Here is a 72,089-nt window from a genome sequence, read left to right as displayed (position 1 = left end):
AATTTTCTGATAAAATGTCCCAGCAAAGTAAAATGTGTCACTCTCCTACCTTTGTTATCATGCTTCATATCCATGGCCCTCATGAATGCTTGAACAACTTTGCAAGTGATATGAGAGTTTCCATCTAAGGTTGTGTAACGATTGTTTGACAAAATACTTGTTAGTCTACATAGAGCCAAAGATAGCACACCCATATTTTTTCAAAAGCTTTTTAAAAAGAAATGTGACCTTATTAAATGGTATTATTTATTTTCAAGCATACTCAAAAATATTCATTATTCTCATGGATACTCCAATAAATGGCAGCACACATTGACTCAAATATGTTCATACTATCACTCCAGTCACAAAAGTATATAATTTCATAGTTCTCAAGAAATCTCAAGAAGACAAAAGGGGGTGTGTGTTAAGCTAGTTTACCAACCATTTCTAGCACTCTCTCTATTGCATTAATGAGGCAAAGCTTTCTCAAAAAAAGTATTGAGAAAGTGTTTTATACTATTTAATACTTTTGGTTTTGGAAAAAATAAGTCAACTTTGACAATTTAACACTTTTAGTTTTGGAAAAAATAAGTCAACTTTGACTATTTGACACTTTTAGTTTTGGGATGAAGATTTGTGTGTAATGTTTAAGTTGTCTAGTTTTGTATGGTCAATTTGGCATGCAATACAATTATGCAAAGTGGAATATTTGACAACATGAATTGAAGGTATCACGATCGTTAGATAGGCAATACTAGAAAGACACACCAATGTGTGACCCTAACTCTTAAGGGAAATCAAGAGAGATGACAAGTCCAATTGAATAATGGAAAAGGTAATCCACTTAGCCAAAGAATGCTAAGTGAAGTCCCCATAAGTAGAAGGAATCCAAGCAGAAAGAAAATTAGACAGAATAGTGATATGATTCAACATGAGGAGCATGAAGCAAGATACCTATGACTGTCTAGTCATGTAGAGGGTAAGTGTGCACTCAATGTTGCATTTAATGGTGATGGGAGAAAGGATTGAGGAGAAGTCAAGAGAATTAAAATTTGAATTCTTTCCAATTAAATCTAGCCACCAAGAACACATGGCATCCATGAGTTTTACGAACACACCACAACCTAACAAGAGGTGTGTACCACTGCAACAAACAGATGAGTTGGTAATAGGGAGGGCCTTCAAATTTTGAATTCTTAGATCAAATATTTCAAGGAAATAAAGAAGAATAATATAAAAGAAAATGAAGTTGAAAGGGATAAGGTTAGATTTACCATTTAATAGAAAGAGAGCCAAGTGAATAGAAAGAAAATAAGGTTTTCTCTCTTAACCCTATTTTCAATGTGAATGATCTAAATTGACTAAGCACAAGAGAGTGATCAATGCAAAAATGGATCATGTGATGGAAAAGAGGGAGAGAGAGGGGGTTATATGATCTTTCTATTTTGAGGAGTATGTGCTTAAATCTTGAAATAGATAAAAGACAAATATTAACCATGAATCTATAAAATTATTTTCCGATGTCTGTATACAATTTCTTAAAAATTTGCAATCCGTTTTGCACTGAAAATGTCAAGACAGAGAAAACCCACAAATCTTTTGTCTTTTGGAAGGAAGGTCAACCTTGACCCTTATAGTGGGGCACAATCTTACCTTGGGGCACAACTATACCCCGAGAAGTCAACCTTGACTTGTAATGCTCTAATGAAATATCTATTTGTGGATCCTGCAAGTTTGATGAAAAGGGTATTTGAATCTACTCTTCAATTCATTTTTCCACACCTATATCTACAATAAAAATAGTTTTGTTGCTTAGATAAGGGGTTTTCCTTGGTCAAACCCTAGTTTGGAATCAACCTTAAGAATAGAATTGAAATAGAGAATGCTAGCAAGCAATAGAAGTAAACCTAACAATGAAGATATGATACTCAATAGATGTGCAATTGTATGTGAAATATAAACAAGTATATTGATATGAAATCTTAAACATAACATTAACAAACATAATTCAAAACCTCCATGATTATATGCATAGAATCCACTTTGATAGAAGAATGAATAGATCTTGAAGATGAATAAGGGATATTGAAGGAGATTGCACCACCATGATGGCTAGATCTAGGGTTTAAATGATGAATCTTGAATGCTTGAACCAAATCCCTTCAAAGGCTTGAATGCTTCAATCCTTGATCTTCAATACAGAGCTTGAATTCTTGAATAATAGAATGCTTGGTAATATCTCCTTATGAATAATAGGTAGTCTCTCATAAATCATGAATGTGCTTAAGAATCATTGATGTCAAAATTAGGGAAGACGGATTCTTTATATAGAGATCTAGGGCACTAAATCCTAGAGAATGCTGAAATAGGAGCATTAAATCCCATTTAGCCTTAACCCCTAGGAATAGACCTAGATTAAGTTTAATTTAAGAGTCTACCATTCTAGAACATGAAACAACTACCCAAGAAGTGGGAAAAGAAACTTTCTAAAGGCTAAGATCACAAAACTCCAAAATATTGAAAATGAGACATAGGGTCAAGGATGAGGTTGACCTTGCCTTAGGTCAGAGTCGAGTTCATCCTTGACCTAGTTTAGGGTCAAGGTCAACCTTGACCCACCAAGTCGTCCTTGACCTAGAAGTCAAAGTTCTCAATTTCACAAAGCAAGTTGTTAGAAAGAGGCTAGAAATAGAAAGAGAGAAGTGAAACAAGAGGAAAACTATAAGATCCATGAAAAAAATCATTCAAGGTGCTTGACATGACCCTAGACCACTTACTCAAAGGGCTAAAAACTTTTAACATAGAAGTGCTTCTATTTTAAGATGATACATTTAGCCCTCACTTTAGCAACAGTATGGACTCAATGCAAGCTCTTGGTAAAGGAAGAGAAGAAAGAAGAGATCCAAGTGGATTCATAACAAGATAAAATAATGGTTATATAGAAGGACATAAGTCCCCAAGGTAACAATTCTAACTCAAGATACATGCATGAGAGTGTGAAAACCAAGAAAAGTAGAAACAAAGCAACATAAAAGAAAAAGGGTTAGTACTAAACAAACACAAATCAACTAGCATAAGAAACTTTGCTAAGAAATATTTCTCATACTAATATCATATTTGGAAAGCTATCATAAAAATATCAGTGATTATATAAGAAAGACAAGAGCAACACCATAAATAACATAGCTTCATGATTCAATCCTACTAGCATAAATTGTGCTTGCAATTGTAAATGAATCTTCTAGCAGCTTCTGGAATACCCATAGATCCACCTTTGTGTATCACTATACAAATAAAATGTGTTTCTTCTCATGATTTAGCAACTTATGTGTGTTACCTTTGAAATATTTAGCACATTGAAAATTTGAAAAGTCCATATCTCTTTAGTATTTAGAAACTTATGTGCATTACCTTTAGAGGATTTAGCAATGTGTGTCTCTTCAAGATTTAGCAACTTATCTATGTTACCCTCCAAGATTTAGCATATAAAATAAAAACTATAGTACAAGGGAGACCTTATATATGCCCCCCACCTTATCGTGGCTATCTACTAGACATGATAAGGAAGAGGAAGAGGTTACCTACTTCACAATGTAAGGAGATATCCTATTAACAACAATGTACACTATGGTCTTAGCGAAGGGTTTTGACCCCTACATCCAAGAGCATAGATAATCATGAAAAGGATATGTCACATATGGAAAAAGGATCCTCAAAGAAAGAGATATTTTCAACAAGACCCCCACCATAGAGGAATTCTTTTAGATAAAATATCAACTTTCAAATCAAATGGGAACAAAGATTCAATCACCAAGCTCCTTTAAAGAAGAGGAAGAGGAATATTTGGAATGAGGTAAAATACTCTAACACCAAAGCAAGGGTAAGAGTTTATAAAGAACATAATTTTTAACATAGAGAAGATGTCATGACCTTGGACAAAAAGCTCTTATAAAAAGATTATCCATAGTCAAAACATTAATATATATGAAGAAATAATATTGCAATATAAATAAGTACCATTAAGCTAAGGAAAGAAATTCCCTACACAAAGAGAAAGAAAGAAGAAAATTTCCCCTCAAGGAGGAATAGAAGGGATACTTTTGCAAAATAAATGTCTTAGAATAGATATCTTGAATAGAGCATTATACAAAATCATAGAAAAATAGGAAGAAAGAACACAAATTAAGCCCAAATAAAAGACCTAATGGATCTTAGGAGACTAGATTAAATTCACCTCTTGTCCCCTAGTCCAAAGACAAGAGGAGAAGAGATCTATATTATATCAATAGGAGGATAATACCCTATAACATAATTATGAAGGAAATGTAAAACTACACAAGAGTGAGATATAATTCCTAAAGTAGCTTGTTCACGAACATACAATTTAAAATGTCTATAATCAAAAATTAAGTGTGTATTATGATAATGAAAAGGAAATTTGTACTTAGATAAGGAATCTTTTGGTATAGGTTTAGAGATTTCATTTTTGGAATTCATTAATTTAGCATATAACTATTTAGCCACCTCTTTATGAATATTAGAGTTATCCAAGGTAGCTGTAGGGAGAAGTTTAGGAAGAGGAGGATGATGATTAACATCACCTTCCTTAACTTGAGATTTTGAACAACCAAAACCATGAAAATCTAGTTTAGAAGGTATATGAACAAGATACTTAATACCATGCTCATTAATTCCAAGACCTAAACCTTTATAACCTTGTTTAATGATCATTGTATTACTTGTAGTGTACATATCATGTAAATATTCTACAAGAGGTGATTGTTTATCATGTTCATGAGAAAAAATTCTATAAGATGGAATAATAGGTTTGGAAGAAGTGTCTTTACCCTTTCCTTTAATATTATCATGAATCAAAGGAGAAGGTAAATCAAAGAAGTCTTGCACATCTGTATCCTAAACTATTGCTTGAACTTCCCCAAAAGTATGAGAAGAACTAGGGATAACAAATGGATAATTAGGAATCAGAATAGGAATAATAGGATACATATTAGGAAGATTAGGAGATGGCATATCATTTACCAAATCCTTCACATAATCCAAAAGAACAATAAGTCTGCCACATGAATCCTTAATGAAAGTTTTAAATGTAGAAAGACTAGTATCAATTTAATTCACGAAAGCACAAGAAAGAATAAAATGAAAGATCATGAAGATACTAAAACTAATGATACTCTCATAAACACCATAATTATGGAATATATAGAGTTTTTTGTATTTTTGAATAAAAAATGCAAGAGCTTAAACTAAATCTATTTTAATGCAAGAAAAGACCTAACAAATATGAGATGAAATATAACACTAAAAAACATGATAGGGCATCTAATTCTACAAGAGATAGGGGGTAAGCATGTTTGATTCACCAAATTGAATAGAAAGAAAATAACGTTTTCTCTTATAAACCTATTTTCAATGTGAATGATCCAAATTGATTAATCACAAGAGAGTGACCAATGCAGAGATGGATCATGTGATGGAAAATAGGGAGAGAGGGGGTTATATGATCTTTCTATTTTGAGGAGTATGTGCTTAAATCTTGAAATAGATAAAAGACAAATACTAACCTTGAATCTAGAAAATGTTGTTTTCTAATGTCTATATACAGTTTCTGGAAAATTTGCAACCCGTTCCTTCTAAACTAGAAATGTCGAGATGGAGAAAACCTAGAAATCTTTTTTGAAGGGAGCTTGACCTTGACCCTAATAGTAGGGCACAATCTTACCTTGGGGCATAATTGCACCCCGGTAAGTCGACCTTAACCTGCATTGCTTCAATAAAATTTCTATTCATGGATCCTACAAGTTCGACAAAAAGGGTATCTGAATATGCTCTTCAATTTGATGTTCTACACCTATATCTACAAGAAAAAAAATTTTGTTGTTTGGATGAGGGTTTTTCCTTGGTCAAACCCCAGTTTGGAATCAACCTTAATAATAGAATTGAAATAGAGAATGCTAGCAAGTAGTAGAAGTAAATCTAACAATAAAACTATGATACTCAATAGATATGCAATTGTATTTTAAATGTAAACAAGTATATTGATATGAAACCTTAAACATAACATTAATAAACATAAGTCAAAACCTCTATGATTGTATGCTTACAATACATGTTAATAGAAGAATGAATAGATCTTAAAGATGAACAAAGGATCTTGAAGGAAGATCACACCACTGACACCATGATGACTATATCTAGGGTTTAAATGATGAATCTTGAATGTTTGAACCAAATCCCTTCAAAGGCTTGAATGCTTCAATCATTGATCTTCAATGGAGAACTTGAATGATTGAATAATAGAATGTTTGATAGTATCTCCTTATGAATAATAGGTAGTCACTTATAGATCACGAATGTACTTATGAATCATGGATGTCAAAATGAGGGAAGAAGGTTTCCTTATATAGAGATCTAGGGTAGTAACTCCTAGAGAAGGTCGACATAGGAGCATTAAATCCCATTTAACCTTGACCCCTAGGAATAGGCCTATATTAAATGTAATTTAAGACTCTACCATTCTAAAACCTAAAATAGCCAACTTGAAAGTGGGAAAAGAAATTGTCTAAAGCCGGAGATCTCAAAACTCCCAAAAATTGAAAATGAGACCTGGAGTTATGGATGAGGTCAACCCTACCCTAGGTTAGGGTCAAGGTTGTCCTTGACATAGGCCATGGTCAAGGTCAACCTTGACCCACCACCTTTCCAATTAAAGCTAGTCACCAGGAATACATGGCACTCATGAATCTTGTATGAACACAATGCAACCTGACAAGAGAGGTGAACCACTACAATAGGAAGATGAGTTGGTAATGGGGAGGGAATTAAAATTTTGAATTCTTAGTTCAAATCTTCCAAGTGAAGAAAGAAGAAGAATATAAAATAAAATGAAGTTGAGAGGGAGAAGGTTAGAATTCCTAGTGAATAGCAAGAGAGATAGTAGAGACAAGCTAAAGTGGAATCTCATAAAGTAAAGAAGAGTGATCAAGGAGAGATCATCTTCGAGGTAGTGATTGTGCTAAGAAGAGGAGAACAATCTTAAATAATGCAAAGAGAATCATGTGCTAAAAAAAAGAGTAAAGCACACAAGTGATCAGAGATAGAATTTGCAGAGCCCAAAGATGGTAGAGCATAGTTCTAAGACTAATCAAGAAAGTGAAAGAAGGATCTAAATAAAGCCTTTTTCAGTAGGTAAACTATTAGATCATCTATCTATTATTTACTTGCCTCTATAACAACAAATCCTATCAAGGGTGGACCCTAGCAGGTTTCTTATATAAATCTCTTAACAAGGTGACTCATTAACTTGTGTTTCAAAGTCATTTAACTAATTTTATCCTAACAAAGAAATATCATAACATGTCTTAGTTAAATCCCCTAAAAGGGTAGCACCTCATAATGTCATTATAATCTTTTAACAAGGATAAGATCTTGATGTACACTTCAGAACAGTGCAAACTTGTGAGGATCGACTCACATGTCATGGTTTTTACCCCATATGGGTTTCCACAATATAAATATTTTTTTATGTGTTGTTATTTTCATGTGATGTATTTTTTCTTAACCCTAACCAATTGAGTTATAGCCTACAATAACCTATAGAGAAGTGGTGAGTGTAGTTTGAAGTAAAAATTAGTGCATAGTGAGTATAGTTATTAACCCCCCCCCCCCCCCCCCCCCACCTACTCTCCTCCCCCCTCTAGTATATTGAGTTGTGTGTCGGACCAAAACAAACAAGGTAGCATATGATTTGAATAAGAGAGTCCTTACTATTCAAGAGATTTAGTTGTAGACTAGTGCATGGTTAGAGACCTTAAAGAGCCTATATGCAAATAATGAATATTTTGTAGAGGCATATAAAATATGTTTAAAATTTTCTTGTACATGATTTCCTATTTTCTATTCTTATCAAAATTGGATTTAATGAGAAGGTTTTAAAAATTATAAAGAACGATGCAACTTTTGTTGATTTCTTAGTGATTGTTATAATTTGTCCATCAACAATACAAAATATTAAGCTTTAAAATGGTTAATCAACTTTTTAAAAAGTTAATCAACTCTTTTTATCAACTAAAGACTATGATAAGGTTAGACATGATTTCCTATTTGCTATTCTTATCAAAATTGGATTTAATGAGAAGCTTGTAAAAATTATAAAGAATGATGCAACTTTTGTTGATTTCTTAGTGATTGTTATAAGAAGGTGGATTCATATAGATAAAATAAGTCTCCTAAGTTATTGTAATCTCTATATTCTCTCTTATGAATTCTTCAAGATTGATCATGTCAAACTTCCCTCACTGAGGTAGCCTGGACCAAATTTCTTGAAACCTACAGTTTCAATAGCTCAAAAAGAATTTAACAATTATTTTTGGTTTAAAATATAAGGTGCAAATAAATACAAAGAGAACAAGGAACACCCCTAGCAAGGATGTAATTGTGAAATTTAGTGTGTGGTAATATGATTTCCAATCTTTCCATTAGGGCTAAAAGAAAAAATCCCATTCTTGTGAACCATATTTGGTGGAAAAGTGTCAATAAAATTATTTTTGTATGAATTTGAAGTCCTAATTTGACAGTCAAAATTTAACTTTGGGTCGAGGGAAAGAAAGAAAGAAATCCTCTTCATAGAAAAAAGATTCCTAATTAAAATATTCTTGCATTGAAAAACCTCAAGGCATGACATGATGTAGCTCTTGTGTTGTTTAAACCATTCCATTAGATATAATATGTCCTTCAACAATACAACATATTAAGCTTTAAAATGGTTAATCAACTTTTTAAAAAGTTAGCCAACTCTTTTTATTTAAGTATATTTTTAATGTAAAAATGAACTATTAGTATGCATTATTTAAGTCATTTGATTAAATATAAGATATCTCTAACCAGTGAGTAGGAATATATTTTTCTTTAATGCTTCTTCATTGAAGAAGATGAGGTTGTTTAAACTATTATCTTCTGTAGATCAGATGCATTAATCCTAAGATTTACAAAAAAATCAAGAATAAAGGTTGTGGGTTCATATTTCACACAAAACAATTAGATGGATTTTGTGTTGTACTCTCGCACTTTCTCAAAGATGGCATCATCTAAACTTGTGAAGATGGGTATTGTGGATGTGGAGTAAAATGGTGAGTAAATCTCATTGTTTTGAATTTTCACCATGTGGGTAAAAGGAAGAGTGTTTCAACTTAAGTTAAATTTTGTTTGGACTGCAACATGTTCCAACTAAATATATAATTGAAAATTTTTTGAAGAGGAATGGGTCTTTTGTAGTGGCCTTTTAGACGAGTATGAGATTTTTTCTAGTATGTGTGAAATAGTAATATTGTTATTAAGATTTGACTATGTGTTTTTTGAATCAAATTCAATAATCTATGTTTTATGAGTAGTCTTTTATAAGAATATATTATTCATGAGAATGAATATAACATTTAGCATTCATTGCATCCAAGTGATGTTCACAGAGGTGAAGCACAAGGACTTCTTGGGTCACCCATCTTAGTACTACTCAAGCTAGCCTATGTATAACTATAGAGTTTCCTCCAAGGTTAAACCCACTTTTCTTGCTTTCAAATTGGATTGAAAGAAAAGTGGGCTTAACCTTGAAACAAACTTTGTGGTTAGGCGCACTTGAGATGGGGTAGCACTAGTGGAATGGATGACTTCTAAAATTCTTTCCCCAGTGTTTTACCTCTATGGGCATCACCTATTCATTCTTTTTTATAAGAGATAAGTTCTTGTAAATCATTATTCATAAAGCATAGATCAATGAATTTTGATCAAAAAACTACACAAACTAATATCACAATAAACCTTTATTTTATAAATATTAGGCCCTAATTATCCTCTTTCTTCATTTACATCATCTCTCCCCATTCCCCCTTCTAAATTTATTCCATCTTCCTCCCCCTCTAACCATTACTTCTACCTAGATTTACCATATATATCTTAGTCTCATGTCTCTTAGTCTCCTAAATATATACATAAATCACTCCAAATATAATCTCTCTCTCTCTCTCTCTCTCTCTCCTCTCTCTCTCTCTCTCTCTCTCTCTCTCTCTCTCTCTCTCTCTCTCTCTCTCTCTCTCTCTCTCTCTCTCTCTCTCTCTCTCTCTCTCTCTCTCTCTCTCTCTCTCTCTCTCTCTCTCCTCTCATAACATCTTCCCCCCAATTATCCTCTATATCTAACTAATGGCTCTCAACCCCTATCTCTCATCTCTCTTTATCTCTAACAAAATATGTCTCTTTTTCTTAATTTCAAATTATAATGTAGTGTGTTTATGACAAAACATATTTGTGACAAATAACTCATCACATATAGGTTCATAGAAAAGTGCCATAATAAGAGGATTATTAAGAAAAATATAAGCAATCGTGTAAATGGATATGATAGACTAGTTGTTTATGATAGTGCATTTTAAAGTGATAGTAGACTAGGGTAATGATTCCTATGGTAACCTTAGTAATTTGGGCATCAATTTGAGGGTGATAAATCAAACTCATGTTTAAGTGTGAACATTGCAACTTAAGATGTCTTTTTCATATTTAAAGGTAGAAAAAGTGTGATCATAAATAGTGAAATCAATAGAAGAGCAGAATATCAATAGTGAGACATTTGATTTGGTTCAATAATATTGTTTTATAATTGAGTCAATGCAAGAATAATCAAGGATAATTTCGTATGGGAGGGAAAAAAAACTAAACTAAGACCTAGGTGAGTATGAAATTGTGTGTGCATACAACTTATGATGCTACATTTAGCCCCTCTTTCCCATGAGTATGAACTTGCATTCATACTTTCAATAAAGGAGAATTATTTTTTTTCAATGTATTAAAGAGACAAGAATCAAGAAGCCCCCAAATGACTTAGGATCCTAAGTAAATGGAAATGGAGAAGAAACTATGATTATTCTAGCCTAGTATGACTAAGATTACTCTGAGCCATGTAGAAAGTTTGGCACAAAGAAAAACCAAACAAAGCATTATTGCAAAGAAATTTACCAAGAAGAGATTGCAAAAAAAAAATACATTTTTCCAAGCAAGTTAAAAAAGTATATGCAAGATTTTCTTGTGTTGTGTGCATAAAGTGTAATGAATAGTATACTAGATGCTCCTATGTTAATAGGATTTCATGTGACTTCCTAGGAGAAATAGTTTTACGATAGTATACAACCATAAAAAAGATAAGTATGAGATACCAAAACATTATACTTTCAAGTAAGGAAAAAATAAAGGGCAATGGAGCACATGAAAAAATACAGAGCATATAAGGGATCCACTAAGTAACTCATTATATGAATTTGATAGCTTGTAGATATCAATTATAATTGAATTAAATTTGACCTAATCCCCTAAAGGTAGCAAAAGTATGAGCACAGTGGAAGAAGATCACATAAGATAAATGAACAAGAGTCTTTTGGGTCAACATGGTAGAAACCAAAGAGTGATATATCTTGAAATTTTTGATCATCTTGAATTCCACAATACAAAATCACATTTATGACAATAACATATGTAGTGTAATGTCCTAGGCTAGGATGTTGACTAGGAACTACTTATTCCTTTACTCAACGATTAGTATTACTGTTGGCAGCTACATTCTCTTCTAGAATATCATTTTATTATCTTGATCCATCGATGTTTAACTTGAAATGGGACAACACTTTATATGCAATAAACACCCTAGTTGGACATGGAATCTATCCTAAGGATTATCCTGCCTAAATTAAAATACGTTGAAATGAAATTCTAATCCTACTACTGTAATATAAATAAATCTCAGTTGTAGGGATAGAAAATCCTACCCCAAGTGGTTGTAGGAACACCAAATAACTTGATAGGTTTGTCTACTACATGAACATTCACATTGAGATGCTAAGAAAGTAATAACAAAAAAAGGGGAATAGTTAATCTACTTGGTCAAATTGAAAGAGAGGAAACTCCATAAGTGGGCCCCCTTAGGTAGTTTCTTATGAATGTAACATATTAAAAAATAAAGCTCACAAAATATTTAATGGTACAAAATTGCAAGTACATGATAATCATCACTATAATGAGACTGACAGGGAGGTTGGATGAACCAATCACAAGTTCATGCTCTTAGTCTTCTTGGAAGACTTCTAGGGTTTCTTCACCACACCACTTCTCACTTATAGGACCTTTATTTTCTAAGGATCCCTTGGTATTTCTATCCAACCCAACTACCAAAAAAGATTCACCAATCAAATTGAAATTTGATGCATTCTTGCTCCACTAACCATAGCCCTTAAACCTCATTAAAGGCTCTTTAACCACCAAATCTTGAACTTAGCCTTGATAAGGTGTGGAGGTATTTCAAATTACTTCAATTCAACCAACTAGGGGTGTTAAGAGTCCCACTTGGTTCAAATTTTCATCTGATTTCATCAATTCTTTAAGAATAGGCCTAAAAGGCTATTAGCCCCAATTAGGCCTCCTACTCCAAGAAAATAGGGATTTTATCTGAATGCTTCAAAATAAACCCTATAAATTTTATTATGATAATTGGATCATATTTTAACCTCTCAAGGATTTTTGGGGTCTTGGGGTCATCACCTTCCATATAGTACCCTAACTCAAATTGAATGAAATTAAGGGTTTTTAGGCTCCTACTAGTTTCTCTACAAGTTGGAAAGATTTAGAGAAAAAAATGGATTTTTATGACCTCTCTCTCTTCATTAGATCTTGGAAAGAATCTTATTTTCAATTTCCTAAATGAATTTTGACTCTATCTATTCACCTCTACAAGTTATGTTGCTTGCAATTCGGTCTTCCCTAATCGGACTCACCACAGGCTCACCAAGGGCAAGCCATTAAAAATAAATTCCATGCATTTGAGGGAAAAATATTCTTAAAAATGTATATAAATCGATTCTAATCACTATTCCCAAGAGGTCATTCAGAATGGGTCGTGGGAAGGTGAGTTAGAACCCCATCTTTCCCAACTGCCTGGGCAAAACCAGTCACAAGGCCAAAACAAGAATATTTACTTAAGGAAAGAAAATATGCACAAAATTCCTAAGTAATTCCACATGTAATTAATAAAACATCTAATCTACTCACAATAGGTGTTACAATACCAAATTCAATCATCTAACTACCCACTATCATGGGAAATACACAGAAAATGCTTAAAAATCACTTCCAACCCCAATATTAAAAACTTATTTCCATACAATGGGTGTCCAACCCTAGAATCTAGTCAGGTATTATCTTATGTATGGTGGATAGGAATTTAATTACTACTTAGGGCTCCTTTTCATCTATTTCCAACATTTGGACAATGTTGTCCAAGCAATTTTAAAAAGTTGCAAAGTTGCACAATGCAACTTTTACATCTCTTGGCAAGTTTTTTCACAACTTAACTAAATGAGCCAAAATGCTCCTGAAACCTCACCAAAGATCATAACTATGGTAGAAAAATTATTCTAACCCATCCTAGACCCTACTAACCTCATACTAATGTCATCCTTAACATTGTGTAAATCAGGTTATATCACCAGTTGAAACCAATTCTCATTTATTTCCAAACCATTCCTTATATATCTCTTGACTCTTCTAGTGGTAGCTTGAAGGTTGCTAGGAGAATGAGAATTTTTCCTTTGTAGGCATATTTTCATGTCTTCCCACTTGGCTTTGCTTTGAACTAAAAAGAATGAAGGTTTAAATTTACAATCATATGGTACTAATAAAATACTTGCCTTATGAGAGGTTCTATCTATGGTCTAGCCCATTGATTAGCCCATACATTTTTCCAATTAAAATATGTTCTCTACCCTTTCAGTGATTCCTTCCTAACTAGAAGATTATTGGTGGCATTTTCATATTTAAAGTATCAAATTCCTCGCCTTTAGTGATGTTATTTTGGATCCATAAGATTAGAGCACTAATACGGACATCATCTACATAACATAAGAGATTCCATTTAGTATCTAGTGCAACAAAAAAGTTATGTAGGTAAAATTCACAAAGTAAATGTTTAATGTGATCAAGGGAATCTCGATATGTTTCATACAACTCATAATGAGTTTTGAATGAGGGATTTTTCTCTTGGGATAACCTTATCATTTGAACATTTAAATAAAACTCTTTAAGGTACATTGCATATACTAGAGATGGTGACCTACATTCAAGGATTTATGGAACTAACTTGATTACTTGATCAAGCTTGTCTTTGATATTAGAAATTTCCCCATCTTTACTATTGGTCTCCTTCTTTAGTTTCCTGATCTACATATTTTATGAATTTTTTTTATCAATCATCTCTAATCACACTCCATCACTACAACTAATAAAGCTAGTTACATGAAGAGAGATTATGATATTATATCTCTTTTGTCCTTCCTATATTTTTTCCTAGACATGTGTCTCTATTTGTGCCCTAGAGACTTCTGCATCTTCTTCTTGAACTGCTTCAGATCCACCAACATTCTCATGTCACATATCAGCCTTAGCAGGATTAACATTTAGACCATGCTTCCTTAGAAAGTTTAGGGACCACATGCACTAGTTTAGCAGTAGGTGGTTGTCTATTAAGTGGCACTTGAGGCTCTTGTACCACAAGAAGAGGTTGTTCCTCATTTAATATTTTATTATTCTTAAGACCATTTCATGTGTCTCTCTACTCCTCTTGCATAATATTTTCATCTTCAATCAATACTTCCCCCTCCTGTAGAGGCTCCTTTGGAACTTGCCCCTAAAATACTTCCTATATTTGTTCTATTGTTTCTTCCTACATTTTTTCTTGCATTTATTCCAAATTATTCCTTCTATCTCAACAAAAATTTCTATTATTATAACTTCTGGCATCTCCCATATTCCTTCCTCTATACTGCATTTTGTTTATCCCATTGATTCTTTGCCAAAAACCATTTGTTCCTTAGTAGGTAATTATTTTTCTACTATGGTTGATACTCCTTTTTTAGTTTCATTTTCAAGTTGCCACTAATTCTTCCTGAACTTCATCTCTTTCATCCCTCTATTATTCACCTATTAGTTCATCTTATACTTGTGTTGTGACAACTACCAAATCCCAAGTCCTAACCCTAAAAAAGTATCTTCACCCCTAGGCTTCTCGCTTTCCTCTTTTAATGAATTAACAGAATGTGAGGCAAGTATTTCCAATCCCTTGACTTGGGACAAAGGGAATAAGAAATAATGTCAATGAAGGGTGGCTACACGAAGTAGATTCTAAAGGATTGGACTCTATATGCATAGTGGGTCACTCTTGGCTTAGCTAATGTTGAAGCCTAGTTCTTCTTATTAGAAAGATAGAAGTTAGTTTCTTCTTTATTTATATAGTGGCTATAGGATTAGAAATTATTTTATGCTCCTTTCATTTATCAACTTTTTGGGTAGATGTGGGAGTGTCTATCTATGGGGTTTCTTTATACATTTTATCCTTCCCTTTATGGCTAGAAGGTCTAACTTTAGAAGATTTTTTTTTCATTATGGCTCTCTTCATTCTTTCAAAAAGGGGAATATTATTAGAGTGAGGGGTGTCAGAAGTGGATTTAGAGGCTTGAGTTTAAAGGGTTTAGATGTAGAGGACTCAACTTCTAGTTTAGAAACTCTATGTTTATGAGTGAGCGGTTACCCTCTAGTGCCAACTATACCATCCTAAATTGGAATCAATTTAATTTATGACCCTTTAGCACCTATCCAATGTAATTTAATGATAAATTTTCATTTAAGTCTCTCACCCATCCTCCTCTTAAATGGGATCCAAGTAGGACCTTATAAGTCTTCATTGGTATTCCTATTCTGCAACACAAAAATTAAGGTAAGAAATATTTATCTAATTCATCCCCTTTCTTTTCACTTCAATCAACATAACTCCTTTCCACATCGAAACAAGATTTCCTTAGAATCTAGACCTAATTTCTAGATTTTGGGACCTGCTATGGCATTCCAAGTCAATCCTAGGGGTTTTTACACCTAATTATCATGGGAATATTTCACCCTTGACCAATTAGGGTGCAATACACTCATGATGGGACAATCAAGAGTACAATGCACCATTTATATGGTCCCATTTTGGGTCTTGATAGTTAGTCACTTCTCAAGGTTTGTTCCAAAGTTAGGTTTTGAGCCCAGTCAGCCTACGAGAGGAAATTAAATCTAAATCCTTACATAAACACAATCAATTACTTCATTTGGAACATATAGATGATGTATGTGGACTATCAAGAAAGCAAGAATACTTAGGTTCAAGAAAGATCCGCCAAGGATTTATTATGTAGAAAAGCCATTGTGGACATCCCAATTTATCTTAACAAATTTGCAAGGTGTAAACAACAAGGCTTGGAAACATCCTTTTTAGCAAGAGAGTTTTTCATCTTACTCTTCTCATTCTACCATTTAAGCATTCAAGATTCAATCATAGAGTAACAAATATAGATCATGACTATAGCTTAGAGTACTTTAGCCTCGGGAGATTTGTATGCTTTCTAGGTTATCCTTAGATCTAGTCATTGTTATTTCATCCACATTCAACCATAATTATTTATTCTAGGGTTTCATATCTAAGAATTTGGATCCTTTCATTTGCACATTTAAAGCTCATAAATGAGAATCACACACATTACATTTTCAAATCAGCTATCCATGGAGGTGGGAATCACCAAAACATTGGGTTGACAATTGAAAACCCGTATATAGCCATCTAACCTCCCAAAATTTAGATGTTAGCATATCTTGAAAGGAAAAATCAATTATGGATCAGAGTATCTTTTTTATCATTTATTAAAACAATGAAATTAGAACCAACATTGTACATCATTCATTAAGGGCACATGCACCCTTGATGATCCATTTCAACCCTGAAGATCCATTTCACCCATAACAGATCACTGAAAGATTTATTGGTTTTGTCTACCTCACAATTTTAGGCTTCTTATCCTTTCTTGTTCACTATCGATATCAATACAACACACAAAAATCAAGGTTCAAAATCTCAAGATAAGTAGCTTTATTTCTTTTTGTCAATTTAGCATTTCTTGTAAGCATTTGGTCTAGTTTAGATTGTTGATACTAAAGGCAATCATAGTATTGTTAGTTAGTGAAAAATACTTAATAATTAACTATGCAAATGTTTTTTGGTCATCACTTTGATCGAGTCTATATACAGGCGAAGCTATTTAGTACTAAAGTGAAGAAGTTTAGTTGGTGTCGAGGTATATATATTTTCCAAGCGCACATAAGTTTCACTAAATATTTCAGTAGTTATCAAGTGATTTAGGAGGAAATATGTGTCGAGTAATCTAGAAGGTAAAATTATTTATAGTTGAGTGTAGTTTATACTGAGGGATAGCATGTTAGAACAAGCATAAATGAGTGCCAAAAGCTATATGAGCCAAGTAACATAGTTTGATGTATTTGAGTTTGGAATGTGACAAACTCATATATAAGCCATTTTTTCAAGTTGGAAGTGTGTTTATATGATTGAGGATTCATTGATAGATGTAATTATACATATAATTGTGGATCATTAATCCCTCTATTATGTGACTAGACAATCAAAAAAATGGAAAGGTCAAGCGATAAAAGAAATAAATTGTGATTGTTGATCAAGATCTAGAAGCTTCATCATATTGCTATTTAAGGAGTGTTTAAGACCTAATTTTGAGTTATTAGGTTATTGAGGTATTGTTAAAGTTGTAAGAGAAAGGATTGCATAGTTGAAAGTATTACAGAGGTTGAAGGACAAAGATGACCAAGCAGTGTAGAGAGGAGATAAAGTATATTTGTCACATTGAGGTGATGGCATATTGGAAAGAAAAGATCTATCATCATTAATTAAGTGTAGACTAAAGGATCATGGTACTAATTTCATTCTAACCAGTGAATCAGATGAATCTCTTAGCAGAGTGGTCTTAACAAAGCTACTATAAATCTCCTAATAGAGTACTCACTTTATTATGATCTAAAATACTTTAATCAAGGTAGACTTAACATTTTTTTAAGGTCTTAACATGGCAGACTCCACATAGGGTAGATCATCATAAGTGATCAAACTTTGTAGCCCTAATAGTCACAGTTTATTGTTGTGGTAGTGAAGATTTCATGGGTGTCATCCCCACTATAGTTTTACCTTCACTTTGGAGGGTTTCTAGATTACCATATCTAGTGTCATGTGTTGGTGATTTCTTGTAAGTGTTATTCATGTTATTAGATGTTAGATTTGATATTACATGTTGACATAAGATGTTGAATGTTAAATTTTAAAGTTAAGGAAGAGATGTATGTAGTAAATTAAGTATGAATGTGATTCATGTTGTGGTGGTGAATGTTTTATAGATCTTGGTTCATGCCCTCCCCACCCCCTCCTTAGCATCTTACTTTCCCTATTAGATTTCCAACAATTTATTAGAATAATATTTATGTTTCTTTTTAATGCTCACTATTGTATCTTATTGTATCTCTATAAATATTAGAATGTTTCTAATATTTAGGTGTAGTCTAGAATAGAATGTTTCTATTCTATTCGACTGTCCTCTTTGTATATATAGATAATTTGATCTCTGATAAACAAGTCAAGTATTCTACCATTTACGTTTGTAACATGGTATCAGAGCAAGGTTGGATTTTTTTTGAAAATAATAATTTCTTATTGAAAATATCTTAACCTTATTTTCAAAATCATTCTTTTCCTAAATTTTTTTGCTTCATTATACTAGGTCAAGATAGGGTTTGGGATGAGAAATATCTACAACTCGAGTCTGTAAAGTGCAGTATCAGTCTACAAATCATGAGTTCCTTGATTGAATCGTGTAGGGTTTTTTACTCATGATTTGCAAATAGCCAATTCTTGACTCATGTAGGGTTTGTTACTAAGGGATTCAACTTTTGCAACTCTAGCAATCATGCATCCTATCTGCAACTTACATGTTTTCTCAAATCATGTTCTCTACAACTTGCATTTTTTCTAAAGTCACAGTTTGTCAAACACAACATTTTTAAAGGTGAAATCATAGTCTTTTTTTTTGCTAAAAATTCCTTTCCTACGTTGTCACAGACAAAATCACCCCTATTTTGATCAAAATCGAGTACTTTTAGACTACAAACACCATTTTTCTATTATTTTGACCTCCATGTCTGCCAATTGGTTTTTTGGCTTAAAACCCTAATTTTTGGGGTTAGAAAAAAAAATTGTTTTTAGATTATTGGTGGGTTTTTCAAGATCTCAAATGGGTTATCATCAAATTTTTCTAGTGCCTCAAATTTTGAGCCAATGGATCCAAATTCTGACAGTATATTATTTTTGGATTTTTCAAGCTCTCTTCTGGGTGCTTCTCCAATTTTTCTAGGTCTTTAATTTTCTCACCTCAAAGTTTGTGCCATTCACATACTATGAGCATCTGTATCAACAGCATCAGAAGTCAGACTCAATTAAAAAGCAAGCTAATGTTGCCCAACACTCAGAGAAAAAATAATCTATCTACCATGCCTTTATGGCCAGCATACCTATAGATCATGTGAAATCTTCTTCCTAGTACATAGATTCTGGTGCCTCTCGACATTTCACTCGTAGGCATGATTGGTTTGTTGAATTCACTTACTATTCTAACTTAGTAATACTTGGAGCTGATGAAGAATACAATATTGTCAGCAAGGGCAATGTTCAGATTTAGTCTAGAGGAAGAAGACTCATGTTCCTCAATGTATGTTATGTTCTTGGCATGAAACATAATCTTCTATCCGTTAGTCAGAGTATGAAACACTCTTTAGGCAACTAGTAGGTAGTCTCATCTACCTTACTACTACTAGACCTAATCTTACTTTTGCAGTCAACTACATTTCACAGTTCATGATGAACCTAAAGATTGATCATTGGATTGCAGAAAAATGTGTGTTGTGTGATGTACACATTACTTTAGATTATGGTCTTCTTTACACAAGGAGTGCTACTCCTCATCTTAATGGATTCACTGATTCTAATTGGGCTGGTTCAGTTGATGACAAGAAATCTACTTCTAGCTATGTATTCAGTATCAAATCTACAATATTTACCTAGACCAACAAGAAGCAATAGGCATAGACACTCTCTTCTACAGAAGAAGAATATAGAGGAGCTATCAAGGTAGCTTGTCAAGCAGTTTGGCTCCATTAGATGCTTGTAGATATGCATATTCCTCAAGTAGGTCTGACTTCTTTATTTTTAGACAATCAGGGAGTACTGAAACTTTCCAAGAACCCATTATTTCATGAATGAACCAAGCACATAGAGCTTCATTGCCATTACATCTGACAGTTAGTAGAAGATGGATCTATTCAATTACTCTCTATCCATACCTCAGAGCAACTAGCAGATATTTTCACAAAACCCCTTCGTCCTGGCAAGTTTGTTAAATTTAGGGGATCTATTGGTGTAGTAAATAGATTAAGCATTAAGGGGAGGTATTAGAATAATCTTTATGTTTCTTTTTAATTCTCACTATTGTATCTTGTTGTATCTATGTAAATATTAGAATATTTATAATACTTAGGTGTAGTCTAGAATAGAATGTTTCTATTCTATTCAACTCTCCTCTTTGTATATATAGATCATTTCATCTCTGATTAACAAGTTAAGTATTTTACCATTTACATTTGTAACACAATTGGTATCAAAGCTAAGTTCTCTAAGGAAGAAATTCTAACCACTTGAGAGTCAAAGATCTTGGAGATGGAAGCCTACAAGTTGGGAAAGGTTATTGAGAGTCAAAAGATTGATTTGAAACTTGCATTCAAGAAACTCAAGACTACATAGGAGGAACTGAAGAAATACCTAAAGAGAAGGAAGGAGGTGACAATTCAGAAAAACTACACACAATACATAAAAGAAAGCATTGAGGACCTAAGTGATGAAGGCAGATTTAGTGAAACTAATGTAACAATAGAAGATCTATTGGATAAGAATAACATTCTAAATGAATAAGTAAGAGCACTAAAAAGAGAACATGAAATACAATTAGTAAGACTATGTGAAGTTACTAAACAAAAGAAAAATGTTGAAGAAGATAAAGGACAAGTGGCTACAAGTCTTGAAGAGAGAATCAATGAGGTACATAGGCTAACTCACAATCAATTTGACATGGTCAATCAATTATTAAGTGCCAATCATGAGATTTATAGCAAGGTAGAAGAAATTTCAAATATTCAATATTTGAGAATAATCAACTGAAAAATGAATTGAGAGGGGGTAAGAAAACCATTGAGAGAATGAACAAACCCAAGCAAGCCATAAGACTATTTGATGAATAGATGCAAGCATAAAGAATAACTCATGACACTACTAGGCTAGGTTATATTGATTTCATATCATCTACCAAGCAAGGAGATTCATCAAATCATGAAGAGTAAAGAAATGATAAGAACAAGAAGCCTACCTACTATCGCTGTCAAAAACTAGGTCATACACCAAACATTTGCAACAAAAAAATTGTAACTCTTATCCTAAGGCTAAATTCAATGGTAATTGTTTCAATTGTAACAAGCATTGACATCAAACACATGAATGTAGATCAAAGACTAGTAAGAGACAAGCTACATCTAAATTTGAAGGTTATTGTTACACATGTTAGAAGTATGGCCATAAGGCACAAGACTATAGATCTAAAGAAAAGAAAAACTAAACACCTAAAGATCAAGACAAAGAAACTAGGCAAGAAAATACTATAAATTAGGATTACAGTACTTGAGTCAATAGTCAATTTTGTGGAAAGTATGGAAACATTGTAGAAAAGTGTGCAAGGATATATCTTTGAGGAAGATCAGGAAATTGGAGGAATTTTGTACAAGTATATTTTAATTGTCAAAATGTCAGTCACCTAATGTACAAACTACATGAACTGAGCACTAGTAATAAATAATAAAGAGAACAATGGAAAGGCAAAGGTTAATGGTAAAGAAGTGACAACCCAAATGAATCAAACATGGAAAAAGAAAACTAAAAGAGAAAGAAGTGCAAATGGTGAAGTTGTGATCACCCAATCCAATGGATTAGGCGATTCCCTCACCTAAATCTAAGCAAAGCAATATGTATGGAACTGTATTCTAATTTGCTAAATCTTACATCAATTCCTAACATTGTAAGTGAAAAATTCAAAATCTGCATATTGTTAGTTTTATAAGGACAAATTTGAAGCTAGAACCAAGTAATGTGTGGAACTAAGTTGATAAGTTAGAGATGGCTAAGTGTTACTATTGAAGGATGAATATGTTAAGTGACCAAGTGTGATTGTTAGTATGGATTGAGTTGTGGTACTAGATTAGTTAAAGGAAGTGCAAGTTTTTTGAGTTTCATAGTAAAAGTCGAGACAGATGTCATACACCCACTATATGTATGAAGCATTTAAGAGGCCATAAAAAATAAGTTTTTGACCCTTATAATGAACTTCTTTTACCATATTAAATATCTTGCATTTGAGATTCTCGTGCAAAGAGGAGTTGGACAAATTTGAGAGCGAAGCTAAGTGATTTATGTCAAGATTCTATAGTGTGTCATTGATAATTACAGAGATTTTAAAGTTGAGTTATCATCGAGAGAAGTAGAGTTCAATTTTGAAACCCCAAATGCAGAAATGACATAAAATCCTACAATCGAGAAGGGTGAGACATTGAATGTTGGTGATATGTAATACATTTGTAATGAAGCTATAAAACCACCAAAGTTCAAAGCTTATCCTCAAATTGCATTGAAGGGTGATGCATTAAGTACTATGCTATCCATCCCACATAGGGTTATATTGATTCATGATGTTAGCTCATGTTACACATGTAAGATTGGTGAGATAAGTGATTTTTTAGTTAAGAAATTCACATGATAGGTTATGCATTGATTGGAAGTTGAAGGATGAACACAAAAATGTTATCGAGGCCAAACTAACCCATGCCCTAGATTTCCCAAAAAAATTAAGGTTGAGTGGATAAATATTGTCTTAAGTCATGTACATGAAAAAAAGCTATGGCTTGAGGGTGGACTAGTGGAAATCACAAAGAAGATTATACAACAAGTGACTGGTTACCCTACCATTGATAAAGTAAATAGCATCAGATGCCAAAGAAAATATGTGATTGAGGCTAATACATTGGCTATGTGGAATAAGTTTGGTATGACAATATCTACTATTTAGGACACCGAGACAAACTTTGTTATGAGGGTAATAGCTCACAAGGGTAAAAGTACAAGGTCGTGTCACCTTTCAGGATGACTTATCAAAATGACCGAATTTGAGTATTTCTATCTAAAAATCTATTTTCTTTAAACATATGATCTAGATAAATTCATTATAGCTAAGTTATATATGATCTAACATTTTTCCAATTAGAAATATCTATTAAATGCATGTTTTATTCTAGTTTGTAGCCAATTACTAAAGAAATAAAATTATTTCAAAAAGCTGATGTTGCAATAAGTCTTACCATTTTTTATGATATTTTTTTTAGTAATATATAAACACAATTTTATAGAGCTCAAAATCAAGAATATTCTTATATAGAGTTAATAGTGTTTTAATTAGATATAGTAAATTGTAATTAAAAAATTCTACAAGTACATATTTTAACACTCGATTGAGAAAGAAAAAAAATACTAAATCACATTAAAAAAATTAAAATTATATGGCATTCTAGAGAAGGGAGTCCTCTTTTAGAATGTTTGATTTTTCTTCTTGTTAGAACAGATTTTTTTTGAAAAATGTAGTCGGAGATGAAAAGTATTGATTTCAGGTGAGATGAAATTTGAATCATTAGAAAGAGAAAATATAGGACTAAATCCAATTTTTATTTTTATTGTTCTAGCTATATATGTTATCTATAACATAGTCTGATTTCAAATAGAAATAAGTTTATTTGCATATTATTTTGTGGTGGGAACTAAAGCCCTAATTTTCAGCATTTTTCAGCTACTAAAAAATAAACTATAAAAATTAGGAAAATATATTAATTCTTATTTCAAATAATTGGGTGAATGTACAAAGTTGGGTCACAATTCCACAAAAATCAACTCTGTAGAATGAGACCTCTTATGAAATGGGTACCCAATTTTAAAAAATGGGCACCCATTTTCGGCTCGAGTACCTGATCCTAAATTTAAAAAATGGGCACTTGTTTTCTTTAAAATTAGGAACCCATTTTTTATTTTCAAAAAATGGATACTCGTTTTTGAAAAAATAAAAAAATTGAGATTTTTAGAAATGGATACCATTTTTTTAAAGTAAAAAAATGGGTACTTGGGTAACCTTTTTTTAAAATCGAGTACCCATTTTTTAGTTTTAAATAATGGGTACCCATTTCTAAAAAATATTAAAAATAAAAATAAAAAATTGAAGGGATTTTGAATGATGCTTTTAATTTTTCAAAATGGGTACCCGTTTTTTGAATTTCAAATAATAGGTGCCCGTTTCTTACAACATGGAGTGGGATTTTTTTTTCCTATCTTGGATTATAGATCGGGATAGGCTTGGTGAGACCAAGCCTATGCCTTGACCTCTCAAGATTTGCCTAAAGCATTGAACTAACAAATTCATGTCTTGCCATGATTTTTAGAGGATATTCTCGATCAGTTTTTTGTATGAAAGAAAAGACCATTAGGGCTCTCACTATCCTAATTTCAGAAATATAAATTTTATAGTGTTATGATTTTATTTACTATTTTTGTATTATTTTTTAATCAAAGGGGGTACCTAAGTGTAAAATAGTGATGTTCAATAAAAATTTAATTACTTTTTATTATATGATTTTTATTAAATTAATTTATATGTTATCAATCTATATTCAATTCTTTTGAAGTTTTAAAAAAAAAAAAAAATTGAAAAAAGTGAAATTTTGATCAAATTATGGTGTCTGTACATGAGAAGTCTTAAAATTTACCTTTTTAGCCAATTAAAAATTATTCAATAAAAATTTAAGAAAAAAGATTATCATCAATATTTGGTGTATTAGGTAACATCATTTAAAAGGATTTTTAAAAAATTATTTATTTGTGTCAAATTATGGTGTTTGTACACGAGTGTGGTATGGTCCTGAAACAGACATTTTTAAAAAGTGGTTTTCAAATATCCATACCAAAAAAATTCTATCAAATGGATACACAAATAGATTACATATTCAAAAAGTAGATTTCGAACACTACAATTTTCATTTCTGAAGTTTTTTCATATTCAATCTCTAAATGCATCAATTTTGACATCAATTTATAGGAAATTTCAAAAATAGGAAAAACACTTCCACTTTTTGCCCAAAAGTGAGACCCAACTTCTTGCACTTACCCAATTATTAAAATTTGTATTCCCAAACTTCATCTATTTCTACATATTTAATTAGTTTACTTTATTTTCAAATTCTAACTAATAATACCAGTTTTATGTCATTGAAGGTGAATAGTTATACTTTTGTTAGCCTTTTCCTTTACAAAAGGGTGACATAGGTTTGTGCTTTTACCCACAGGTTCTATCAATCTAGAAGACCAGATAGTGTTCCATGCATTTTGGTTGATGTTGCTTTGAAAAATGTGAAGAAAGTTCATTCATACAACCTAGCTAAGCTTCAATTGCAACAATTGGAAGAAAATCTAAAGAGTATCAGGAAGGATAAGAATACTATGTGTATGTTTGGTTCTTTGTTGATTTATATATTTTTCTACATGCAAAATGATTTCCCTACTAAAGGAAATGTAACTTGGAGTAAGAAGAAGTTAGTCACGAAACAAATCAATCAATTCATCAATCGGTTTGGAGATGATTTTGAGACTTTGATGGATGTATCCTTTGATGAATCCAAGCATAATATGAAGGAAACATCTAGGGTCCCTAAGTCTTTGGTTAATAAGTACTATGAAAGCATTATTTTTTTGGTAGATAGAGATCATATCTAAATCCAAGTGGACATACCTAGAATTACATGGCTAAAGAAACTAGGATATGAAATCAAAATTGATGAAGCAATTGTAGTAATCACAAAATTTTTGGATGAACCAATAGATAAAGAAGTCAATCCATTAGGAACATATGAAACTACAAACGTTAAGATCGTGATGGAATCAAAGTTTCCTAAGTTGAATAGGAAGATAAAAGGGATGATCAAGAATCTAGAAAAAGTTTTGGGTGAAGGTGTTGAGGAGGAGGCATCCCTATAGATCACTGAAGGAAAAGGAGAAGACATGTCTAGTGATGAAGAAGAAGAAAAAGGAGATGCAAAAGAAGGAGGTCAAGAAGAAGAAGAGTTTGAGGATAAAGGAAAAGAGATAGTTGTGGTCAATCCACATATAAGAAAAGGCAAGAAGAATGAGTCTAAGCTACCCTTGAAACACAAAGCGTGACAAGATAATGAACTAAGCAAACTTCTACTACACTTGTCAAGCCACAAAAAGAAGGGAGTAGTAAAAGTGATAAAATCTATTGAAGTAAGGAGTGCAACAAAGAGGAAGGTTAATCCTGAAGGGGTCAAGCCAAGTGAAATAGTAAAGAAGCAGAGGAGAAGGCTTATAGTTGAAAGAGAAGATGATGATGAGGACAAAACATAATTTGAAGATACAAGCGAATTTGGAGTGGTTGTGCGCAAGAATCCCAAGAAAATTGATGAGGTATGTGAAAATATCAGAGGTAGTATCTTGTATTAAGTTTGATAAATTGAGTACCAAAGATAAGAACAAAGTGGAAGAGACAATGATATATATGATGGCTAATTTTAAGTATGCATGACCATTAGAGTTGTAGATCATGATAAGAAATTAGCTCTATGGTATAATAGATGGAAAATGGAAATAGGTAGTGACAATTGAGAGGCAAATCAGAGAGGGTATGCTTGCCCAAATCATGCCTAAGTTGAATAAGATATAATTTGCTAAATTTATAAAAGAGTTCAATAATAGATTTTTACCTAAGAGGAGCCTAGCTTTCCTAATTTTGAAGAGAAAAATTAAACCTTTTGTAGAGGAAAGAAAAATGATATGGAAAAAGATATATGGATTGATCTCAATGATGAATAAAAGAATGAGGAAGAAAAGGTTAAGCAAGAACATGTGGAGTTCAACAACACTAAAGATGTTGATGATGGTCAAGATAATCTTGTTCATAAATTCAATAATTTGGCACAACTGAGTGAAGGGTAGACTAGGATAGTGGTTATTGATGATGAACTAAAGAATATCCCTAACAAAAATGTGTTAAGTGAGGGTACATGTGCAGGATCATGGTCAACCAAACTATGCTCTTAAGTGGCAATAAAAAATCAGCGAATTAGGGTTATGTCAACTTGATGTGCAAATTTCAAATTGTTATAAACTTTATATAAAAAAATTTGAGAGAAAAGAATCTCTAGGAAATAGAATTTATTTTCTAAAGTGCAAGGTCTTATTTGAAAAAGATAAAAATTAATTGGTCAAAAAATTGAATTTTAATGCAATGGTACAAAAATTTTAGGGCAAAAATAAGAAGTAGAAGTATGTCTAAACACCTTAATCAAAATAAAATGATAATATTTTTAAAAAATATTATAGACATAAGAATTAGACTCATGTCTAGATGTGACATATATTTTTTGGTATTTTTATTCTAAATAAATAATTAACTATGAATTTTCTACTATAGTATTTTTTGAATAAAAAACTCTCATGTCTGACCACCTTAACTAATTCAAAACCCTGCAAAATTTAATTTTTCCTTTTTTCCCTTATATCAGAAGAAGCATAAAATGTGATTCATCTTTTGAATTAAAAAATGTTGTACCATTTGAAAGTTATGGTTGTTTTTCAATCAGTGTGTCAATCAACACTTTATACATAACTCCATTAGAAAACAAGTAATAATTAAGTACTTATAAAACTTGTAATTTGAAAACATTATAAAGAAACCCTTTTCATTTCATCAAATTTGGGTGAAAAAAGTCATCAACTACATATTTGAAGTGAAAAATACACAAGAATAGGCCAAAAACACATTTTTGGGTCACTTTTAAAGTTGACCATGTGGGGTTGGTATCCAAAGATATAATAGGACTTATAAAGGTATTAAATTTTTGGTTTGGTGTCAAGATGGTGGGAAAAAAGGTGGAGTAGATTTTGAAAAGCTTTGAAGCATTCAGAACTACATATTTTTTAGATCACCACTTTTTGGTACACCATGATCCTACACATACTCATGAAGGGATAGTAACAAATGAGAAAAGGAAGAAAAGTGAAGACCCTATACAGACCAAGTCAGTATCAATGCCACCTCATGATAATTTTTTGGGCCCCAATCCTATGATTATGCAAGTAAAATACTATCCAAAGATTGGTGCACAAGATGCCACACAATAGGTACAAACTACAATTATTATTCCTATGGTTCTCATTGTTAGGAATAAGGTGTTTCAACATTGTATAATTCCTATTCTTATTATTTTTTTTTTTGTAAAATGTATTTTTGCAAATAATATGTAAATGTGAGTGTACATGTCTAGTTGGCATGTTGATCACTTACATGTGTCGGCATCTTGAAGTGTGTGAAGGAGATCATGGCTGAAATGGTTATGACGGATTCCTATGATGTGTAAGAGCTATTTAAGGAATGAGCTATGACAGGTGTAAGAGCATCTTATGACATGAGGCCTATTTGGGCACCCAAGAATGAGTGGTTGGTGTGTGTAAGAGAATATTCCAAAAATAGGTTGGTATGACGGATTCCCTTACACTTCTCTTGTGACCGCTATTTTTGGCGGATTCTATGACAAGCTGTCATTGTCTATTCAAGGGATGGATGCCCTTTTCTTGGTATTGGATGTACATGTGGCATTGTGCATGTTTCTTGGTGGTTGAGCCATGAAAAATGCCCAACTCCATTATGGGCATTTTGTTGGGTCTTAAGATGTTCATAAAATGGGTATTGCATGTTGTAATGCAATAGTGTGATAGATGAAAGTTTGCAAGTACTGAGGTGCTCCTAGAGTCTTCTATTGTTGCTATTGAACTTTCATTGCAAGTGTATCATAATCTTGTGTTGAAGATAATACATTGTGCAGGTTTTGGAGGGGTGGGGTTGTTTTACCGAAAGGTTTTTCCCCACCGGCAAATCTTTGTGTTATGTGTTCTTTCTCTATCTAATTTCTGTATGCATGCTTGGCTGCAATAATGTTGTTTACATGATATTGAATCTATAAGTGTAGAAGATTTTAAAAGGATTTGCACTATACTTTCCTTATGAGATTAGTGTAGGAAGTTGTTTCCGCACCTGAGTTTCCTTACAAGTGGTATCAGAGCTTGATCAACTTTTGATCCTAGTTGTTGGGTAGGGTTTTTTGAGCTAATCTCAAGTTGAGTGGGAGTCTTGTGTAGAGCATCCTAAATCTTATTTGTATATTAAGATGGCGATTTCATCATATGGAAGAATGGAGGTGGAGAAATTTAATGGCACTAATTTTGAGTTGTGGAAACTCAATATGGAAGACATGTTGGAAGATCGTGACCTATGGGAAGCGACTACAAGCGCTACAAGACCAACAACTATAACTCAAGAAGATTGGGATATCAAAGATCGTAAAGCTAAGGGTCTCATAAGACTCTATTTAACTGATGCAGTCCTTCTGAATGTTCTAGATGAAAAAACTGCATATAGTTTGTGGGAGAGACTTGGGACCATGTATCAGGCCGAATCTCTAGTGAACAAGTTGTTCCTAAGGAAGAAGTTGTATTCTCTGCGAATGGAGGAAGGTGGATCCTTAATGGATCATTTAAATGCATTTAATCTGCTGGCTACACAGTTGACATCTGCTAGTGTCAAGTTAGAGGAGGAGGATCGTTGCTACACACTTTTGTGTTCTTTATCGGATTCATGGGACCATCTTGTGATGGCTCTCGGAAGCACATTAGTCACCTTCAAAATGGATGATGTGGTGTCTTCACTGCTATCAGAGAAGATGCGGAGAAAGGCTTCCGTTTCGAAAAAAGAAGCCCTTGCTGTTCATGGGAGATCCACGAAAAGAGGAAAGAAAAATGCCAATAAGTCTGACAATAAGGGTAGATCCAAATCCTATGGGAAGTCAAAGACTTCCAATAAGTCCAAGGCAAAATGTTGGAACTGTGAAAAGACTGGGCACTTTTGTAAAGACTGTAAAGAGCCTAAGAAGAAGAAGAAAGCCTCAGATTCTGGTTCTGAAAAATCTCAAGAATATGGCAATGCATTCATCATAGCTTTGGCAGCCCATGCATCTAATGATGTGTGGTTGGTTGACTCGGGTGCATCTTTTCACATGACCTCTCATCGAAACTGGTTCTCAAGATATGAAGAGTTCGATGGTGGAAAGGTGTACTTGGGTGATGATTCTCACCTAAAGATAGTTGGACGCAGAAGGGTCACTATCAAATTTCCTGATGGATGAGTAAAGGGAATCAATGGAGTTATGCACATTCCAGGCTTGGCACGAAACCTATTATCTATAAGTATGCTGAATGATGTAGGTGTGCAAGTTGTTTTTTTGAAAGAAGGATGTAAGATGATTCGAGGATCAATGGTGCTTGCTAAGGGTACTAGGAGAGGTACTTTGTTTCAGCTAGATGCATGTATTCCTCTATGTAATAGTTCTTCATCCTCACCATCTAAACGAGCAGTGAAGAATTCTGTGGTTATTGGTTCCGATGGCAATGCAAACACTTTGGAAGGTAAGCTTCCTGCAGAAAAGACAATGTTGTGGCATATGAGACTTGGCCACATTGGTGAGAAGGGTCTCAGAACCCTAAAAAAGAAAAATCCCGTTGAGGGGTTAAATGATTGCAATCTCGAGTTCGACTCCTGTGAACACTGTGTATATGGTAAACAAAATCGTGTTCAATTTTACTCTAGTTCTCACAAATCTTCTGATGTTTTGGATCTTATTCATTCTGATGTATTTGGTCCTGTAAAAGTTCCTTCGATCTCCAAGTCTGTATTTTTTTGTATCTTTGATAGATGATTACAGTAGAAGGACATGGATTTATTTCCTTAAAAGTAAGACACAAGTCTTTAGTCGATTCAAGGAATTTAAATCCCTTGTAGAGAATCAGACTAGTAAGAAGATTAAGTGTGTGAGAACTGACAATGGTGGTGAGTTTTGCTCAGCAGAGTTTGAACAGTTCTATAAAGAACAAGGTATCGAGAGGCATAAGACAACTCCTTATACCCTAGAGCAAAATGGAGTTGCAGAGAGAATGAATAGGACACTGATGGAGAAGGCTAGGGTATGCTTAGTGGAGCTAGTTTAGAACAAAGGTTTTGGGCCAAAGCTGTGGCCACTGCTTGCTATTTGTTTAACAGATCTCCTACATCAGCTCTTGTTGGTAAGACACCCATGGAGGTGTGGTCTGGTAAGAAGCCTTCAATTAGACATCTTCGTGTTTTTGGTTGTGAAGCTTATGCATATGTTCCAAAGGAGAAAAGATCTAAGTTGGAAAACAAATTTGTTAAATGTATTATCATCGGGTACAGTGCTGGTGTGAAAGGATACAAGCTTTGGGATTCTGTGACTAGTAAGGTGTTGTATAGCAGAAATGTTATTTATAGAGAGCTAACATCTTCTCCTATTGTGCTACAACCAGATGAAAAAGAAAAGAAAAAATATGTTGTTTAGTTGCCTCCTACCCCTAAGAAGACTGAACAGAGAGACCATGTTGGGTCTAATGATGAGGAGAGCTCTAGTAGCTCTAATAGTTTAGAAGAAGAGGAAGAACAACCTCAACCTCAGCCTTTGAGGAGATCCACGAGAGAAAGAAAGCAACCAGAAGGGTTTGGTTATTCTATGTTAGATTTTAGTTGTGCTTTTGCTTTGATTACTAACACTGATGAGCCTAGATCTATGAAAGAGGCTTTGGGCATGGAAGATGTAGGTTCCTAGATTGAGGCTATGGATGATGAGATGGCTTCATTAGAGAAAAATAAAACATGGGACCTTGTATCTTTTCCTAAAGGGAGAAAACCTATTGGCTGTAAATGGGTGTTCAAGAAGAAATTTTGTGCAGATGGCAGTGTTGAAAGGTACAAAGCTAGATTGGTTGCAAAGGGGTATTCATAGGTAGAGGGAATAGATTATGGTGAAATATTCTCCCTTTTTGCAAAGTTGACATCCATTAGATTTCTGTTATCTCTTGCTGCATCATATGATTTAGAGATAGAACAGATGGATGTGAAGATAGCTTTCCTTCATGTTGATTTGGAGGAAGAGATTTATATGTCACAGCCTGAGCACTACATTGTTAAAGGTAAAGAATCCTTTGTTTGCAGATTGAAGAAATCTCTATATGGTTTAAAGCAATCTCCTAGGATGTGGTACCTTAAGTTTGATGCCTTTGTGTTGTCAATTGGATTTGTAAGATCGAAATCAGATCATTGTGTTTATTTCAGAGTTGAAAATGATCGCCTTCTTATTGTTGCATTATATGTTGATGATATGTTGTTGTTTGGGAAGGGTAAGGGTATGATTTCTGATTTTAAATCTCATTTGTCAGCATAGTTTGAGATGAAAGATCTTGGGGCAGCTAGGTACATCTTGGGTATGGAAATCAGTAGAGATAGGTCTAATAGAAAACTTTGGTTGAGTCAGAGTAAGTATGTGAAGTCTGTGTTGGACAGGTTCAGCATGGCAGATTGTAGACCACTATGTGTTCCTATTTCTGTGGGAACAAAGTTATCTATAGATGATTGTCCAAAATCTCCTAGTGAGGTGGAGGACATGAGTAGAGTACCTTATGCTAGTGTAGTCGGTAGTCTTATGTATGCTATGGTCTGTACTAGACCAGACATTGCCCAAGCAATGGGAGTCCTAAGTCAGTTTATGGCTAATCCTGGACGAATACATTGGGATGTAGTTAAGCGAGCATTCAAATATTTGAGGGGTACATCATATTACTCTATATTTTATCATGGTAACTCTTTTGGGTCTCTGCATTCAGTTTGTATTCATGGGTTTGTGGATTCAGATTGGGCAGGTGATATTGATCGCAGGAGATCCACCAGTGGTTATGTGTTCACTATGTTTGGTGGTGCCATCAGTCGGATGAGTAAGCGACAACCTATGGTTGCTTTGTCCACTACAAAAGCTAAGTACATGGCTGCTACTCATGCTTGTAAGGAAGCCATTTGGCTTAAGAGATTGTGTTCTAATGTTGATGTTGATGCAGAATAGATTACTATTTGGTGTGACAGTCAAAGTGCTATTTGCCTTGCGAAGAATCTAGCTTTCCATGCCAGAACGAAGCACATTGATGTGCAGTTTCACTTGGTGAGAGATATGGTGGAAGATGGAAAGGTAAATTTGGAAAAGGTAGATACTGTGAAGAATGTTGCAGATGCATTAACGAAACCAGTGGGCACTAAGAAGTTCATATGGTGTTCGGAGTCTACAGGCCTTTCGGCCTATAGTGATTAGTTCCTGTTATGTTCTTGATTACTCTTACAAGGTGTTCGACAAGTGGGAGAATGTTAGGAATAAGATGTCTCAACCTTGTATAATTCCTATTCTTATTATTATTTGTTTTGTAAAATGTATTTTTGCAAATAATATGTAAATGTGAGTGTACATGTCTAGTTGGCATGTTGATCACTTACATGTGTCGGCATCTTGAACTGTGTGAAGGAGATCATGGCTGAAATGGTTATGATGGATTCCTATGATGCGTAAGAGCTATTTAAGGAATGAGCTATGATAGGTGTAAGAGCATCTTATAACATGAGGCCTATTTGGGTGCCCAAGAATGAGTGGTTGGTGTGTGTAAGATAATATGCCAAAAATAGGTTGGGATGACGGATTCCCTTACACTTCTCTTGTGACCGCTATTTTTGGCAGATTCTATGACAAGCTGTCATTGTCTATTCAAGGGATGGACGCCCTTTTCTTGGTATTGGATGTACATGTGGCATTGTGCATGTTTCTTGGTGGTTGAGCCATGAAAAATGCCCAACTCCATTATGGGCATTTTGTTGGGTCTTAAGATGTTCATAAAATGGGTATTACATGTTGTAATGCAATAGTGTGATAGATGAAAGTTTGCAGGTATTGAGGTGTTGCTGGAGTCTTCTATTGTTGCTATTGAACTTGCATTGCAAGTGTATTGTAATCTTATGTTGAAGATAATACATTGTGCAGGTTCTGGATTGGTGGGGTTGTTTTACCGAAAGGTTTTTCGCCACCAGAAAATCTTTGTGTTATGTGTTCTTTCTCTATCTAATTTTTATATGCATGGTTGGCTGCAATAATGTTGTTTACATGATATTGAATCTCTAAGTGTAGAAGATTTTAAAAGGATTTGCACCATACTTTCCTTATGAGATTAGTGTAGGAAGCTGTTTCTGCACCTGAGTTTCCTTATACTCATTTTTACAATTAGTAAAGAACAAGGCCAAGGGGAAGGCAACAAGATTTCTCAATCAATGAAGAAAAAAATGTCCAAATGACTGAACAGAAGAATGATACTAGTGAGGGAAATGTTACCATTGAGGAGAAGCATGAAAAGAGCTAGAATGATCAAGTGGATCAGTCCACTACAAGTGAGAGATCAAGTTCGTTAGGACCTCAGATTGAGGGAGAAAAGGAGGCTAGACAACCAAGTTCTATTAGACATGATGAAAAGGAAAAGGAGGATGCACCTAAGAAGCAAGTGACTACTATTGTTAATAGTCAAGCAACAATTGTGGAGTATATAAAAACAATAGAGACATCTAGACAGAGCATAAGTATACAAACTAAATTCTATAGTTGACTATGCCAAGCTCCAACACCCCAAATTCAAAGGGGAAGAGGATAAAGAAAAAGAAAAAGAAATCTCTAGTGAGAATTCAAGGTAAGCCTATTACCTTAGACAAAGGGATTGAGATCCCCAATTGTGATACAAAATTTTTGACTCTCAATCACTTGAAAACATTGACTGAGTTGTTTGCAGGGAAGACGAAAAAAGAGGAAATGAGGAGAGAATATCAGCAAAATTAGGTACTACATGAGATCAAGGAGATATTTCTTGAAATTTTTTGATTTTGAGAATCTGAATGAACATGCCCTAATCATTGAATAGATGGTTTAGATTGTGGAAAAGTTGAATGACCCTGACATTTGTACAAGAAAAAATCTTATGTAGAGGTCAAAGAGAAAGTTTGAGAATCAGGTGATGGAGAAAGTTGAAATAGAGATTGCAGTTAGACAGGTTGAACTTTCTTCCCTTGTAAATGATTTTGAAATGATTGTACAAAATGTAAATACATTATTTATGAAACTATGTTATATTCTTTCATTTACAAAAGAAATAAAAAAATCATATGGATAAGATTGATGTTGATTTAAAATAGAGTAGAGACACATTGACATTGGATGCAAGTTCAAGTTCAATTCATTTTTCTAAATTGAGATTTTCACAAGGCAAGCAATCTGAGTTGCTATAGGAAGAAGGAAAAATCAAGGCAGCGATCATAACAATTCAATCTTTGTTGACACCTCATTTGGAGGTCATGCAAAGCCACTTGAAAAATACCAAGGATCTGATTCAAATAAATTAGAATTTATCCATTGCAGACAATATGCTAGATTTAGAAAGAAGATTACAAATTGAGTATCATATTCTTGAGACACTAAAGAATAATTTAGATACCACAATGGATCTCATCTTGCAATGGCATAAACCATTTTTGACTAAGTATGGTTTAATTCCCAAACCCCAACTTAAAATATGAAGGAAATCACGACAAGAAAAAGGAGGAAATATATAGAGATCAGATTAGAAGAAGAGGAAAACTTTGTATACTGAAGAATAGAATCATGTATATAGTTACTGATCCAAGGTATGGAGTATATCCAAATGGGGGAGTTATATTTTGAATTTTTGAAATTTATGAGCATTTTTTATAATCATAAGTATTTTTGCCACTAATGTCAAAGGGAGATATTGTTGACCCTAAAGGTAATCATAGTATTGTCAGTTAGTGCAAAACACTTATTCCTTAACTAAGCAGTGTTGGTCGGTCATCACTGTGACTAAGCCACTATATAGGCCGAGTTATTTAGTAGAAAAGTGAAGAAGTTTAGTTGGTTTTGAGGCATATATAGTTGTTGAACACACATAAGAATGACTAGGTATTTTAGTAGATGTTGAGTGATTTAGGATGCAACATGAACCAAATCATCTAGAAGGTAAGATTGGTTATAGTTGAGTGTAGTTCATGCCAAGGGACAACATGTTAGAACAAGTAGAGCCAAGTGTCAAATCTATATGATTTGAGTAACATAGTTTGATTTTTTTGAGTTTGGCATGACACAAACTCAAATGTAAACCATTTTGTCAAGTTGGAAGTGTGTTTATATGATTGAGGAGTCAATGATAGAGCTAATTATGTGTGTAATTACAAATTATTAATCCCTATGTTATGTGATTAGCTAATCAAAAAAATAGAAAGTTCAAGTAGAAAAAGGAATGAATTCTCACATTGAGGTGAGTGAATATTGGAACGATGTTGTGGTTTCACAATACATGCCCCATTTATCCTAGAAATAGGGAAATCCTAGTAAAATTTTTTTCTTTTAGACCCCTATTCTGGGGCCTGGGTCACTTTGGGAACTCCACCTGGAGTCAAGGTCAAGCCCTAGTCCTCTAACTGAGAAACCCAGAGGTTAGAATTGGAGAATTTGAGTGTTAAAGGGTGATTTTTAGTACTAAAGGGTGCACTAGAACACCTAGTGCACATGTGTACCTATCCAAGGTGTGTACGTGCACTATATCCATAAGTGTGTACTTTACTCCTTTGGAGATGTGCACCTGTGCACATGCACAAGTGTGCATCTCCAAAGGGTACGCACCCCCGTTCCCCTCTCTCACTTGCACAAAGTACGTAGATGCACGTGTGTAGTTGCATAGATGTATGCCGTGCATGCCTTGTCAAAGTGGGCATGTGTGCTAGTGCATAACTGCACACTTTGTCAAATTTTGTGAAGTAAATTAGTGCACTAGTGCACCTTCCAAGGTGCTCTAGGTGTGTTGGTATGCAAAAACTAGCTTTATTGGGGGGAAATTATCTATTTTGACTAATGTTGACCCAATTTTGTCAGTTTGAGTCCTAGGGAGTCCTCGTTTGGGTCTTCTAACATGAGATAACTAATGTTTGCTTCTTTTTGTAGATGAAAAGACATTCTCAACTTGTCAAGGTAATAACTTTTGACTTAGAGCTTAGAATTCAAAACCATTTACACCATTGGAAAAAAGAACTAAAATCTAATTTTAGTCCCTAAAATAGGGAGTCTTTGGCTACCCAATTTTAGGGACTGATGAAAGTTTCAATTTGAAATTTTGAGCAAAAGGCCTTTGAAAAAGATAGTTAAAAATGCCTAGAAAATCTTGTTAAAAATATATATATGAAAAGTTTCAATCATTTGATCATTCTAGATAATCAGGATCGCTTGGTCTCTAATCGAGAACGATTGGAAAATTTGCACTAAAGATCAAAGATACAAAGGCTGCACATATGAAATAGAACAAGTTTCTCATCTTATGCAATTATTAATGACAAGATTCGACATGGGTGCCTTGGAATTTCAAATAGAAGAAGTAGAAGGAGTTCAAATATATGAAAATGTTTGGATATAAAGAGGGCATAAATTATCAAAAAAGGGAAAAATAAGTACAATAAAGTGCTCATAGACTTCACTTGAGAAAAATCCAAAAACCATTTCCAAAACTAAGAACTTTGATTTTTTGGCAAATTGAGCACCTTGCAAGCTTCTGAGGTGCACAGGTGTGTAGGTGTGCTAGGTGTGCTAGGTGTACCTCTTTCAAGATGCACTTCTTCTTCTGAGGTGCACAAAAAGTTTTTGAAGAAGTCAGAGGTGTGTCGACAGTTAACTACTAGTTCTAAACTTAGAGTTTTCCATGCACTGGAAATGCATTATGATAGCAATTTAACTCCTACAAACATCTAGTGAATGTTGAGCTTCTATTTTTTGCACCTCCAAAGATTCCTAGGTCATCTAATGCCTTTCTTCTTCTTATTTTATCATGCTTTCTTTGTTTTAAGACATGTAAAATCTCATGCATCCATTTAATGATATAAATAAGGCTAGATCCTACTTAGCACCAATTAGAGAGTCAGTTTGTACATAAATAGATTTTTTTTATTAGTTTAGAAGCATATGTTTCCATAAAGAGATCTCTCACTATCAACACAAATTAAGGAGAATATTTCTTATAAATTCAGGAATGTAATATGTATTCTAGGCCGTTATTTTGATGCAATAATATATACTATTGGTGCTCTCATTCGAAGTGTAGTTATTCTTCCCTAAGTGTGTTATATTTTGTGAATGTATGTTGATGGAATGTAATGGAGCCAATATTTTTATTGCATTATTTTGATTGAGTGATCTTTTAATTCTGGTGTTTTCTATGGGTTGACAAATTCTATTTATGTACTTAGTTCAAGAAGAGATCACCCTATTGTACCTACATAGCTTTGTATCTTGCATGAGCACACTTTCCATGGCCTTGTGATCTGATGAAAAGGGAAACATCTTGCAGTTACTAAATTCTCATCAATGATTGCATCAATGGAATTAAAGAAGCATTGCTCCTATTTTCATTGGTTACCTACTAATCTTTTCAAATGCTTGACTCCCAAACATGTTATTTATGTAGCTTATGTCTATTAGGGATTTACTTTTCAAGTCATTTTCTTGAACTTATTTTTACCTTATCTTTATTATTTTGTCTACTTACCCATGGTTAAATTAGGAGCATATAGTTACATTATTAGATTGTATTCATTTAAAAATAGAAAATACCAAAAACAAATTTCTTTTTGTGGTTAATTTTGAAATGGAAAGCAGATTGTTATCTTATCAGAAATCAGTTTGAATGAGCAAAGGCCTCCCTATGAACAAATAAATTCATCTTCAACTGAGCGGATTCCAGTAGGTCACAAGATCGCCATAAACCTTGGAGTTGATCCTAGACCAACTTTTCAAGAGAGGTGTTCAAAAGGATTCCTACTATTAAGCATCATGCAAAATGACAGCTCAACAAAAAAGAAGATATTTCATCAAGAATTAAGTGCAAGCTGAAGGATCATGGTACTGATTTCATTCTATCTAGTGAATCAGGTGAATCTCATAACAAAGTGGTCCTAACAAGCCCATTATAAATCTCCTAACAAAGTACTCACTTTATTATGATGTAAAATCCTTTAATCAAAGAAGACTTAATAGTCATGTAAGCTCTTAATAGGAAAAACCCCTAATAGGGTAGATCATCATAAGTGATCAAACTTTGTAGCCCTAATAGGCACATTTTATTTCTATAATAGTGAAGATTTTTTGGGTGTCATCCCCATCCCAGTTTTACCTTCACCTTGGAGGGTTTCTATATTACCATATTAGGTGTCATGTGTTGATCATTTCTTATGTGTATTATTCATGTTATTAGATGCTAGATTTGATATTACATGTTGATATAAGATATTGCATGCTAAAGTTTAAAGTTACGGTAGAGATGTATGTGGTGAATTATGAATGTGATTCATGTTTGAAGTGGTGAAAGTTTTAAATATCCTAATTCACCCCCTTCCCCCCCACTCTCTTAGCATATTAATTTTCCTATTAGATTTCCAACATACATTGTATATATTGCATAGATCTAGAAGCTACTTGTTTAAATCTCAAGAATGATTGACATTCTTTTTCCTACCTTCATAATCATTAGATCTTGGCTTTTGTTGATTTTATTTTATCCCTTGGATTGCATTAACATATTAAGATTTGACATCTTTGTGGTTGATATGAAAGAATATCTCTCCTTGGACTCCATCCTTTTGAGGTGTGTGTTGTTATCTATGAACTTAGGGTTAGTCTCCTTAATTCAAGTTTACCCCTACACACCAACTTTCTGGATTTATGGCTCAAATCTCTTGCACACTAAAAGATCCTCCTAGAACATGCGAGAAATATACCTTACATAAATCTCTACTAAAAGATTAATTAAACAATGATATGAAATAGAATTAAGCATGCCTCTCCTATACTCAGTGGAGTATTTGAGAGTAGATTATAAAAGAAATTAGGGATATTCATTAATCAATCTTGGCATAAATGAGATATCAATTTTAAGTGATGGGAATGAAGAACTCCATCAAAGATCAAGAAAAAATAAGAGACATATGCTACCATTTTTTATTTAAAGTTTATACAAATGAATCCAATGACAATGCTCTAATTACATATCAAAAATTCATGATGGGATTCATTACAAATTGTGATATTGGTGCACAAGAGACATGCCATATGCTACAAAAATTGCCCCCTATAATTCATAGTCAAAACTTTAACTCTTTGAATGTTAGCAAAAATATCCTACATTGAATCATAAATTTAGACAATAAAGAAGAATTGAGCACTACTTATATCCACTCCTATGCTAAACAACCTCTTGAACTAGATTCTTTGTCACTCATTCAAATATCCCAAATGTACTCATCAAAACGTATGAAAAATCAAATGACAATAGAGGAAAACAAAAACAATTGTCAATGTTTACCCTCTATTCAAAAATATTCTAGACAAAAACAATGATAGCTTTGAAACATTTTTCTTGACTGAAGTCTTACTATACAAACCATTTTGACATATCACAATAAACACTAGCATTATAGAAGATATTGGAAATCACTAAAGTCAACCAATTACTCACCTTGGTACATTAATCGAGCTCAAAAAATATCCACAACATAGCGAGTAGATGATAGTGATAATGATGATCTTCACAATCAACATGAATTGGAGTTATAAGAGTGGGAGTTATTATTCCAAATGGCTACCTCCAATCATTTTAACATTAATGAGCTTGATGTGCTATGTAAAAGAGACATTGGTATTAATTACTCATGAAATCTCAACATTTTCCAAGAACTAAATGATCAGCTACAACCTTCATCTCAAGAGGAAAATTATAGACAAATTACATAATATCCCATGCACAAACAACACATCCAAAGTTCAAGATGGGCAAAAAATAACAATTTGCATTAGCTATCATCATTAAAAATCATATAAACCAATTCCAAATGACAGTATTTTTCATGATTATCCAAGGTACAGCTGGTATAGGCAAATCATACTTGATTCACTATATTAGACAAAGAATTAACACAAGTGTGGAAAAAAGAAGAGTCATTGCTAACACTAGCTCCTGCAGGTGCTATTATATATAATATACAAGTAACAAAAATCCACACATGTCTTTGGATTCCAATCAAAGGTATACATCCATTACAAGGCCAATCATTAACAACTCTCCAAGAAGACCTAAAACATGTCAAATACATTCCAGTTGACGAAATGAGCTTCTTAGGACCAAAAATACTATTAAAATTTGACAATTGTTTATGTAAGGCATTTCTTCAAAATAAGCATGAACTATTTGGTAGAATCTCAATCATTCTTGTAGGTGACTTAAGCCATCTTCCACTAGTTATGGATAAGCCAATTTATGTCTCACACTCAACATCCCTAATGTTGTGGCACATATTCAATATAGAAATCACATTGGATACAATTTTCTGCCAACAAGGACAAAGTGACTTCCAAAGATAATTTCGTAGAATGCTACATAATATAAGAAACATTGTATTACTAAAAGATGACTCGGATGACTCAAACACAAAAAAAATTAAGCTAAAATCAAAATATAGACTTTGATAAATTCACACATCTATTTTTAACCAATGACTTGGAAAACATGCATAATAGAAAATGCTAAAACAATTGAACCTCCTAGTTGGTCATAGTACAACTAGATTTTTTGCATGAAAATCAAATGAACAAATTCATCATGATCAACTTCAACAAGAGGTACTCCTATGCATAGGCCAACAAATAATGTTAACAACAAACTTATTGATACAAACTGGACTTGTAAATGGATCATTGGGACAAGATAAATCCATTATTTATGATACAAATTCATTTCCTCCAAATCTACCAAAATATTTTTTTGTCAATTGTGAGAATTACATCAGGTGACCATGAGATGCACAAAACTTAAACAATGTTCTCATCATTCCAATTACTAGAGGCAGTCATACACAAATTCTACTAACTATGGCTAGAGCTATTACAATACACAAATCTCAAGGACTCACACTAAATAAAGAAATAATAGAGATTGGAAGAAAAGAAAGGCAAGGATTGACATTTACAACAATAGCAAGGGTCAAACTATTAACAACCTTCGAATTGGCCCACCTTTTTCTTTTGAAAGATACAATAAAATAGAAATTAATAATTATACAACAGCCAAGAAAAAGCAGGGAGCACGTCTAGAACTACTATCACCAAGTTCACTATCCTCACAAGCCAACAATAAAACTACGGAGATAACCGCAGAAACTACCCTCCATTTTTTCATAAAATAAAAATTGGCTCCTAAATTTTAAAAGTCTATATAATTACAAATGTGTCTTCACTCTTACTAAGTTTTAAAAAATGTTGCAGGTAAATAATATAGAATGATTCATTACAGCTTTACCTTTCTCAACCATGCATGAATCTCTTGATGGGTAAATACTCACAACTTCACAATCTTAAAAATTTGAGTGTGTTGTACTAAAACTAATTTGGTAGATTATACAAGAGGTATTTCATTCTTATATGTGTAAGTTTAATTACTCAATTATTATGGAAATGAATACATGCATAATGTCATGTTGTCTACTACTGAAAAATCCATACATATTTATGATTTTACCATTTTTTTCAGGTTATTCAAATTTTCTCAAATTTATTATGTTCCCTCTCACATACAAGAAATCATTGTACCTTATTTACCTTAAATTAAATTAATTTTTATGAAGCTTCATGCACCATACATTTCTGTCCTAATTAAACTATACAGAGTTCACTATCTTGTAACTTAAAATTGCCTATTTAAACAGATTAGTAACAATCATGTATTTTAACAAACATTCTCATTCTATATTTCAATACTTTTCAATCACATATTTTAACAAACATTCCAATTCCATATTTCAATGCTTTTCAATCATAGCTTTTAACAAACGCTCCCATTCCATATTTCAGTACTTTTCCATTTTCACATGTCAAGTTTCTACAGAAAATTCTTTACTAACCAAAGCTTTTTTACTATTCATTTCACTTTTAAGAAATTAAAATTGATTACTATTTATGTCCACTATGATTACCAATCTACAACATGTACAAAAATGCGCAAATGGAAATCTTGTACTTAACAAGACTTAATATATAAGACCAGTCAACGAGCCCTTGGTCTATTGGTGAAGTTGAATGGCTCACAAAGAGCCCACCAGGGATCATGTCTTGCTGAGTGCAAGGTCCATAGACATCATAAGGGATGAGACCGGGATCGTGCCCTAGGCGAATTTGGCAGCGTGGATGCTCCTCAGTCCTTGGCTCTTACCCGAAGAGGTGTTCAGTATTCAGGCACGTGTGGGCCCGTATCGGGTACCTAAAAGTTAATGGTGGCCTTCACTGCTTGGTAGCTTGCAGACTTCGTGCCTCGCTGGACTGCCTCGCAGATCTGAACCCTCCATCAAAATATATATATATATATATAACCAAGATGCCTAAAGTCTAAGGGTTGAATTAAGGAGGACCACGTGAAGCAGAGGCCTAAATAGACAGTGCTTAGAATGTGCTGGTAAAATCCAGACCTCATAAAAAAGTCCACTCAAGCTAAGATGGAATCAAAACACTCGTCAGCCTCGGTGTAATGGCTGCGCAAAAATTTCAAATGGCATTCATTGCATTCTTATCGTGCCAAAGCATAATAACCAGATATGTTTTTTTTGGGTATAAACTTTCTTCAAGTATACCACCTCCATACCATTCCAGTGAGAAGATATTTGTTTCCTCCTACTAGATGAACCCTGTTATTTAAATAACAGATATATATCCATACGGCTCTCTTGCATGTTATTTTCCTATATAAACCCTGTCTCCTCTCCCTACTTTCCATCAGACAAGCATAATAATGAAGTTCAAAACTCTCCCTTGCGCGGGATGGATATTAATGTTCATCTTCCCCACAGTCTTTTGTTGTGATCGGTGTCTTTACAAATCAAAAGTGGCATATTACGCTTCTTCTGAGGCTGTCAATAGTAAGTATAAATGTTTTAATTATTAATGGAAGTTCAGCTTTTTAAGTCTAGTCTTTTTAATTAAGAACTAAGGATTAAGAGGTATTCATTAATAAGCATAAATTTCTTGGTTTCTTAAATCTTATTTCTTTTTAGAATAACATATTCTACGATTTCAATAATAAGTATAGTATGAATTACAGTGGGAGCATGTGGGTATGAGTCCTTTGCATCAAACATGAGCAATGGTGATGTGGCTGCAGCGAGTCCCAAAATATATAGGGAAGGGATTGGATGTGGCTGCTGTTACCAGGTATGAACCAATCATTCACACCACCTTTATCTTGTATTGGGATCATGACTAAGATTAAGACTGTTTAATTAGCTTGGTTTAAATAATATTTCTAAATGGTTTATTTTTAGAGTAAAAGTATTAAATAGTCAAAATCGATTTGAACTTTTATTTTGTGCAGATAAGATGCACTGATCCTAAGATTTGCACCGACTCGGGAGTAAAAGTTTTGATTACAGACTTCCCTGAAAACACTCAAACAGATTTTGTGGTTCCCAATAGCACGTTTTCAAAACTGGCGCAACCCACAAAATCTTTTGAGCTTCTAAAAATGGGCATTGTGGATATCGAGTACAAACGGTCAGTAATTGGCTTTAGTTATAATGATAAGTAGGTGATATTTTGTGCAGCAAATCAAATCGCTATATTATTATTAGGATTCAACACTCATTCAGTCATGTTTCATTAGTAGTCATTCATGAATGACTTAAATGTCACACACTAAGGCTTGTTTCCTAGGCTAAAAATGTTAAATAGTCAAAGTTGACTTTCATTTTCAATCTTGATTGTTTGGTTCAAATCAACCCATCTCTCGTGACAATGAATGGAACACTTAGCATTCCCTACAATTAGGTTATGCTAGGGACCCGTACTACTTCAATTTGAGCACTAGAACGAGCACTCATCTGAGTACTATTCCAACTCAAACATACTTGATTATGAAATTTCTCTATGATAAAACCCACTCAATTTATAGCTCATATCATTTTAAATTCTCACTATTCAATCCCACAAGCCATATGGGTGTTTCAATCTTGATCTATGTTTTCTTTTGGGCAGAAACCTATGACAAATGTATCATTTGACAAAAATCCTTCATTTCTTTCTTTGACAAAATACCATGTCCCAATTGAACATATAATTCAATTGAATACAGAATTGGAAGTATTTTAATGATTTGAAGAGAAATGAGTCTTTTGATAAGACTGTTTTATTTCATTTTTTTCTTTGACAGAATACCATGTAAGTACCCAGGGAAGAATATGGCGGTGAAAATAGACAAGATTAGTAGTAATCCATACTTTCTTGCAGTGCAATTTTTGTACCAAGGAGGGCAGACGGATATCATGGTCGTACTGTATCTTCTAATTTATTTAACACTTTAACTTAAGAATCAAGGCTTAGTGTATGATGTAAAAGTTTCACACTTTAACTTAAGAATCAAGGCTTAGTATATGATGTAAAAGTTATCTGAAACTTAGAGATGAATGTATACTAATAAGTTATAATTGCAAAGTGCAGGCGAGAACTTCTATTTGAAAACACATGACACACAACTACGGCGCAACGTGGAGTTTCGATTAGCCGCCAGAAGGAGCTCTGTCTTTACAGATGCTTGTTACAAAAGGATATGATTCTTATTGGGTGTTGACCAAGGAGGCTGTGATACCGGCGAATTGGAGTGTGCGCTCTGTTTATGACACCAAAGTGCAGATCAACAAGAGAACTGTTCTTCCTGTGCCACCCTAGATTGGCACCGGTCTGAATAGTAGCATATAAGTACATGAATTTCAAGATTAGCCAGTGTGTTTTAAATTTCTATGTAGGGTTAGAAATAATTTTAGTTAGTCAGGAGGATGATGGTATGTGATATAAGATTATCTATAAAAGTTCAATCTTTAAGTAGATTTGGACCACGTTCAATTGTTAATTGAATTTGATAAATTGGTTCTCAATGAATGTCTATTTAAGTAAAAGTTATTTGTGATTTAGATATATGCTTATTCAAATTGTTATATTTATCTCTCTTAATAGAGATGTCCTATTTCAATTTATTTTTGTAAAACAAAAATGTTCTTAATGTTTAGTTTCAAATTATGATACTTAACTTTTGAAAAGAAAATAAAAAGTTTTTTAAGGATCAAGCTTGTAAATAATGGAAGTATAAATTAGTTTAAGGTGAGTATAGAGATAAAAAAATTCAATAATAAATGATAAGTTAGTGAACGAAATGCTTCATAAGTTAGTATTTAGTTTGAGATGAGATTTTATGATCTATTTGATGTGAGTTTGGCAAAAGTGTCTCTTTGTCAATGACTTATTTGAAATTCTATGTTGGATTTGTATCAAAGGACAAGTTTGTTAGTTTGAGATGAATTTTTAGCTATAAATTTGTCCTCAAATATTAAATTCATTCTAGCAATTGGTAATGTTTCTCTATAAAAAAATTCTTGATATAATATGTCACCTCCTTTTGAAAGTTTGTCAAAAAACAATATTTGAGAATGTCTTAAAAAATGCTATCACATTATAAGGAATTGTTGTTTTGACTGATCTGCCTGAATTTGAAACAATAATGAAATTATAGAGGAAGATAAGAGTGTATATATTATATAGGCCTTTTAGTGAACCAAAACAAAATGTGGCACTTTTAATTATTATTTTTATCAAATGATTTATTTATGGTCTCTAGATAATGTTGTATTCATTTTTAGGTGATTACAATGAATGTGTCAAATATATTTAAATACTAGTGTGAAACACATTTTGTGAAACATGCAATTAATGTCTTGGTGTACAAGGGTGAAGGTAGTCAACTCACCAAATTTGATTTTGAATATAAATTAGAAATGAATAAATTTATAATTGCTCTTAGAATGATCTCCTTATATCCTTGGATGATTCTTCTATGATTCATAGGTGATTAGAAGGAAGAAATTGATTACCTTTAATACTAGTACATACCATAAAATTAATATGTGAAAAATGTACAACTAGTCTACTCAAGGTGGAAGAATATTGAGGGATAGTTTGTTCAATTTGAATTTTAATGTAAAATTGGAAAGAGACATGCTCATGACAAAAACTTGAACTTTAAATAAATAATGATAAAATCGATGTCACAAACAACTAAATAGAGGAAGGTGTGCATTAAATAATGAGATAAATAAGTAGATTAATAAGATAAATGTAAAAGAGTGTCTGCAAATAGATAAGATACTTGATGAGGTATATAGGGGTATGGATTTGAAAATATGCCATATTTAAATATTCAAAAAATAAGAATTCAAGATTAAAGACTTGTTAGGTTCACTAAGATGATATGCATGAACATGAGATCTTAGGCCTCTGAATCAAAACTAAGATCTCATATTTTTGTTACATAACATTGGAACACGAATACAATTCATTTAGTCCTAAAAGGAGAGATAAAAAATTTAATTGTGTTCCTTTATAACAATACAATTGAGATTATGAATTTTGTGTTTGAGATCTAGGTATAATGAAAAATTGACTATTTTAAGTAAAACAAAAAATTACAAAATAGAAAACCAACATAATAGGATAGATTTTAAAATAAGATGTAAAGAGAAACCTAGATTTATAATTTGGAGCTGAAAATGAAGGATGTGTATACTAAAATCCTAATCTAGGTGACGTCCAAACTGATAGGTCAATAGCGAAAAATGTAGATAAGAGGTGTTGTAGGTTTTTCTCCCACATATTGAGCTAGAAGATGTTAGATATGGTTTTGGGAGTCCTACTCCTAGTATTTCTGCATATTTTAAATATGAGATTAATGTTTTGGGTTGTCAACTATTCTTATCTCTATCCTCTTTTAATTTTAAATTAGGATTTACGAACAAAAAATTGGAGAAGAATAACTTTGTTGTATAGGGGTTTGCCTTAGAAGGTAGACCCTATGTTGAGTAGTGGCATACAAGTTCATGAATTTCAAGACTAGGCAGTGTGTTTTAGATTTCTATGCAGGGTTAAAAATAATTTCAGTTAGTGAGGATGATGGTATGTGATATAAGATTATCTACAAAAGTTCAATCTTTAAGTATATTTGGGCCACCTTCAATTCTTAATTAAATTTGATAAATTAGTTTTTAACGTATGCCTATTTAAATCAAAGTTATCTGTGATTTAGATATATATGCTTATTCAAATTGTTATATTTTACTCTCTTAATAGAGATGTCCTATTTCAACTTATTTTTATAAAACAAAAATGTTCCCAATGTCTAGTTTCAAATGATACTTAACTTTTGAAAAGAAAACAAAACTTTTTTAAAGGATCAATCTTGTAAATATTGCAAGTATAAATTAGTTTAAGGTGAGTAGAGAAATAAAAGATTTCAATAATAAATGGTAAGCTGGTGAACGAAATGCTCAGTAAGTTAGTATCTATCTGAGATGAGATTTTAGGATATATTCGATGTCAAGTTTGGCAAAAGTGCCTCTTTGCCAATGACTTATTTGAAATTTTATGTTGGATTTGTATTAAAGGACAAGTTTGTTAGTTTGAGATGAATTTTTAGCTATAAATTTGTGCTCAAGTATTAAATTCATTCTAGCAATCAGTAATGTTTCTCTATAATAAAAAATCTTGATACAATATGCGACCTCCTTTTGAAAGTTTTCCAAAAAGCAATAATTGAAAATATCTTTAAAAATGTTGTCACATTATAAAGAATTATTGTTTTGATTGATCTCAGTAAATTAAACAATAATGAAAATTATAGAGAAACAAATGAGTGTATATATTTTATAGGCCTTTTAGTGAACCAAAACAAAATGTGTCACTTTTAATTATTTTAAATCTAATGAATTATTTAGGGTATCTAGATGATGCTTTATTCATTTTTAGGTGATTACAATGAATGCATCAAATATCTTTAAATAATAGTGTGCAACAAGTTATGTGAAACATGCCATTAATGTCTTGGTGTAGAAGGGTGAAGAGTGTCAATTCACCAAATTTTTATTTTGACTTTAGATTAGAATTGAATAAATTTATGATTGTTCTTAGAATGATCTCCTTATATCCTTTGGATGATTCTCTATGGTTCATAGGTGCTAAGAAGGAATGCATTGATTACCTTTAATACTAGTACATAACATAAAATTGTGTGAAAATTGCACAACTAGTCTACTCAAGATGGAAGAATGAGGAGGGATAGTTTGTTCACTTTGAATTTCAATGTAAAACTAGAAAGAGACATATTCATGACCAAAAACTTGAACTTTAAATCAATAATGATAAAATCGATGTGGCAAACAACTAAATAGAGGAAGGTATACAAAATAATGTGATAAATAAGTAGATTATTAAGATAAATGTAAAAGAGTGTGTACAAATAAATAAGAAATCAATATTAAAGACTTGTTAGGTTTACTAAGATGATATGTACACCAACATGAGATCTTAGGCCTATGAACAAAAACTAAGGTCTCATATTTTTTTTACATAACATTGGAACACAAGTAGGCTCCATTTAGTCCTTAAAGAAGATATAAACAATTGAATTATGTTTCTTTATAACAATGTAATTTGGATTATTAACTTTGTGTTTGTGATCTAGATATAATGAAAATTGAATAATTTAAGTAAAACATAAAATTACAAAATATAAAACCAACATAATAGGTTAGAATTTGAAATAAGATGTAAAGAGAATCCTAGATTTATAAGTTGGAGCTGAAAGTGAATGATGTGCATACTAGAAATCCTAATCTAGGGCACATCCAAATTGATAGAAATAGAGAAAAATATTGTTGAGAGATGTTGTAGTTTTGTCTCCTACAAATTGAGCTAGAAGATGTTAGATATGGTGTTGGGGGCCCTAGTTATGGTGTTTTTGCATGTTTCAAATATGGGATTAATGTTTTGGGTTGTCTAGGATGCTTATCTCTACCCTCATTTATTTTTCAACTAGAATTTATGATCAAAAAAATGGAGAAGAATAACTTTTTTGTATAGGGGTTTTGCTTAGAATTCAAACCTTATGTTGACATTTCAACCTCTACAATAGCTATTTTTATGAAAAATAAATCTTAAAATTAGAATACAGTAAAATGAAACAATGTTAAAATAAAATAATCATATCTTAGAAATGAAAGTGATGGTGATGCAATGTTGTTCAGACAAGTACGTCAAATGTCAAAAAAAAAAAAAAATCTAGACATGAAATCATACTTGAATGCTCAATATGTTGTAAACTAGTCCTTGGAATCACATATGATCTTGGGTGAGAATGTAAATTCATTCCTTTTCCAAAAAATGAACTTTATGAATAATAGAATATTTGATTTATATAAGGTTCACAAGGTATATTTGATTAATTTAGTCTACTTAAAACTATCATTAATAAAAAACCTAAATTCTAATTGTGAATGCTAACACTAGCAACGACTAAAATTTGGTGTCACATTATTGGGAACCTTTATCCCACCATAATAAGACCCCCACAAGGGATTCGTGAGTATAAGTTTTGTAATGGTATATCTTATCTTAAATTTAGTATTTTATGACAATTTGAAATTTTAGGATTGATTTAAAGTACGAGATCTCTCAAATATGGTCTAGGAAAAATAAAATAGAGTTGGTACCAAATAAACTATGAAATTGTAAAGTGCTATGATTTATTAAACACTACAAAAAGTAAGAGATTAAGTGCATAGCTTTATCGTTGGAGATTAATATTTGATTACTTAGTATGTAAAGGGTATAGAAAATAATGAAAATATGAAACTAAAAAATAATAATATATATAAAACTATTCATTTATGAAAAAATAAGAGAGGAAAAAAGGCTAAATTCATAATAAGTCTATATAATTAGATTTTTGTCAATGATATTTAAAAGGTTTTATAAACCTTTATTTTCCCATGAGTAACCACCTCCGAGACTATAACTTTCCAACTAACAACTATAAGTTGGCACTTGTTGATTAATATAAATTATAAACTAAGCTATTTGATGTAATGAGATAAAATTGCCCGTCATTAGATTTATCCAAATAAGGTTGGAAGTTATAAGGGTTTTCAACACAATCCTTCTCGAATAGAAGCACCTTCACAAATCCTCCTCGCTCACTCAAGAAACACCAAATTGATTGTGTCAGTGGATCTCCTGGCCGTGGAATCTAAAATCATTTGCTATGCTCAAGAAACATTGAATTAACTCCAATATTCACATTGTGAATTCTCCCACCTCTTTTACACAATTAGACATATTTCTTCTAAAATTTCACATCTCTGTAAGTGTGCCTAATGCCTCCTCCAACATTGGAAAATTATGATGTCAAACCCCCTCTTCTATTCTAAAACACACATATATCAACAGTGACCTAATCCACTAAAATTGTTTTCCATTTCATAATTACAATGTATGGATTTTTATTTTTTTAAATAGTAGACAATTGGAATAATTAATTCAGTTGTTATTTTCTATGATTTTTAATATTGATAACAAATTTTAAATTTAAATATAAAAATTTAGAAATAAATAATCAAATTTTAGAAATTATAATTGAAAAAAGTATATTGAGGAAAAAGTATGTACCATAACAAAATATAAATGTCTTAATCTATAATAAATATAATTTAAGATTAATAAATTAGCTCCAATTGATGTACATTTCTTTAGATAGATGTCTTTAAATAGGCTTATTAATTAGTTATCAAGCTATTGATTTAAAGTTTATATATGTATAAATAATCACTTTTAACTTCATAAAAGAATTTCTCTCATGAAAATTGGTGAGCAAAAACTATAATATTCTCAGGCTTATGTTCAAAACCTAAAAATCCTTGTGGGGAATCTTGAGTAGGTAAATTAGAAAAAGACTATTATGGACGTGGATGAGGAGAAGGTTGTTGGCCCTAAAGAGGTTTTTTGGTTCAAGAAAGAGGACCCGTGCTAGCACAAAGAAGAAAGCATGGAAGATTAATAAACATTGACGACCTAAAGAGTGTTGCTACAAGGATGTTCAAAACCTAAAAATCCTTGTGGGGAATCTTGAGCAAGTAAATTAGAAAAATACTACTTTGGACATGGATGAGGAGAAGGGTGTTGGCCCTAAAGAGGTTTTTTGGTTCAAGAAAGAGGACCCATGCGAGCACAAAGAAGAAAGCATAGAAGATTAATAAACATTGACGACCTAAAGAGTGTTGCTACAAGGATGGATCATATGGAATTGGAAGTTGCAGAGCTTCTCAAAACCTTGTCTAGCTTTTCTTTCTACTAGTTTCTTTTTGGTTGGTTTTTGTGTTGGGCTGAATTTTTCTCTTGTACAATCTTTTCTTGTAGGTGGCTACAAGTGACGAAAAAAATTCTTTCTTTTTTGTTAAGCCTTAGTGCTTATATGATTGTAATGATGTTGTAGAGGATTTTCAATCCCTAAAAAACTTATTTTTCTCTTAATAAAAAATAAAATAAAAATAATACATTTGTATGATGATATTTTTTTTTATCGGTAATATTTTTCTTTTAATTATGGGGAGCAAGGATTCGAACCTTGGTTGCACCATTAATAGTGCAACCACTACAACACATAGTGATCCCCAAATTGAATGATGATATTTAATCCTTAATACTTTATCTAAATAAATATAAAAATTTACAATGAAATCATTACGTTGGATTTCAACTTATTTTTTGTTGTGTTTATATGACATTGTTTTGAATCATGAATTAACAATGAACTTTGTGAGATCCATTATGTGCACAAGGATTAAAAAACTAGTCATTTCAAAGTGTTGCTAATAACTGTTGTCACAAAGGTTTGCACCCTTGTTCGAAGTTTTTACCTAAGGATAGCCTTGTGAAACATGGAAACAACCTCCAAGCTGTGGGACTTGAACTGTGAGGTTGAGTCTCCGAAGAAGGTCGGTTTCATTTACTATCAGGGTGCACCTAACTACTCTTGGAGAGGAAAAGGGAGAAGGAATGCATAGAAGCAAATCTACCTATTCTAACCTAAGGTGATGCACCAAAATACAGTGTTCAAACTAATCTCTGCCCATACATGCACTATTGAACCATCATGACTCCAAAAGATATACACATCTAGACTTGATTTAATTTAACAATCACATGTAGATCAAAAAAAAAAAATGAATGACACAAGGAAAGAGAGGATTCACTTATATACCATTCATTGGCCAAAAGAGATACAATCATGCAAGATTGCAAATATCTACAATACACCAATGAGAGGCAAATAGTTCTTGCACTTCACATCAATGGCTGAAGGAGATAAGAATGTCATGTAGTTCAGAGGAGAAAAGGATTTATAATGAAATTACAAACCAATATCAGAGAAGTCAGAGAAGAGTCGACCAGTACAAAATATACAAAAATTTCCTTTATAGCTCAGGCATAACTAAGATATTTTCTAACTAAATTTACTCCACAACCACTGCCATTAAGTCTTGATAAAGATCTGGAGAAAATCTGATCCGGGCAGGTATTCAAATACAATGAAATCTAATATTCTGTCGAAATAGGGTCTCGAGAAGATAGGAAACGATGCCATTAAACAGTTCTAACAAAAAATATGGATAAACTGGGGGGGTGGAGTGTTTTCTTGTTGTTTATTGGGTTCAGCATTCATTCAAGAGTGGTTGGAATTGATCATGAGGATCAAATCACGCAACAAAACTCAATCCCCTTCGTATCTAGCTCGTGAATTAGAAAAGTTAGCAAGTCAACCGAACTTTGCCAACAGGATGAGCCACATGGGCCAATAGTCTTTCAATTTTTTGCCACCCCGCAAAGTCTCCACATGGTTGACCACATCTAAATGACTAATCAAACCACCCTTTCAAAACCTTGACTGCGATATCTCCCAATTGCTAGCCTTAACTGTCAACGCTAACTACAGCATTAACTCCCTAGGCCCACAACTCGTAATGTTTAACTTCCTCACATCTCCAGAATGCAGGAAAGTGTTGATCATTGATCTCCATGAGATCAATGATCGTGAAAGATCTTATCATACTGCGCTTGCCCCTCAAAATTCTTGGGCCTATGAACCACTCAGCATCTGACTCAGCCTGACCCGGCCCCATTTGGCATCACCCTACGGCATACGAAACCAACCTGACCCCACAAAGACACATGGCAGCGAGGTGCTTTCTCGTATTACTTAACATCCTTGCACTTTCATGATGTAGGGAAGTGCTAGCCCTCGATCTCATTTGAATCTAATGGTGGAAGGTACAACTAAGAAGATGTGACATCACTGCAACTTTAGCTTTTATTCCTTTGGACTTGCAAGGACACATGGTGATCTAGTGCTTGCCTACATTGGCAAGAAGTATGACAAAACACAGAATGCGGGAAAGCGGGTGCCAATCAAATTTCCAACTGGACTGACCTAGAATATTTGCCTCACCTACCATGAGTCACAAAGGGGCTTCCCTAAATTATGTAAAGGTCATTTGTTTTGAGAAAGTGGGAAAGCACCTACCGTAGATTTTTGCAAGATCTGACAATGGGGAAAGTTACGGGTAAGTAGAAATAAATTTAGGGAATATATGGGATACAATAAGGTTTTTTACTCATTTATTTTTTGTATCTCCATGGAATTAAAATAATATTAAAGATGGGAAGCGACCGTTGGGTGGGCTCAAGTGTTTGAATTTCAATTTTTTGGCAGGAGGCAAAAATAAGTAACATTTTGGCGACTCGAAGGGGACGCAAGCTAGCTATGCATATGACCAGTGACCTTATGCATCCATTAGGCCATAGAGTCGTAAAAGATTTGGACCAATGCACTATGAAACCCTAACCCTACCTTTGCAGTAGTATAACATTGAAAGCTCTATCTCTGCTCCTCTATAACTTAGAAAAACACATGTGCTCGTACACTTCTTGGAAAGCCAGAAACCAATAGGAAGAAAACTAAGCTACTTATGTACGTGAAACCTCAACCCCTGTCAGAAACATAGTTTGAGGTAGATCTCATTGATTGGGATAGGCAAAATTTCACCACCAGGCTTGCTTAATTGAAAAGCATTAACCTGCTTGCAATTGACAATCACATAGGGACCACTCCATAGACAATCAAATTTTGAGTGTCTCCCTAGCTTTGCCCTGTCCACATCCCATTTCAAAACCAAATCACCTTCTCTAAAGATTCTGACCCTAACCTTCTTGTCAAAGCTCCCTTTCACCTATTACTGATGTGTTTCTAGGGTTTGCATGGCCTGACTTCTTTTCTCTTCCAGCTCCATCAGCTCCGTCATTCTCACTATCATGGCATCATCTTCAATTAGCTCCAGCTGATGAGCTAGTTCTAGGGATGGAAATTCTAATAAAATTAAAATCCTTTCTTCTTTGCTATATACCAACATAAATGGTGAATTTCCTATTGACCTCTTAGGTGTTATTCTGTCAACCCACGGTGCAGTCCTCAGCTTTTGATGCCAACACCTCTAATTATCCTCTATAGTTCTTTTCATAATCCTAATCAAGTTTTTGGTGGATGACTTAGCCAAACCATTGCCTTGAGGATAGTAGTTTGAGGATGTGCTCAAGTAGATATTATGGTCAACTACCCATCCACAAATCTGAGCTCCTACAAAAGATTTTGCATTATCTAAAATAATGGTTGAAGGGGCACCAAACCTGGTCACAATTCTGTCAAGGAATTCAATGATTGAAGATTTTGTGGTGTCCTTCAATGCAACTGCCTCTGTCCATCTGGTGAAGTAATCTATAGCAGCTAAAATCCATTTGTGACTAGAACTAGAAGAAGGATTGAGAGGGCCTATGAAATCCAATCCCCATTAAGCAAAAGGTTGGTCCACCTAAATGGGATGAAGAGGAAGAGCTGTAAGCTTTTGCTTACCAGAAAAGAAGGCACATTTTTCACACTTCCTCACATACCTATAACAATCATAGAATAGGGATGGCCAGTAGTAACTAGCCCTCATGATCTTCATTGCAGTTGTCCTTGCTGAGAAGTGACCACCATCAGGACCATCATGAAGCTCTTTGATCATTCTTTCAGCTTGGTCTATGTCACTACATCTTAATAGGGCTCCATTAAAATATTTCCTAAAAATGATACTATCAACTATGACATAAGGAATTGACTGTAATATATATTGTCTCCTTTTAGTTCTATCTAATCCTTGAGGATATCCATTGCCTAATAAGGAATTATTCATATCATCCATCCAATTCCTTGGGTCATAATTTCTTGTCTCTTGTTGTTATGTTAGTATCATAGCAACTTCCTCATCTGATTCTTGATATGATATCATCTATTTACACAAAACCTTCCCTCTTACCAGCTTGGTGATCTGGATGTCAACATCGTATTCCATTACTTTAGTAATCCAACTAGCCCTTTTCTCACTAATATCTTTGCTCAAAAGGAAATCCTTCACACTCACATGGGGTACTAACAAATGAATTTTATTGTGAGATAGGAGGTATCTAAATTTCTTTAAAGCTCTGATGATTGCAAGGGCTTGCTTCTCTACATAGTTGTATTTGTTTTCATACTCTTTAAGCCCTTCACTAAAGAAGGCTATGGGATGCTCTTCATCTTTATCATTTTTTTGAGTCAAGACGAAGGAGATACTTGACTCACCGCCTAGGGCATAAAGGATGAAATCCTTTTCAAAATTTGGATTAATGAGAGTAGGGGCTAAGGCTATGGCTACCTTGATCTCTGCGAAACTTTCCTTCCCTTCCTTGGTCCATGCAAAGACCATACTTTTCTTGAGAATAGCCATAAGGGGTTTTACCATGGTAGCAAGATTAGGGATAAATCTTCTTACAAAATTTATCCTACCAAGGAAACTTTGCAACCCTTTTTTATGTTTGGGAAGAGGGAGAGCAAGTATTGCTTTTGTTCTTTCTAGATCAATGGTTAAACCATCCTCAGACACAATGTGTCCAAATAAGTTTCCTTGATTGGTAGCAAAGACAAACTTGCTTGGGTTAAGGGATACCCAAAACTCTCTACACCTTAAGAACACCTGTCTTAAATGATCAAAATGATCTTCTACATTCTTTGAATACACTGTGATATCATCAAGGTAAACTAATACAAACTTTTTGATCACATTTTTGAAGGCCATCTCCATTTCCTTCTGAAATGTAGCACCTGCATTGGTTAGTCCAAATGGCATCTTACAATAAGCATAAGTACCCCATTTGGTGGTAAATGCAATCTTGTACCTATCAAACTCTTTGACTAGCACTTGATTATAGACAGAAAATCCATCAAGAAATGAAAACCTCTTTGAACCACTGACCTTGGACAAAATTTTCTCCATGGAAGGGAGAGGACGGTGATCTTTAAGGGAAGCTTGGTTAAGGTACCTAAAGTCCACACACAATCTAATTTCTCCATTATTCTTCCTAACAGGGACAAGGTTTGATACCCATGACGAGTGCTTGATGGGGAAAATTATATTGGCCTCAATCAATTTGGATAGCTCCTTTCTCATTAAGGGTTCAATTTTTGGATTCACTAGCCTCTATTTTTTTCTTACTGGTTTGACATTATCAATTAAATCTGTGGTATGCTGAAACAACCTTGGGTCAAAACCCTTTAAATCATCATATGTCTAGGAAAATACATCATTAAATTCTTGACATAGATGAATAAAACTTTTTTGCTCAATCTCAGAACATACCTTCCCCATGTTTAATGATTTCCCATTAGCCACCGTGACTGGGATGTGATCGTCTTCATCAGCAGCTAGGTTCATGACTCGGCCTCTCGCTTGGTCATCAAGATTGAAAACACTCTCTAAGGTAATGAGACCCTTAGGCAATTTTTTGGAACTAATATTAATGATTTGATCACCATACTGATCCTGTAGTCTTGACTGGTTTCTATCTAAAAATTCTGCTTCATTCTGTAAGAAGTTTACAATTTGTTCATTAGATTCAAACACTTTCCAATGGATGTTGTTGTCAGGGATGGCAAGCCTTACTACCATTTTTATTTTTTTCTTCTTCTTCTTCTCAAAATTCCTTGGCACATCATGAGATGCACCTATTGCTGCAAGCCTATCAGCATATCTATTTTCTTTTCTAAGGATGCTTTGAATATTAAATGCATCGAAACCCTCAATTAAATCCCATACCTTATGTTTATAAGACTTGAGCAAACCATTCTTGGTGATATTATGATTTCTCACTTGATTAACCACCAACTCACTATCTCCATATACACTTAAGGCTTGAATTCCTCTTTTTTGAGCAAGTAGGAGACCCTAAATCAAGGATTCATACTCGGCCACATTATTAGTGTAACTAAATTGGAGTCTAAAGGAGAAGTAGTACCTTACTTGTGCAGGAGAAATCAACATCACACTAGCCCCTGATCCATTCTTATTCCTTGAGCCATAAAAGTACATACTCCATATCCCACTCACATCTTCTTTAGTCTCCACAAGATTGGGAACTAGAGCATCCTTCTCTAATACACAATATGTACTGAGGCCTATCTCAAGAGTTTCTGACATAAGATCAAATTGAATTAGCCCATTCATCTAAGAGAAAAGCAGGTATCTTTGCTAGGGAATTGGTAGGCTCATTCATTATGTCATTCTCATCCATTTCTAGGATAGTGCAATTCATGTTGGTGAGATTAAGGGTGTAAAGTTCAGTATGATGGAGGGATTGAGGCTCTACTCTAATTGAAGATTTGGTCTCATATCTTGTTCTAAAAGACATACATGACCAATCAAAAGATATGTAACCACCTATTTGGGCAGTGAAGTCTCTTGACAGATAGATGGCAAAATGTGGCTTGACTTCAACAACGGATATATCTTGAGTTACAGTACAAACAAGGCATGCATGTAGGGCCATTTACACATTCCTAAGGATCCCTATAGTCTTGATAGTACTACCATACAACTATAATACATTTTTAACAATTGGCTCATATTTCATTTTCAAGGCATCGGCAACACACCTAGGCATCACTGAACTACTAGCCCCTGAATCAATCATGCAATTGTGGACTAGTTTACCCCTATAATTAGAGAAAAATAAAATGGAGGGGGTCTAACCTTTTTACTTGTTTCTTCCTCCCTCGATGGTTTTACTAGGCTTGTGGCACTTTCCATGCTGGGTGGCTAATCCTTTCGTTCAATACTTTCCAATTCTTGTTGTAGCAACCTCTTTTTCATGGGTATAGTAGCAACAGCATCCCACATGGAAATATTGAAATTTTTCCTCTTCATTTGTTCTACCACATTGAATGACGTAGTAGGTACTTTGGTAGAATCCTTGGGAGATACATTTGTAGGAGGTTGAGATGGAACAACCTGAGGATCACTTACATCCTTTCTGCCATTATTTCACCTTTGCTGCTGGAAGGTATTTGATTGATCATTTACTGCTTGTTCATGAGGTATTGCATTTGAAGTTGAGGCATGATTGGGAGGAGGAGGGGTAGCATCTTCAATAGCTCTTCCTTTGCTCCTAGTGTTGTGAGCAATGGGATCCTAGTTTACATTACAATGTTCCTCCACCTAATGATTCATAAAGAAGCAATCACCTTGTCCTTGTATATACAAGGCATCTTTAAATTGGTCCTCCTTGTACAATTGTCCTGTTGCAAGCTCTTGGATGATCAAAGCCAAATAAGATTCGGCCTTTTGACATATGCAACAGGCATAGGAGTAGTTATAGGAGGGACAAAAATCTTGATCTTGGGCCATGTTGTTTTGAGAAATAATGGCCCTACTTTGGTTGACATTTGAGGTTGAAGCATGGCTATTCTGCCTATTCTAATCAAAAGAATTGTTCCCATGATTATGATTTGGAGGCCTACCATTGTTTAGAGTTTGATATTGCAATTGATGAGCCTTACTACCTTGAGCTTGTTGTCTCTCTAAAGTCACCATCTTGTTGTTCACTTTCTACATCACAAAGAAGCTATCCTCCAGCTTCTTCTCTTGGCCCTGCAATCTTTTATCTATGTTCAGCATCATAGATTGCATCATCTCCTTTATTTCATCTATTCCATTTGAAGATGTGGAAGCTTGAGGGACTAGAGTAAGGGATTGTGATGTGGAAGTTGTGGGAAGAGGAGTCATTGTTGGTTGGTGATTTGGAACATCAGGAAAGAAAGGCATAGGAGGCCTTAGAGCTAGCTTACCTCCTTGTATTAGGATGTTTTCTAACTTTATTGCTATGTCATAAGCATTAGACAAGGTATCTCCTTCCATAGTTTGGATTGTAGTGGCAATGTCACTGTTAAAAGCTCTAAGGTAATGCAAGAAGGCATTACCAGGGGTAGGTTTTACTAAAGTAGGTATTCTATCCCATGTATTTTGAAATCTATAGTCAAAATCAGTCATACATTCATGGGGGGCTCTTTTTATAGTAGTCAACTATTCTAAAAGTGACAAATGGTCACTTTTGTCCTCAAAGTGTTTGCATAGTCCTGCTCCTAATCCATCCCAATCTGCTACGGAACCATGAGCCAAACCTCTATACCATTGTAGTGCTTTTCCTTTCAAGGATGAGGCTAGAAGTCTAACTGCAACATCCTCCTCTATAATACCATGGATATTATAGACATTTGCAACTTCTTGAATGTGTTCTGAAGGAGAGATAGAAGTTTCACCAGTAAACTATGGTATACTTTTGAGTGTAGCTATTGGTATGTCATGTCTTTGGGCCAATAAAAGAGGACTTCCACCATTAAAGGTGGCAAATGCATGAGCCCTAGGCTGTGCCATATAGACAAGTGATCTATTGATATGTGTTGATGGAAATCTAGGCTGAGATCTAACAGTAGGAGAAGTAGAGATTGATCTTGCAAGTGTATTTGTTACTATTGCACTCCTAACTGGTGATAAAGATACTCTAGTCTTGCAATTGAAAGCTCTTGGTACTGAAATTTACCTCTAGAAGATGCCCTTGTTTCAGCTTTGGGCATGAATTACTGCAACTTTGGTCTGGAACCAGATGTATTTGAAGCTAAGAGTTTCCAAGTACTTGAAGAATGAATCCCTTGAAGGCTTGAACACCGAAGTCAGTACTATCTCCTTGGTATTAATCTTGAAATCTTCCTTTTGACACTAGTAGACTTGAAATTTTTTGAATACAGTCCCACCGGGAGTGCCAAAAATTGTTGTAACAAAGGTTTGCACCTTTGTTTGAAGTTTTTACCTAAGGATAGCCTTGTGAAACATGGAAACAACCTCCAAGTTGTGGGACTTGAATTGTGAGGTTGAGTCTATGGAGAAGGCTGGCTTCCTTTACTATCAAGGTGCACCTAACTACTCTTGGAGAGGAAAAGGGAGAAGGAATGCATAGTAGCAAATCTACCTATTCTAACCTAAGGGGGTGATGCACCAAAATAGAGTGTTCAAATCAATCTCTACCCATACATGCACTATTGAACCATCATGACACCAAAAGATATACATATCCATACTTGCTTTAATCTAACAATCACATGCAGATCAAAAAAACAAATGAATGACACAAGGAAAGAGAGGATTCACTTATATACCATTCATAGGCCAAAAGAGATATAGTCATGCAAGATTGCATATATCTACAATACACCAATGAGAGGCAAATAGTTCTTGCACTTCACATCAATGGCTGAAGGAGATAAGAATGGCATGCAGTTCAAAGGCAAAAGGGATTTACAGTGAAATTGTAGAGCAATATCAGAGAAGTCAAAGAAGAGTCAACCAATACAAAATCTATAAAAATTGCCTTTATAGCTCAAGCATAACTAAGATATTTTCTAACTAAAGTTACTCCGCAACCACTACCATTAAGTCTTGATAAAGATCTGGAGAAAATCTAATACAGGCACAGATTCAAATACAATGAAATATAATATTCTATCGAAACAGGGCCTTGAGAAGACAGGAAATGGTGCCATTACACCATTCTAACCAAAAAGATGGATAAACTGGGGGGGTGGAGTGTTTTTCTGTTGTTTACTAGGTTCATCATTCATTCGAGAGTTGTTGGAATTGGTCATGAGGATCAAATCATGCAACAAAACTCGATCCCCTTTGTATCTAGCTCATGAATCAGCAAATTCAGCAAGTCAACCAAACTCTACCAATAGGATGAGCCACGTGGACCAATAGTCTTTCAATTTTTTGCCACCCCACAAAGTCTCCACACAGTTGACCACATCTAACTGACTAACCGAGCCACCTTTTCAAAACCATGACCGCGATGTCTCCCAACTACCAGTCTTAACTGCCAATGCTAACTATAGTTTTATCTCCCCAGGCCCACAAGGACACATGTCCTTCAATTGCTTTCCCTCAATGTTTAACTTCCTCACATCTCCAGAATGCAAGAAAGTGCTAATTGTTGATCTCATGGAGATCAAAAATGATGAAAGATCTTATCATACTGTGCTTGCCCCTGAAAATTCTTGGGCCCACGAACCACTCGGCATCTAACTCAGTCTAACTCGACCCCATCTGGCATCACCCTGCAGCATATAAAACCAACCTGACCCCACAAACACACGCGGCAGCGAGGTGCTTGCCCGCATTACTTAACATCCTTATGTGGGGAAGTGCTAGCCCTCGATCTCATTTGAATCTTATGGTGGAAGGTACAACTAAGAAGACGTGACATCACTGCAACTTTAGCTTTTATTCCTTTGGGCCTGCGAGGACACGTGACAACCTAGTGCTTGCCCGCATTGTCAGGAAGTCTGACAAAACATAGAATGCAGGAAAGCACGTGCCAATCAAATTGCCAGCTGGACTGACCTTCTTCCTTTCTATGGCCCATGCAAGAATATTTGCCTCACCTACCACGCATCACAAAGGGGTTTCCCTGCATTATGTAAAGGTCATTTTTTTTAAGAAAGCGGGAAAGCGTCCACCAAAGATTTGTGCAAGATCTAACGGTGGGGAAAGTTACGAGTAAGCATAAATAAATTTAGGGAATATATGGGATATGATAAGGTTTTTTACTCGTTTATTTTTTGTATCTCCATGGCGTTAAAATAATATTAAAGATGGGAAGCGACCGTTGGGTGGGCTCAAGTGTTTGAATCTCAAATTTTTTGTGAGAGGCAAAAATAGGTAACAATACCTACTTAAATATGTTCCAATAACCATGCCCTACAACTAGCTCATAAATTACCAATATTTGTGTATTAATGTCCTAATAAAATTGCACTCCTCTAATTAAAACTTAACAAATTTCATCTACTAATACAACAAATGAATGACAATTAGTACATGTGAAATATTTTAATGAACTTTTATTTTTCTATATATGAATGATTGTAATAAAAATGCTCCATTGTACAATTTAATTGAACATTAATTCATGTTCTCAAAGTGGTGCCTTGTGTCCACTCCTTATCAAGATAATTTTTTTAAGGATGGATATGGCCCAATAATCATACTTTTCAAAGTTTCCCACTCAGATTTGTGTATAAATAGTTGCTTCTTCCATTTAGCTTTCCCACCAACTCAACATCAAGTGGTAGTATAACCTAAAAAGATCATCATGGAATGAGTTAAGTGAACTCATCTAGAAGTTTAAAGTTGATGCTTAGGCTTAGTTGTTGGCATGGAAAATTTGCCCCTGCTACCTTAAAAGATGGACTATTAAGCACACCTTTTTGTTCAGCTCCCATGCCCAACAACTCTGGAGATTCCTCTTTTCCACTTTTTCGACTTTATTCGCTCAAGCTTGGTACTAGATGAATGCCTTGCTTAGTCTTTCATCAACCCCTACTATTATCATGCATCCTTCAGGCACATTATCCTTAAACATATGTGTATGGTTGTCTTATTATGATATTTGGGACTTCTTGGGAGGTCACACATACCTGTACTACTCCAGCTTGAGCCCGCTTAACTACAGAGTTTCCTCCATCGTTAAACCCACTCTATATGGTTGTCTTTTCACACACTTTCCATTCTTCTCAGGTTTAGTATTTGATGGCCACTTCAGATTTCTCTCCTCTGCTTCTTACTTTTAAAGCTGCCCTCCAGACCAACGTCGAGCTCAAAAAGTCTCTTGAAGATATACAATATCAGCTTTGTATGTTTGAAGAAAAGTATAAAGTGTAGGTAAATCAAGCTGCCATCAAATATTCTTGAGCAATGTGCTTACATCAAAGAGCTCAATTTTATTGAAGTTGGCTGTCATGTTTCTCTAGAGGAGTCTTGTTGAACAAATATATGTCATGGTTCTTTCAGCATGGAATACAAACAGCTTTGTTGTAGCATTGCTTCAGCGTTCTATATTAAAAGATGCTGATATTTTGAAGGAATCACCTAATATCTGGAAAGAAGTTTGGAAGTAAATAACATTTTCAAAACTGTTGAATTAAGATAGTCATTTACTATAATAACATTACTTGTATCTATTTTCATATATTGGATAAAAAGGTTTATTTTTGTTAATAAAATTCTTCTTTCAATAAATAAAAATGAATCTAACAAAACTTAAAACCAAAAGGACTACTTTCCCACAAACTACAAGAAGAGTGGCTCATTATGAAGCCAGGGTCCATTCATGCCGACTGCAAATTGCCACTATCAATATATAAAGGCACATCGTACTCAGTGGCTTCCCTTTTAATGCACGCGTTGAATTTGGGTATATTTGCTTCTTTCAAAAAATAGCACGTCCATAGAGTCGGTAAACTGGAAAAGGCTATGGGCCTCTCAAAATACAGTTGGCCACCATATTTTTGTTTTGCATTCCATGGGATTAAATGAAACCACTATTTCCCATGTATAATTGCCTGCCTCTCACGCGGCCTTCTTGAATTTTAGTTTATTATAAAGTCTTCTTTGTTTTTCTTATTTGTCATCTATATAACAATGGAGTTGAAAAAGATATGTGCTTTAGTTTGTTGTTATTTAAACATTGGCTCTTGAACTACTAGTTTATAGACATTGTCTTCTTCAACAACTATTTATAGATTCAACAACTATTTATAAAATATAGGTCAATATGTATGGTTCAAAAACTATATAATTGAATAATAATAACAATGTTATAACTAAATTCATTCCAATCTTATAATCTGTCTTACAACTATACCTATATACTAAAATGACAGGATTTGAATGATTTGAAGGGAAATGGGGCACATTTGACAAGAATATGTGTTTCTTAATTTCGTTTCACAGAATACCATGTGAATTTCCAGGGAAGAACATGACAGTGAAGGTAGACAAGATTAACAATTACCCATACTTTCTTGCTCTTGCTCTACAATTTCTGTACCAAGGAGGTCAGACGGATATCATGGGCGTTGAAGTTGTTCCTGTAAGAAACATTCATCTTATTCATGACTGGATATTCAAACCCTTAATAAATTTGAGTGGGTACAAGAAAGATAAATTTATTTTTTATATAAAAATATTTGATGGATGTCATCGACAAACAAATTTTAGGTATTTGATACAGACCCAGCGTGCCTGAAACCTCTTCGACTAAGAGCATGAATACTTTTTAACATTTGATCTTTCAAATATTTTTTTTGAATATGTAATTTTAATATTTTGATTAATAGAAAAAAATCTATTCATAAATTTATTGAATTAATTGAGGTGGGATCTTCGGGGTGGAAATCAATGAGGCGTGACCTTAGGGCGATGTGGAGTATGGAGCAGCCACCAGAGGGGGAAATGTCAATAAGGATTCTTGTTACCAGTGGATATGATGGTTTTTGGGTGTGGGCCAAGGGTGATGTTTTTCCTTCTAATTGGAAAGTGGGTTCCATTTATGACAGCAAAGTTCAGATCAAAGAAATTGCACAGGAACACTGTTCCCCTTGTATTACCAAGTTGTAATTCATGTTTCACACATCAATGCTTGAGATTATTGTGGTCCTCTCCACTACTACAACCTGAACTATATGGGACAATAATGCAAAGGAATTCTTTAAAAAGTATTTTGATTTATTGGTGGGTGGAAGAGAGTTGAGGTTGACTAATCAGACACAAGTCTAAATTTGTTTAGAGAGATCATAATTTGTAGAAGAAAATTTATTTTGGTGTAGGGGAAAGAGAATTTAATAGTCTAGGTATGCATATATATGATTTCTAAAAGTCTATTAATAAGTTTCAAATGTATCTATATTCTAATTCTTTTCTAACCTTTTTAGTTCAAAATATGTTCATTTGTATACTCTTATTGGAACTTGCGTACACTATTACATGTGTGCATAAGTTCTAGGGATTTTGAGGGCATGATTATTGGGGCATCTTTCAAACTAGTTTTTAACTCTTTCAAGTTTAATGAATCCAACAAGAAACTTTGTTAATATTGAAAAAAGTATTTTTATTAGTGTTGCCTTGGTCAAGTGTCAAAAAAAAATTTATTAGTGTTGCCTTGGTCAAGTGTCAGAAATTCCATCTTTTTTAGTTTAAATTGAGCCAAAACATGCCTAACTTCGAGCTTTAGAATGGTTAAACTTTTATCAAATTTTTAGCGATTTATAATTCCAAGGTCTTGTTCTTGTTCCCAGTTTAGATATCAAGAGGTGAAAAAAAATGTGCTCAAAACATGCAATTGCATTCTAATTCTTAACCTCTCTAACCAAAAAAAAGGTTAAGAAAAACACTCCCAAGGCCTGTTTTGACCACCAAACATTAAGGGCCCATTTGGCAACGAGAATACAAGTGAAATAGGCATATGTAAATTCTTAAAATTTTGAACTTTGTTTGGATGCACCAAATCAAAACTAGAATATGAAATAAAATAGGAATGTGTATTCCAATTTTGGCCCAAAAATGAGGTTTTGCAATTCCACCCAAATAGGTGGAATTCGAATATGTATTCCTATTCCAATTTTATTTATTTTAGAAAACATAAATTTTTCGGTCCATGAATTTCCCATCAAATTCTAGCTGAACCAAATAGAGAATAGGAATATGTACCCCCATTTTCTATTCCAGAATAAGTATTCTAGAATAGCTATTCCTATTCCCCCAACCAAATGCCCCCTAACCTCCCAAATCCCAAAATAGGCTAAGCGAGAGATCATAAAAACATGTTTTGGAAAAAAATATGAACCTTTCTTCATCAAATGGAAATTGAGATGTTAATAAACCTCAATAAAATTTTAGTTGAACGCTCATGCCAAAACACAGAAAGATGGAGGTATCCATCATTTTAATGGAAGAAAAAATGATAGTGCACTATTTGAAATCTTGGGCATAAGGTGGTGAGAGTTTCTATATGATTTACAAGGTATGCTTCAAATCATTTGATGAAGAAACCAATTAAGAGAGTTGAAGGTGTATAGCAAAGAGCTCGCCTCTGACCAAAATCAAATCCCCCTTTAGTATCTCTATCAAGTGAATGCCAACAATCAAAATCTTGAAAAAATGTGGACATCTTGTTAAAAGTTAAATTGCAGAATGCTTGAATGGAATGAGATGGTGTGAAATGGGAAATTAATCATGGTGATTCCAAATGAACATGCCTGGGAACTAGAATATTCAAAGTAATCAACCAAGTCACCATCAGTAACAAGTGAGTACTTACCTACATTCAATCCTATTGTGATAAGAATGATACAAATTGGATTGATTGTAAAGATACTGGCAACATGTATTTTGATCATTTCACATAAGATCTCCTCAACAGATCATTCGTACGATAAAAAGAATGATGGAAGGGAGAGCTTAGTTGAAATATGTTTTATTTTTAATGAATGTACTTTCTTTATTAATTAAATATTAAAGATACATATCCACAAAAAAGAGTCAAGGGATACAAGATCACCTTGCAAGCTCACTTGGCATGTGGCCAGATAAAACAACTACGCATCAAAACAATATTAAAACAATAAAAAGAAAGGGCCCTCGAGTTGCAAGATTAGTGTCAACTGAAGGATGGTCTTTATCATCAAGTCCCCAAAAGTTTGTGGGGTTGGAAGATGGTACAGGAGGAACCCAACCATCAGCAGGGGTGGTAGTAGCATCAACTTTTTATTTTTCTCTCTCCAGCCTAGGTAGAGGAATAGCTAACTCCAGCTAAGGGAAAGCACATTCAAGGTCTCTATACATAGAGGACCAATCGACATTAGAAACAATAGGAGGAGCCACTCAAGACCAACCCAAACCCATCCTCTATGAAGGCAAGAAGGCTATGACCTAGGAGTATATGATTGGCTCACTAAACTACTTCGGCCTCTTCGGTGACTACATGGAGGAGTATGATCACTAGATAAAGTAACCGGCAGTACCAAGGTAACCATACAAGGGGCATTACCCCAATGAGCCAAGAGCACCAATAGGTGAGTGACCTCCAACACCACCTTATATGTTTGTACATGAATCTGCATTATGACATTATTACAAATACATGCTTTAGTGTACATAGTAACATGTATATCAAGAAAGTTGTGAGGGAATAAAACAACATTGCGGTCTTTCCAAATAGTAAACAAAATCCTTATTTTGAAAGCATGTCATATATGGGAATACTTAAAATAGAGTTTGGTTGAATCTCCCAACACAACCATATGCTAGGTGAAGGCCTTTGGGCAGAAAGGCTTAAAAAATCATGAATCCAGAGCCATTAATTTTAGGCTCACCTACTAAACCAAAAAATATGTAGGAAGCTTTCCAACTAGCCAAAAAATGGATATCTGGGGTTCAAGACACCCAAATGTTAGAGCCGAGGGCCCAACGACAACCCCTAGAAAAAAAGACACCAAGAAAAGTGACCAATTTTTAGCTCTGTGATAGCTTGTGAAATGGTGGCAAATATAAGACTCCAAGTCTTGTGAGAGGATTGCAAATGCCAACGCTCATTGAGAATTTCAACCATCAAAAGGTGGGGAACCAGCCATCAATAACCCAACTTGGGTTTGTAACTGGTCAAAGGAGTGATAGGATACCACTTCTAGTCCTTCCACCATGGGTGAGATGAATGAATACCAAGATTGTGCAACATATGGGGAGGCACCGTAGAAACTAGAAGATCATCTATTTGTTGATCTAGATGGATAAGCTTGAACTGCACTTGCATGTCCTCCCATGAGTGAAGGCTCATGTAGTAACTCTAGAAAAGAGATCTTTGGGTGTCTTGATTCCCCTTCTAAATAAGCACAATGTGTTATCTCCCTGATTTTAGCCAAAGGAACACTTTGAATAGAAATCAAAGGAGACCACCACAAGTTTTGATGGTTCATATAGAACCCATCTATGAATCCATTACCTACCCAACAAAGCCAAGGCTTGATGGCTACCCAAGCTTTCAAAGTTCTTCTAGCAACAAAGGTGGCCTGAATTTTCACTGGTTCAGTGGTCACAAGAAGTGTTTCAAAGCCAATCCCCTTCTAGGCTATTCAGTTAACCAATAAGCCTAAAGAAATCCAGTGTCACAACAAAACTTTCCAGGCCTCATCACCGGTGACATCCTGAATGACCCACTTAGCACAAAGGAAAATCCCTTGCTTGTGAGTGGAAAGTAGTCCAAGAACACCAGAGTCTTTGGGAAGACAACAAAAGTCTCAGGCTACTCTGTAAAAGTTGTGATGCACAACATCAGAGGCCTAGAGGAAGTCCCTTAAGAGGCATTCAAGCTTGAGGTATGAAGCTTTGGAAGGGGCCCAACACAATGAGTAGTAAACATGTGTAGTAGCCAACACTTTAGAACAAATCTGAAATTTTCTTACAAGGAAGAGAGGTTTGGTGATCCAATAATCCAAACTCTTCTCAATTCAAGCAGGACAACATTCTATAGCTCCATAGGGGAAGCTTGAAAAGCAAAGGGAATGCCAAAAAAATGAAATATTTATCCATATTTTACCCATTTCCACCCATAGCATTTAAGCCATTGAGGGCCTAGAAAGAAAGATTTTCTATAGAAAAGGGTTGTGTGCCATTGAATAGAAGACCTAGAAGAAGGGTAGAAAGTATCCAAGCATTGCAAGGTGTTGGAAATATTGCCTTCATCTTCTAGAAGGGTGAGAAAGAAGTCATCTGCAAAATATCCATTCACAAGCTATCTAGTGGAATCAAGAAGAGCTATACCACATGCAAGGTCGCAAGAGATGGTGTTGGCAAGAAGATAGCCAAACCCTTTAGTAGCCAAGACATAAAGAGAAGGCACTAAAGGAAAACCTTGGCAGATAGATCTCTAGAGCCTGAAGGCTTCAGATTGTCGATCATTCATGGTAATACAAGAAGAGGCATCTCCAAAAAGCATTTGAGTTGATTATAGAAAGACTGGGCCAAACCCTAGGGCTTCAAGCATGTTCAAAATGAATGGCCATTCAATCCGGTCATAGGCTTTGGCAAAGTCAATCTTAAGAAACAAAGCATGATGTTTGGATTGATGATCCCATTCCATACCTTCTCAAACAAAAATAATATTATTAAGACTATATCTAGATTTGATGAAACGAGTTTTTTTGGTATAAACAATCTGTAGGAGAAGATGTTGGATTTTAAGGGAAAGAGCCTTGCCAATAATCTTGTAGGAGACATTCAATAGAGTGATGGGCCTACAATTCCATATGTCTTCACAATCACCAACTTTAGGTATGAATTTGATGTTGCCCTTATTAATTATGTTTCCTAAGGAATGAATATTATTGTTACAAGCTAGAATTGTTATTGCACCAAAAGATCAACCTATCAATTCCCGATACAACCACTAGACTTAGAGAACACAGGAGGTGGTTAAGACATGTCATTAATCTTGAAGGGTAATTTTGGTGGTTAGTCAAAAAATCCCTCATCAACATTAGCTGAGGAGATTCAAACCTATGACCAAGCTCGGATACCACTTGTTACAAGCTAGAGTTGTCGTTGCACCAAAAGATCAACTTGTCAATGCCCAATACAACCACTAGACCTATAAAACATAGATAGTTACACCATGTAATGAATCCTGAAGTGTTTCATTGATGGTTAGTCCAAGAATAATATGCTTCTTGATAGACCTAATGTTCAAGGCCAATGTCCTCCCATAATTTTCTTTGTAAAATTCACAAGGGAAGCCATCACACTCGGGGGCTTTATCATCAGCCATGGAGAAGACATCTTCCTTGAGATCAACAAGTGTGAGATTTTTCTCATAGAAGGCATATTTCTCTAGAGAAAACCTATTGGGAGTTGCAACAACATAGGCTTTTAAGGCATGGTCACACACAACAAAGGGCCCTTGTGTAGTGAAAACCTTCTCATGTTGACACACAAAAGCCTAAAGGATGTTGGGAAGATCAAAAAGGACTTGTTGGTCTTCCCTAATACAATTGATGCCCATTTCAGAGTAGCAAGCCCACACAACATTGAAAAATTCCTTAGAAGCCTAATCACCAACCTCTAGCCAATGAAGACAGGCTTTGATTTCAACTCCCCTAGTAGCATAACTATCTACAACATTTTTTGATGTTGAAGTTTGGCAAGTCAGACCTATAATTTTGTATGAAATAAATTCATGATGAGAGCTTTTGAGGTCGTACAAAGGTCTTTAGTCGTGGCTTCATAAAATCTTTTGGAGTACATGGCCAACTATCTCCCCTAAATATGAAGAAATCATGTAGTATAGAGGATGGCATCATTCCGCCATTGAATACACCCAACAAAGGTGTGGGGCATAGGCTCAAGGTTCTAGACTCAAGGAATGTGGGAAATAGTGGGAAGATGGGACAACAAGGAAGTATTGAGAAAGAAATAAGTTTTGCAAGGATGAGGCTAAGTTGTGTGCTAGGTGATAGAAAAGAGGATGGGGTAATGATCTGACAAAGTCACATCTAGAAATGGGGTGACGGGTGATGCACACTTGTGTGAAATGGAAAAAAGGACTAAGTCAAAAGTTGGACAAAGTATATCAAACCCCACCAAACTAATAATGATTAGCATTAGGATCAAAAAGGCCCAGCTTGTTCTATATGTAGAACTAGGCTTCTCTTTCACTAGCTACCCATCGAAAAGGCAGAAGCCCTTCCTTAT

At 34.1% G+C, this 72,089-nt stretch overlaps 1 protein-coding gene across 1 annotated transcript; it reads left to right on the top strand.

The window, feature by feature from the left end:
- The first annotated feature begins 43,975 nt into the window (after positions 1-43,975).
- Positions 43,976-65,966, top strand: LOC149575202 (expansin-like A3). Its single transcript, XM_089816010.1, has 5 exons — positions 43,976-44,102; positions 44,285-44,394; positions 44,555-44,733; positions 65,301-65,439; positions 65,724-65,966. The coding sequence occupies exons 1-5, from the start codon at positions 43,976-43,978 to the stop codon at positions 65,964-65,966; spliced, it is 798 nt and encodes a 265-aa protein (XP_089672136.1).
- The last annotated feature ends 6,123 nt before the right edge of the window (positions 65,967-72,089 follow it).

Source organism: Cupressus sempervirens, chromosome 2 (genome assembly GCF_028749045.1).
Source record: "Cupressus sempervirens isolate cs-2001-9-10 chromosome 2, ASM2874904v1, whole genome shotgun sequence".
In the NCBI taxonomy this organism is placed as follows: Eukaryota; Viridiplantae; Streptophyta; class Pinopsida; order Cupressales; family Cupressaceae; genus Cupressus; species Cupressus sempervirens.
This window is presented reverse-complemented; position numbering and strand designations above follow the sequence as displayed.

What these genes read in the sequence shown, in the direction of transcription:
- LOC149575202 (XM_089816010.1), top strand. Translation starts at nt 43,976, where the DNA reads ATGAAGTTCAAAACTCTCCCTTGCGCGGGATGGATATTAATGTTCATC. An exon ending in GATGTGGCTGCTGTTACCAG is followed by an intron (nt 44,395 to 44,554) that starts GTATGAACCAAT and finishes TATTTTGTGCAG; the next exon opens with ATAAGATGCACTGATCCTAA. An exon ending in GTGGATATCGAGTACAAACG is followed by an intron (nt 44,734 to 65,300) that starts GTCAGTAATTGG and finishes TTCGTTTCACAG; the next exon opens with AATACCATGTGAATTTCCAG.